Raw genomic sequence first — 72,089 nt, 5'->3', positions numbered from 1 at the left:
CCCTTATATTTGGACTTTTTTGTGTGTTTCTAGATTTGTCTGATTCTTTGTTTGATGTAAGTGTTTTAAACGTGTTAAGATTAGCACTGAGGGCTTCTTTCGTTATTACAGCACAATACAGTCATTGTAATAAATAATGGACTATATCATAAAACAAGTGGACATTCTAAGACATGCTCAAAAATATTGTTAATACACCGATCAGCCATGACATTAAAACCCCCTCCTTCACTGTCCATTTTATCAGCTCCACTTACCATATAGAAGCACTTTGAAGTTCTACAATTACTAACTGTAGTCCATCTGTTTCTATGCATGCTTTGTTAGCCCCTTCCATGCTGTTCTTCAATGGTCAGGACCCCCACAGAGCAGGTATGATTTAGATGGTGGATCATTCTCAGCACTGCAGTGACAATGATGGTGGTGGTGTGTTAGTATGTGTTGTGCTGGTATGAGTGGATCAGACACAGCAGTACTGCTGGAGTTTTTAAATACCGTGTTCACACATTGTCCACTTTATTAGACACTCCTACCTAGTTGGTCCACCTTGTAGCTCATCTATTGCTGCTGTTTGAGTTGGTCATCTTCCAGACCTTCATCATTGGTCACAGGATGCTGCCCACGAGGCGCTGTTGGCTGGATAAATTTGGTTGGTGGACTATTCTCAGTCCAGCAGTGACAGTGAGGTGTTTCAAAACTCCATCAGTGCTGCTGTGTCTGATCCACTCATACCAGCACAACACACACTAACACACCACACTGGTGTCACTGCAGTGCTGAAAATGACCCACCACCCAAATAATACCTGCTCTGTAGTGGTCCTGGGAGAGTCTTGACCATTGAAGAACAGCATGAAAGGGGGCTAACAAAGCATGCAGAGAAACATATGGACTACAGTCAGTAATTGTAGAACTACAAAGTGCTCCTATATGGTAAGTGGAGCTGATAAAATGGACAGTGAGTGTAGAAACAAGGAGGTGGTTTTATGAATTACATTTCAACCAAGCAGTTAAGGTTGAAGGCCTAAAATAAAAACCCAACACTGGGATTAAAACCCACAATATCCTATTTGTAGGCATATACATGTATTCACATGCTGTAAGGTCTTTATTTATTTTAAAACCACAAGGTCTTTATTTATGCATTCATATTCATAACAAAGAATTTATCCAGGTTTGAGTTGCTCTGGCTCTGGATCATATTCCTGAACACCATGCACCATCCCCTACTCCTACACTGTAAAAAATCCTTGTTTAGTTATGTTCTGTGAATATAAAAATCAATAAATACAAAAAATACAGAAAAACAAAAAATACGTTGTGACATCAGCTGTAGCATTTTTACCATTCAACTAAAAAATGTATGCTCAGTGAATAAGGAATTATTGTTTTAGTCAACATTTCAAGTCCAATGAAAAAACTGTTGGGCGAGCAACAGTGGGAATGGTGTGCCAGCGCACAAGAGGGACGTTTTTCTGAATGGTTTCTGGATGAAAACACCACTTTGTTTTTTTTTTTCACTTTTTTTTTCACCTGATTAAATTTTGAGCTAGTTTGCCTGATATTTTCAAGGAGATAAACTGTGTGATATGACGTGGTAAAAGCGTTCTGGACAGTACTAAAAACGCTTAACGTGAAAAATAAAGCGTAACATGGCTTGTTGTATTAAAACAATGGCCAATGAATTTGGGCAGTACAGAGCACTTATAACCACTAATAATGGAGAGAAACTGAGTGTTTGTGTGGTACTTTTAGTACATTCAGCTATGTTCCGCTTTATTTAGGTGAAGCGTTTTGCGGATTCAGAACCCCGAGCTGCATAAACACCACACGTAAAGTTATTATTAACTTTTAATTAACTTTTAATTATTATTATTGTTATTGTTATTATTATTAATATTATTATTATTGTTATTATTATTATTGTTTTATTATTATTATTGTCGTTATTATTATTGTTTTGTTATTATTATTATTGTTATTGTTTTATTATTATTATTGCTATTATTATTTTTATTGTTATTATTATTATTATTATTATTATTGTTATTATTGTTATTATTGTTATTATTGTTGTGTTGTTGTTGTTGTTGTTGTTGTTGTTGTTGTTATTATTATTATTATTGTTATTGTTATTATTATTATTATTATACAAGTCAACATTATAAACTTCGTGTGTTTGCAGTTATATATATTTGTTGTTTTGGAGATGCCATGTATAGCATCTTTCTGATGATGCCATTAGCCAGTCAATTCGTGTCCTAAGCACGGTGAATCACCTGAAATTTGCAAGTTCACAGGCTGAGATTATTAAATGGAAAAAAAGTATCCATCAACCAAAAATACTATTAAACAGAACTTACTTACAATCTGCTTAAAATGAATAGAGGATAATGAATAGATGATAATGCAATCCACTTTTCCAGTTCTTGTAATCTTTTCCTGCCTGAAAAGCTGGAACTGTCCACAAAAAAAAAGAAAAGTCTTAAAGTCTATATATAGGAGAATGGAGTCTGTTATCATATCATGCTCAATTGCCTTCACTAGTCCTTTCACTGCTTTACTATTGATTTGTTTTGTCTGGCTCCACTTTCCTTTCTCAAAACACGAAACAAAAGAATCCCGTGGCAAAAGATCAATTCAAGGTCAGCGCTGAGTGAATAAGTCTATCTTGTGTTGTTTCCCGGGTTTTCTACCTCCTTCGACCAACAAAATGGCAGTGCCCGATTCTATGCGTTATCTTGCTGACTCTTTTAAACTCCCCAGAGAGGTAAAGGGATCTTGGCATTGTCAGGAGAAGTGAACCACTGACCTTTTCAATTTCATTCTCCGCAATAAAGCCCTGTCCACCCAGGCATCCGCACGGCCTGGCACAAAGGTGCCATTTGCTTTTCATTTCCTGCCTGATGAGACTGAGGGAGAAAAGATTGTATATTGTAATGCTCTCTCACCTTTTGACATGAGTAAAATTGAAGCTCAGGAAGAGGATCGATACAAATTAAAAGCAAATACAAAAACCTCTATTAAAGAAAACATACACTACAGAGTTAGGAAATCCATTGGTGGTGGATGACTCCCTGGCAGAACAATGTTTGTATAAGGCGCGACCAAGCTGGAAGACGAATTGAAAAGTAAAGAAGATGAAAGTTTACTTAAAAGCTAGAGTGATATCAGTTAAAGTGGCCCTACAATGGATTCATGCCCTGTTTAGGGTACTCCTGCCTGGGTTGTTATAAGTACAAAGCTAAATTCTCAGAAAAAAGTAGGAGCATTTTATAAAACTGCAAACCCAAATCAGAAAAAGTTAGGACAATATGTAAAATTACAGTATATAATAAAAATGCAGTGTTCCTTACATTTATTTTGACTTTTATTTGTTCATTTAATTTGTTAATATACCTCCATTCCTGCATTTCAGGCCTGCAACACATTCCAAAAAGAGTTGGGATGGGGGCAATTTAGTAATTAAAAATTAAGTAATGATGTGATTCCACACAGGTGATTGTGATCATGGTTTGGCACAAAAGTAGCATACAGGAAAGGCTGAATCTTTGATGAGCAAAGATGATCAGAGGATCTCCAGTTTTATCAACAAATGTGTGAGAAAATGATTGAAATGTTTAAAAACAATGTACCTCAAAGAAAGATGGGAAGAGATTTGCATATTTCTCCCTCTACAGTGCATAATATCATTAAATGATTCAGGAATCAGGAGGAATTTCAGTGTGTAAAGGCCAAGGGTGCAAGCTTAAGCTGAGCGCCTGTGATCTTCAATCCCTCAGACGGCACTGCATCAAGAACCACCACTCAACAATAGTTGATATAACCACATGGGTGAGGGATTATTTTGGCAAACCTTTGTCAAGCACTACAATACAGAGTTACATGCACAAATGCCACTTACAACTTTACAGTGCAAAAAAGAAGTCTTATGTTAACCATGTCCAGAAGCGGCATAGACTTCTCTATTCTCGGAGGCATCTAGGATAGACCATCACACAGTTGAAATGTGTATTGTGGTCAGATGAATCAGCATTCCAGGTCTTTTTTGGAAAAAAATTAACGCTGTGTGCTCCGGACCAAAGACGAAAAAGGACCATCCAGACCATCCAGGATGTTATCAGCAACAAGTCCAAAAGCCAGGGTCTGTCATGGTATGGGGCTGTGTCAGTGCCCTTGGCAAAGGTCATTTACACTTCTATGATGGCAGCATTAATGCAGAAAAGTACATTGAAATTTTAGAGCAACATGTGCTGCCTTCAAGACGTCATCTTTTCCAGGGACGTCCATGCATTTTTCAACAAGACAATGCAAAACCACATGCTGCACACATTACAAAGGCATGGCTGAGGAAGAAGAGGGTACGGGTACTAGACTGGCCTGCCTGCAGTCCTGACCTGTCCCCAATATAAAATGTGTGGAGAATTTTGAAATGAAAATTGCGACAACGACGACCCCGTACTGTTGCACATCTTAAGACGTGTTTGCAGGAAGAATAGGACAAAATAAAACCTGAAACACTAAATCACTTGGTATCCTCGGTGCCAAAACGTCTTTTAGGTGTGGCGAAAAGGAATGGCAACATTACAAAGTGGTAAATGCTTTACTGTCCCAACTGTTTTTGGAATGTGTTGCAGACCTGAAATGCAGGAATGGATGTTTATTAATAAATGAAATGAAGTTGAGCAGACAAAACATGAAATATCTCAGGTTCATCCTGTCTGCAATCAAATAAAAGTCAAAGTAAATGTAAGAAACTCTGTGTTTTTTATTATTTGCATTTTCCATGCTGTCCCAACTTTTTCTGATTTTGGGTTGTATATACAGACTATTTGTAGATGTCAACTACAATGTTTTATTTGGAATTTTAGTAATCAGGATGTCTGTGTGCATTTTACCTTTATATTAGGCATGAGTAATGTTATGATTAAAGGCCATAAAGTCAAAAAAGTATCTAATAAATGCATGAATCTATATAGAACTGTTATGCATATATAAATATTGGTTTATAAAGGTAGAAAAGTTTAATGTAACTTTTAAAAACTATGTCTCCTTCCTTAATGACACTCATACCATTTTTAAATTCAGGTCATTCAGGTCCAACCTTTTTAACATCAAAAGTATTTAACAATCTTGTCTTGAGACTGACTGGACCTCTGTAACCCTACATTGGACAAGCACACTTCACTGTCTGAAGTACCTCTTTGCACTTACCCTGATGTTAAAAGCCTAATTATGTCCTTACAGGGTTTCAACAGACGTGTTCTTAAACTGCTGTCGTGTTGTACCAGAGAATTGTTTGCTGAGTGAATCAGAGCACTCCTGGTGTCACCATGGATTTGAGAGTCTGCTAAATACTTGAAATGTTAGTGTTTAATTCCAGTTTAGATTGTATGTTAAGTTGACTTATATGTGCATGAAAAACATTGTACATAAAAATAAATAAATACTATGATTTGTTGTGGAAAAATATGGTAAGAATGCAAAAGAAGTCAAACGGTACCCACAGACTGGATTGAATTTATTTAAACACAATTACAGCAGTATGTGAGCTGAAGAACAACAATCTGTAGCCTTCCTTTTATTTTACTCTACTCACATCACTGTTTTAACACTTGGGTGTTGGACTTTGAAACCTCCATTCTGTGACAATGGTTGCCCCTTATCTGTTTACAACATTTTACATCGGCGTAATGATAGGCATGATACTTATTTCTGTACTTTAGACTTATAGTCACACCTCAAGCACAGTATAACTTAGACTTTAATACACAAAACAGCATACTATGAACACTTAAGTAATAGTAAGCATTACCATAACAAAAGACATACAATACAATCTCTTGATGCATGCTCAATAATCCAGGTACACAAATCCACAAAGTTGAATCAGTTCATCTGGACACAAGTTTGTTGTAGAGATACGTTTCGTCACTCATCCAAGTGACTTCTTCAGTCTGAGCTGGTGGTGAATACCCCAACCTTATATGCAGACGATTTGCATAATGACTGATCACCACCCATTGGAGCACAAACTAGGAGTCATCAGGACGCTGCACCACCGGGCGAACAGCATCCCCACAGACACTACGGCCAAGAATAGAGAGAAATCTCATGTCAAGAAGGCCCTGGGTGAATGTGGTTATCCCAACTGGGCATTCGTAAAACCTGGAAAAATGCCCAAACACAGCTCCAGTGGATTGAAGGGAGGAGAAGGACGACCGCTGTCTAAGCACAAACCAGTGTTGATTCCGTAAGTGGCGGGAGTAACGGAACAATTGAGACGGATATTCTCCAAACACCGTGTCTCAGTTGCTTTCAAACCCCAAAACACGCTATGCCAGAAATTTGTTCACCCTAAGGACCGGGTCCGTCGACACAAACAGTGTAACGTGGTGTATGCTGTTAGGTGCCGGGAGGATTGCCGGGAACTGTACATCGGGGAAGCTAAACAGCCACTGGCGAAACGGATGGCTCAACATAGAAGATCGACCTCTTCTGGCCAGGACTCCGCGGTTTACACTCACCTGCAAGCCAGCGGCCACTCATTTAATGATGACGATGTGCAGAGCCTTGACAAGGAGGAACGCTGGTTTGAACGGGGAGTCAAAGAGGCCATCTATGAGAAGAGGGAACGACCATCTATGAACCGGGGAGGGGGCCTGAGAGTACATCTCTCACCATCTTACAACGCCGTAATAGGAGCTATACCCCAATCATGTGTGAAAGGCACACATGGCCACTGTAATTAATGGTCATTGTGATTTGCATATGGACCTGATCACCAGTTTCATTGTTATGCAATCGGCGGTGATCAGTCATTATGCAAATCGTCTGCATATAAGGTTGGGGTATTCACCACCAGCTCAGACTGAAGTCACTTGGATGAGTGACGAAACGTATCTCTACAACAAACTTGTGTACAGATGAACTAATTCAACTTTTTACAATACAATCCAATATCCAAAAAGTCATCTTAGTTATTTACTTTACAGAAATTTACAATCATTAAACTCCTTTACTGGCTCTGCATAAACAACATTTTCATTTCTTTGTTTTATGAATTTGTTATACAAATGTATAAAAGTGATGTATTTGCTTTAATTATAACTAATTTCTTTCACCAGTTGTGCAACACTTGTCAATGTAAGAAAAAATTCCCAAAGGATATTTTTTATTTGGCAAAAGGTCTAAGTTTACCTGACCAGGAAATTGCAATTCCCTTTATTGACAGTGTCCAGTTGTAGCTTAGGGACATCAGTAAAAAAAAAGTGTAGGAGAGGGTGGGAAGAGCAATGGTATTACTATTAATGCAAATTAAAAGTGTGCACAGAAGCACCGCTAGCAATCAGGATCCATTATGGCTTGATTCCTGTTGTGGTGACCCAGAGCTAGTTAGGTCATGAAGGCAGTGAGCGTGAATTCGACTAGCCTCATTTCCAACTCACCGGCCAGTCAATAGCCTATTTAATTTAATGTCACAACCAATGTGGTCCAGGAGTGTTGACAAAGAACGGAATGCACCTTTGGCTGAATGGGGTACAAAAAAAACTATCCCCAGCTGTGAGGATTAGATAAAGAGCAAGTGAAAGATTCAATCTTTTCCACCAGGAAAATATTGGACTCCTCATAAATTATTAAACTCTGTGGCCTCCCCTAAAGCTTATCAAGAAGCTCAACCCGAAGTAGTAATGCTTGTGATTTAAGGGAGTGAGAGAAAAACAGCAATTCGCTTCCACTGATCACTTCTCAGCTTGCCTGGCCTTTTCCTTCTCTACAACTCAATCAAGCTTTGCCCTTTACTAGTATGCCCTTCAAAAAAAGCAGTTTGCATACGGATGAAAAAACATAATGAAGTTCTGATGCGCAAAACCCTACTGCTAACATGAACCCTCAACTGGGGTTTTTTATTACCCAAAATCAGAGTCGAACTCAGCTTTATTGTCATTCAACCACGTACATGACAGAACGAAATACAGTTACCCAGGCCTCAGTGTGTGCGACATGAATGAAATAAGAATAAACTAAGAAACTAAAATTTTTTTTACATATTTAATATTTTAAATACATTTTAAAGTATTGCACAAAGAACTGCCGCATGTTGATCTAAAGTGCATAACAAAAAGTATAGCAGCAAAACTGAGCAGCAACAAATCACAAGATGGTTAAAGTGACAATGTGCCAGTTGTGTTCAGTATGGCAGTGTGTATAGTGTTTATAAATGGTTGTTAAGTGTTTAATATACACTATATTGCCAAAAAGTATTCACTCACCCATCCAAATCATTGAATTCAGGTGTTCCAATCACTTCCATGGCCACAGGTGTATAAAACCAAGCACCTAGGCATGCAGACTGCTTCTACAAACATTTGTGACAGAATGGGTCGCTCTCAGGAGCTCAGTGAATTCCAGTGTGGTACCGTGATAGGATGTGCAGTGGTGTGCAGAGGTCACCAACTTTCTGCAGAGTCAATCGCTACAGAAATTCAAACTTCATGTGGTCTTCAGATTAGCTCAAGAACAGTGCGTAGAGAGCTTCATGGAATGGGTTTCCATGGCCGAGCAGCTGCATCCAAGCCTTACATCGCCAAGCGCAATGCAAAGTGCTGGATGCAGTGGTGTAAAGCACGCCAGCAGTGAAGACGTGTTCTCTGGAGTGACAAATCACGCGCCTCCGTCTGGCAATCCGATGGACGAGTCTGGGTTTGGCGGTTGCCAGGAGAACGGTACTTGTCTGACTGCATTGTGCCAAGTGTAAAGTTTGGTGGAGGGGGGATTATCGTGTGGGGTTGTTTTTCAGGAGTTGGGCTCGGCCCCTTAGTTCCATTGAAAGAAACTCTTAATGCTTCAGCACACCAAGAGATTTTGGACAATTTTATGCTCCCAACTTTGTGGGAACAGTTTGGGGATGGCCGCTTGCTGTTTTAACATGACTGTGCACCAGTGCACAAAGCAAGGTCCTTAAAGACATGGATGAGCGAGTTTGGTGTGGAAGAACTTGACTGCCCTGCACAGAGTCCTGTCCTCAACCCGATAGAACACCTTTGGGATGAATTAGAGCGGAGACTGTGAGCCAGGCCTTCTCGTCCAACATCAGTGTCTGACTTCACAAATGCGCTTCTGGAAGAATGGTCAAAAATTCCCATAAACACACTCCTATACCTTGTGGAAAGCCGTCCCAGAAGAGTTGAAGCTGTTATAGCTGCAAAGGGTGGGCCAACATCATATTAAACCCTATGGATTAAGAATGGGATGTCACTCAAGTTCATATGCGTGTGAAGGCAGATGAGCGAATACACTGGCAATACAGTGTATATGTAGGTTGTTAGGATGTATAATGTTTATATAAGGTGCATAGACACTATATGGGGGGTGGAACAATTCAGCAGTCTGATAGAAGCTGTTTTTCAGTCTAGATGTTTTTACCTGGATGCAGCGCAGCGTCCTTTTAGAGGGAAGGGGGGTGAAAAGTCTGTGTGCAGGGTGGGTGGGGTCACGGAGGATGCAGGTGGCTCTTTCCCTACATCTGGTTGCGTAAATGTCACTAATGGGTGGTAAGCTGCATCCGATGGTCCTCTGTGCAGACTTTACCACTCTCTGCAGCGCCTCTTTTTCTGGCACAGTGCAGCCAGCATACCACACAGTGAGGCAGGTGGTCAGGATGTTCTCCAACACACAGCTGTAGAAGGACCTGAGGACCTCCGTATCTAGACCTGCCCTCTTCAGCTTCCTCAGGAAATATAAGCGTTGGTGAGTGTTGGTGGACAGCCGTGATGTTGGTGCGGCAGGTGAGTGTGTCGGTCGGGTGTACCCCGAGGTACCTGATAGAGGGGACCATCTCCACAGCTGCTCCATCGATGTGTGTGGGGGGGGGCATGCCAGACCTGCTGAAATCCAAAACCATCGCCTTGGTCTTCTGGACGTTGAGGATGAGGTTGTTGTCCCTGCACCACCATGTCAGGTCCTCTACATCCCGCCTGTATGCAGCCACCACTGTGTCGTCTGCGAACTTAACCACGAGGTTGTTCTTGAAGTGAGCTCTGCGGTCGTGGGTCATCAGTGTGTACAACAGTGGGCTAAGCACACAGCCTTGGGGGAGCCGATGTTCAGGATGATAGTGGAGGATGTAAATCCACAACCATCTCCTTGGTCTTCTGGACGTTGAGGATGAGGATGTTGTCCCTGCACCACCATGTCAGGTCCTCTACCTCCCGCCTGTATGCAGCCACCACTGTGTCGTCTGCGAACTTAATCTAGGGGTTGTTCTTAAAGTGAGCTTTGCAGTCGTGGGTCATCAGTGTGAACAACCGTGGGCTAAGCACACAGCCTTGGGGGAGCCGGTGTTCAGGACGATAGTGGAGGATGTGTTGTTGAAATACAGAACAAAGAAGTGTGAGATCTGAATTTCAAATGGTGTCTTTAACAGCTGCGTTTTACAAATTGCCCCGTACTCGCTAGCATGTAAAGTCAGAACAAATGCATGCAGCTCAGACAACCGTTTCAAGGTTATTTTTCAGGTAAGCTTGCCCACTTTGATGTCTTCACGTTAGTCAATAAACCGTTTAATCTTGCTGTGACGAGCAGTCAATAACACTTACGTTGGGTCCAGAAATTGTCGTGTGCGCACGTTCTGCCTCAGCCTGATAAAGCGTCCACGTCCCGGTAACCCTTTGTCTTCGATCTGGACAGGAGCAAAATGCCCTCCGACCATTTTAATATTTCTGTTAATTTAATGAGCTCTGGTAATCCGCAGCAACATGCTGTGTCTGCCCTGCAGCATTCTAAAATAAATGCGATTAGAGGATTACCCCATGCATTTCTGCATTCATGGACTAATTTACAAACATCGCAGTATCTGTCCAGGAGGTCGGCTGCCACAGCAACTTTTAAAGATGTGAGCCAGCATTTTTTTATTAATCCCTGTTAAGCTGGAGTTTAAGGAAATCCTTTTAATTCCTCAGCATGGACATTTGAACCCAGTGGAGCAAAGCTCATGCTCCAGATGATCTTCTTACTCTCTACATGACTCTAGTAATTCTATAATATCATATAGGTTATCATACATATTCAATTAGTGATATAAATCAAATTGATATGTCTTTGATAGAACCTACAGTATGTACACTATCTTGCCAAAAGTATTTACTCACCCATCCAAATTATTGAATTCAGGTGTTCCAATCACTTCCATGGCCACAGGTGTATAAAACCGAGCACCTAGACATGCAGACTGCTTCTACAAACAGTTGTGAAAGAATGGGTCGCTCTCAGGAGCTCAGTGAATTCCAGTGTGGTATCATGATAGGATGCCACCTGTGCAACAAGTCCAGTTGTTAAATTTCCTCCCTAAATTTCCTCCAGTAGCTCCGTCAGTGTTTTACTTTTCAGCGTTTCTATTGTGTCTTTCTTTTATTCCTTATTTTGTGTCACGTCTTTTTCTCACTTTTTCCATCATGAATACAACTTTTTCACAAGAGGGCGGCATTAAACATACTTATTCAAAGGAACAACTACTCTCCTTAAGGACGAGACGGAATGCTGGTATCGTCCACAACATACCGGAGGAGCTAAGACCCAGGTACCGCGGACGCAGAGCCGGCGCTAAGCTAAAGGCTAAGCTAACGGAGAAGCGACGGAGGTACAAGCCAGCAACTCCATCAGTAGTGATGGGAAATGTAAACTCTCTACCTAACAAGACAGACGAGTTGGCAGCCCTGACAATGAACGACAGGACCTTTAGAGAGTGCAGTTTAATGTGCTTTACAGAGACATGGCTAAACGGTGACATTCCAGCATTGAACTGTTAGCGGTGAGTCTCAGACCGTATTACATGCCTAGAGAGTTCTCGCACGCCATTATTGTTTGTGTTTACGTTCCTCCGCGAGCACACGCTGAGACTGCGTGTGACGTCATCCACCTCACTATAGCGAGGTTACAAACACAACACCCGGACGCGTTTGTGATGATTTCTGGTGATTTCAATCATGCCACATTAGACTCTACTCTCCCGACTTTTCAACAGTTTGTAAATTGCCATACAAGGAAATACAGGACAATAGACTTACTGTATGCAAATGTCAAGGATGCGTACAGTGCCAACCCCTTGCCACCACTGGGGAAATCGGACCATAATCTTATTTTCCTTCAGCCTCAATACAAACCATGCATAAAAACTCAACCAATTACCACACGGACCTTCAGGAAGTGGTCAAATGAGGCTGAAGTGGCACTCAGGGACTGTTTCGAGTCCACAGATTGGAACGTGCTGTGAAAACACATGGTGAGGATATTGATGGGGCCACACACTGCATAACTGACTATCTGAATTTCTGTATGGACATTGCTGTTCCCTGCAAAACGGTGCGCTGTTTCCCCAATAACAAGCCCTGGATTACCAGAGACATCAAGGAGCTCCTCAATAAGAAAAAAAGGGCGTTCCGAGATGGCGATCGGGAAGAGCTAAAGCGGGTACAGGGAGAACTCAAGGTCCGCCTGAAGGAGGCAAAAGAATCATACAGAAGGAAGATAGAACAGAAACTGCAGGAGAACAACACGAGGGAGGTCTGGAACGGCATGAAAACCATCACTGGCTGCAAAAAGAAAGGAAGAAACTCAGCAGAGGGGGACGTGGTTAGAGCGAACCAGTTTAACCTTTTCTTTAATAGGTTTGATAGCCCTGCTGCAGTTAACCCCTCCAAACCCCCACCACCAGCCAGTAGTAGTAACGACTGCACAGTTACCACCTTGGACTCCCCATCATGCTCTACACCAGCCACTGATTTGGCACACCCCCCACCCATAACTACAGGTCAAGTCAGAGGTCAACTGAGGAGGCTTCGTCCCAGCAGGGCAGCGAGCCCAGACAGAGTGTGTCCGAAAATGCTGAAAGCATGTGCTGTTGAACTGAGGAAGGCACTCCAATACATCTTTAACCAAAGCCTGAGACTGGGGAAAGTTCCCACACTGTGGAAAACATCATATGTCGTCCCAGTCCCCAAGAAAGCACACCCCAGCGAGCCAAACGACTTCCGACCAGTCGCCCTGACGTCGCACATCATGAAGACGTTTGAGCGACTGCTACTCCACCACCTCAGACCGCAGGTTCATCACGCACTGGACCCACTGCAGTTCGCCTACAGAGAGAAGGTGGGGGTAGAGGATGCCATCCTCTATATGCTACATAGAGCCTACTCTCACCTCGACAAGGGAAGCGGAGCGGTGAGAATTATGTTCTTTGATTTTTCCAGTGCGTTCAACACAATCCAGCCTCTCCTATTGGGAGACAAGCTGGCGAAGATGGGGGTGGACTCATTCCTGGTGACCTGGATCGTGGACTACCTGACAGAGAGACCACAGTGTGTCAGGCTAAAGGACTGCTTTTCAGATATAGTAGTCAGTAGCACTGGGGCACCACAAGGGACTGTACTTTCCCCTGTCTTGTTTACCTTGTACACCTCCGACTTTAAGTACAACTCTGAGTCATGCCACATGCAGAAGTTCTCAGACGACACTGCAATTGTGGGGTGTATTGGGGCGGGGGGGGGGGGGGGCAGGAGGAGGAGTACAGGTGCCTGGTGGATAACTTTGTGTCATGGTGCACGTCAAACCATCTACAGCTGAACACCTCCAAAACTAAAGAGATGGTGGTGGACTTCCGGAGGCACAAGCCCCATCTTCGACCTATCACAACTGAGGGGGCTGACGTTGAGGTGGTCAGGACCTACAAATACCTGGGACTACAACTCAATGATAAACTGGACAGATAACACAGCCACTATTTACAAGAAAGGACAGAGCCGTCTCTACTTTTTGAGAAGGCTTGGGTCCTTCAAAATCTGTAAAAAACTCCTGCTGATGTTCTATCAGTCTGTGTTCTTTTCTATGCTGTGGTGTGTTGGGGAGGCAGCATGAAGAAGAGCGATGCCACACGACTGGACAGGCTGGTAAGGAAAGCTGGCTCTGTGATTGGCACAGAGCTTGACACTTTCATGCAGGTGGCTGAGCAAAGAACTCTAAAAAAACTCTTATCAATCATGGACAATACACAGCACCCTCTGAACAGCACCATCACCAGACAGAGGAGTGTATTCAGTGATAGACTGCTGTCTCTGTCCTGCTCTACAGACAGGCTGAGAAAGTCTTTTGTACCCCAAGCAGTCAGACTGTTTAACACCACACATAGACGGGGTCGTTAAACCGAATCAACGACTCAAACATTCATTTGTATTGCCACTTTACATATTCTGTACTTACATTCTTGTTTTCATACCTGTATGCATATATCGGTTATAATTTTATAATTAATAATTTATAATTTTATAATTTTATCTACATACATTGCTGCTATTATTATCTGTATTATTATCTGTATGTTACCACCACTATTCTCATCCATACCTATGTCTGACATATTTTATATCTGATACACAATCTCTATTCATATTCTATTTTATATACATATATATACCCATAAATTATACATTGTAGATATTTATAACTATAACAACATCCTTATCTCTATATTTATTCTTATATATCTGTATATATTGTTTATAAGAATAGATACACTGCTGCTTTTATCACATGTACCAGATGCACAATTTGCACATGCTGCACCTTATTTTACTTACTTACCTTATTTTGCATAGTGCGCAGAGGTCGCCAACTTTCTGCAGAGTCAATCGCTACAGACCTCCAAACTTCATGTGGCCTTCAGATTAGCTCAAGAACAGTGTGTAGAGAGCTTCATGGAATGGGTTTCCATGGCCGAGCAGCTGCATCCAAGCCTTACATTACCAAGAACAATGCAAAGTGTCAGATGCAGTGGTGTAAAGCACGCCGCCACTGGACTCTAGAGCAGTAGAGACGTGTTCTCCGGAGTGACGAATCACGCTTCTCTGTCTGGCAATCCGATGGACGAGTCTGGATTTGGCGGTTGCCAGGAGAACGCTACTTGTCTGACTGCATTGTGCCAAGTGTAAAGTTTGGTGGAGGGGGGATTATGGTGTGGGGTTGTTTTTCAGGAGTTGGGCTCGACCCCTTAGTTCCAGTGAAAGGAATTCTTAATGCTTCAGCATACCAAGAGATTTTGGACAATTTCATGCTCCCAACTTTGTGGGAACAGTTTGAGGATGCCCCTTCCTGTTCCAACATGACTGCGCACCAGTGCACAAAGCAAGGTCCATAAAGACATGGATGAGCGAGTTTGGTGTGGAAGAACTTGACTGGCCTGCACAGAGTCCTGACCTCAACCCAATAGAACACCTTTGGGATGAATTAGAGCGGAGACTGCGAGCCAGGCCTTCTCGTCCAACATCAGTGTCTGACTTCACAAATGCGCTTCTGGAAGAATGGTAAAAAATTCCCATAAACACACTCCTAAACCTGGTGGAAAGCTGTTATAGATGCAAAGGGTGGGCCGACATCATATTAAACCCTATGGATTAAGAATGGGACGTCACTCAAGTTCATATGCGTATGAAGGCAGACAAGCGAATACTTTTGGCAATATAGTGTACTTGTACTTTTACTCAAGTATGGCCTTCAGGTACTTTATACACCACTAAGTAGTAATTGATTATGTATTAATACTTCTAGTGTAAATTATCATTTTCTCTCACATAAGTTACAAATAAAACAAACAAAAACATCTGCAGCTTGCAACAAAGAAAGTGGCTAGAACAGGGACAGTGCAGAACTGAGAACTGGTTGTCACAATATGACAGGCTGCACCGGCCATCTGCAACAGCCTGGCTCACAGAAAAAAAGGACAGATATGGAACCCTCAAAACCAACCACACCAACTGATGAACCATGCACATATTGTGGATTTACAGACATGGTCCGCTCCAGAAAAGTGACATCACGCCACCTCTGGTTAATCAGCTCTGCCAGAGCAGTTCTGTTATGAGGCCCAAAACACAGCAACATTGGGTGAATTCCCAGGAAGAGATTGTGCTGGCATCGCAAGCCAGCAGAAAACTAAACAGCCCAGTGTAATGGCTTTAAAGAATTTTGTTTGAGAAGTTTGCCAACAAAGGAGCTGGTGAGTCTAAGGGAGAAAGTGCAATATTTAGGAACATTTCCACCTACAGTGAATTAACGCTTATGAGGGGCAGAACATTGCCAATTAGGAGAAACTGATACTTAAACATCTGTGCCTTTGTGCCCTCTCTGCCAGCCAAAATGCAAATGTGTAGAAAAGGAATAACATCTAAATGATACTTTCCTTTATGCAAACCCAAATAAGAAAAAGTTGGGACAGCATGGAAAATGCAAATAATATAAAACAGAGTTTCTTACATTAACTTTGACTTTTATTTTAATGCAGGCCAGTCCAGTACCCGTACCCTCTTCTTCCGCAGCCATGTCTTTGTAATGTGTGCAGCATGTGGTTTTGCATTGTCTTGTTGAAAAATGCATGGATGTCCCTGGAAAAGATGACGTCTTGAAGGCAGCATATGTTGCTCTAAGATCTCAATGTACTTTTCTGCATTAATGCTGCCATCACAGAAGTGTTAATGACCTTTGCCAAGGTCACTGACACAGCCCTTTACCATGACAGACCCTGGCTTTTGGAGCTGTTGCTGATAACAGTCTGGATGGTCCTTTTTCGTCTTTGGTCCGGAGCACATGACGTCTAGTTTTTCCCAAAAAAACCTGGAATGCTGATTCATCTGACCACAATACACGTTTCCACTGTGTGATGGTCCATCCTAGATGTCTCCGAGCCCAGAGAAGTCAACGCCGCTTCTGGACATGGTTAACATAAGGCTTCTTTTTTGCACAATAAAGGTTTAAGTGGCATTTGTGCATGTAACTCTGTATTGTAGTGCTTGACAAAGGTTTACCAAAGTAATCCCTCACCCATGTGGTTATATCAGTTATTGTTGAGTGGCGGTTCTTGATGCAGTGTCATCTAAGGGATCGAAGATCACGGACGTTCAGCTCAAGCTTACACCCTTGGCCTTCACGCACCGAAATTCATCCTGATTACTTGAATCCTTTAATGGTATTTTGCACTGTAGAGGGAGAAATATGCAAATCGCTTCCAATCTTTCTTTGAGGTACATTGTTTTTAAACATTTCAATCATTTTCTCACACATTTGTTGAAAAACTGGAGATCCTCTGATCATCTTTGCTCATCAAAGACTCAGCCTTTCCTGGATGCTGCTTTTGTACCAAACCATGATTACAATCACCTGTTGACATCACCTGTGTGGAATCACATTATTATTTAGTTTTTTCACCTCATTACTAGACTTATTTTGCCCCCGTCCCAACTTTTTTTGGAATGTGTTGCAGGCCTGAAATGCAGGAATGGATGTTTGTTAATAAATGAAATAAAGTTGAGCAGACAAAACATAAAATATATCAGGTTCAAACTGTCTGCAATCAAATAAAAGTCAAAGTAAATGTAAGGACCACTGCATTTTTATTTTATTGGCATTGGCTATGACACCCGGGCGAATATGTAAATCTTGGGGTTATTACGTTTTATAGCAGCATGTTTTAGAAATGTTGTTGGTTGGACATTCAAGAAGTCTTTCACATCAATATAGCATCTATTGGTAAATAGTGAAAACAATAGTGAAGCATTGAATGTCTTGAGTTAAAAGTACTGAATTATTTAATTTAATTACTCATGATCCAGATAAAATCTCCTGTGTAAATGTCAAAGTTAATAATGAGCCCATAATAATAGACTGGCACAGACAGAGGAAACATTAGCATTAGTGCTTTATTATAAGCACCACAGAAGGTGTTGTTGCTTTTGTTAAGCAAAGATTATAATGAGGTAATGATCATAATTTTGACTTTGCAAATTTCAGGTGACTCACTGTCCATTTTATTAGCTCCACTTGCCATTTAGGAGCACTTTAGTTCTACAATTACTGACTGTAGTCCATCTGTTTCTCTGCATGCTTTGTTAGCCCCCTTTCATGCTGTTCTTCAGTGGTCAGGACATTCTGGGTGGTGGATCATTCTCAGCACTGCAGTGACACTGACATTGTGGTGGTGTGTTAGTGTGTGTTGTGCTGGTATGAGTGGATAAGGATTTGTTAAACACCTTACTGTCACTGCTGGACTGAGAATAGTCCACCAACCAAAAATATATCCAGCCAACAGTACCCTGTGGGCAGCGTCCTGTGACCACTGATGAAGGTCTAGAAAATGACCAACTCAAACAGCAGCAATAGATGAGCGATCGTCTCTTACTTTACATCTACAAGGTGGACCAAACAGAAAAAAGTGTCTAATAGAGTCGACACGGTATTTAAAAACTCCAGCAGCGCTGCTGTGTCTGATCCATTTATACCAGCACAACACACACTAACACACCACCACCACGTTATTGTCACTGCAGTGCTGAGAATGATCCACTATCCAAATAATACCTGGTCTGTGGGGGTCCTGACCATTGAAGAACAGGGTGAAAGCAGGCTAAAAAGGTATGCAGAGAAACAGATGGACTACAGTCAGTAATTGTAGAACTACAAAGTGCTTCTATATGGTAAGTGGAGCTGATAAAACGGACAGTGAGTGCAAAAACAAGGAGGTGGTTTTAATGTTATGGCTGATCGGTGTATAAGTAAGGGCAACCTTTGACTTAATTTATCTGCCCCACAGCTCTTCCAAATGAAACGAATTAGCTGTGAAGTCTGGGTAGTCCCGTTGGCCTGTGGCAAAAATGTAATTTCCGTTTTCTTCCAAAACATCCTAAAATAGGGATTTATCTGGCCATAGCACACATTTCCACTGGCTTTTGGTCCATCTCTGATTAGCTTGGACCCAGAGAACTTGACAGTGTTGTGTAATAGAGTTGTGGTTTGCATTTCTTGATGCAACAATAGGCTGTGTTAAGTAACAACGTTTTTCTGAAATACTCATGAGCTCATGTGGCTATATTTATCACAGCAGCATAACGGTTTCTAATGTAATGCCTTCTGAGGGCAACAACTTCGCTGTTATTGATTTGGTTATGGTAAAGTTATCCCAGAAATACTAATTAGTCATTAAGGCTGGTTATGTCTGGACCTGTCTTAAATGTTAATAGGGGGTCATTTGAGAGGATGAGGTAATTGCTCAGTGTTGTTTGGGAGTAAACATCATCATTTTGAGTTTCTGGGGACTAAGGACCATTGACTGTCCCTCTGAATCTTGTCACCTGCATGTTGACTGTGCCACTCAGCGCTTTAGTGACCTTTAGCTCATGATGCTCCTGGTATGACACAGAAAATAAAGCTACAAAGCACTGTCAACTGCATTACATTCATTCAATTCTTTATTATTTTGTTTTCCTTTTTTTTTGTCTCTATTGATTTTACTGGAATGATGTTTTCTGATTATATGGAGACTATTTTGGCTTTAATTAATAAATTATTATTAATACTTAATTTAAATAATTAGGTATAAATATAAAAATATAATAAGATTTTTTATATATATATATATATATATATATATATATATATATATATATACAGTGTATCACAAAAGTGAGTACACCCCTCACATTTCTGCAGATATTTAAGTATATCTTTTCATGGGACAACACTGACAAAATGATACTTTGACACAATGAAAAGTAGTCTGTGTGCAGCTTATATAACAGTGTAAATTTATTCTTTCCTCAAAATAACTCAATATACAGCCATTAATGTCTAAACCACCGGCAACAAAAGTGAGTACACCCCTTAGTGAAAGTTCCTGAAGTGTCAATATTTTGTGTGGCCACCATTATTTCCCAGAACTGCCTTAACTCTCCTGGGCATGGAGTTTACCAGAGCTTCACAGGTTGCCACTGGAATGCTTTTCCACTCCTCCATGACGACATCACGGAGCTGGCGGATATTCGAGACTTTGCTCTCCTCCACCTTCCGCTTGAGGATGCCCCAAAGATGTTCTATTGGGTTTAGGTCTGGAGACATGCTTGGCCAGTCCATCACCTTTACCCTCAGCCTCTTCAATAAAGCAGTGGTTGTCTTAGAGGTGTGTTTGGGGTCATTATCATGCTGGAACACTGCCCTGCGACCCAGTTTCCGGCGGGAGGGGATCATGCTCTGCTTCAGTATTTCACAGTACATATTGTTCATGTGTCCCTCAATGAAATGTAACTCCCCAACACCTGCTGCACTCATGCAGCCCCAGACCATGGCATTCCCACCACCATGCTTGACTGTAGGCATGACACACTTATCTTTGTACTCCTCACCTGATTGCCGCCACACATGCTTGAGACCATCTGAACCAAACAAATTAATCTTGGTCTCATCAAACCATAGGACATGGTTCCAGTAATCCATGTCCTTTGTTGACATGTCTTCAGCAAACTGTTTGCGGGCTTTCTTGTGTAGAGACTTCAGAAGAGGCTTCCTTCTGGGGTGACAGCCATGCAGACCAATTTGATGTAGTGTGCGGCGTATGGTCTGAGCACTGACAGGCTGACCCCCCACCTTTTCAATCTCTGCAGCAATGCTGACAGCACTCCTGCGCCTATCTTTCAAAGACAGCAGTTGGATGTGACGCTGAGCACGTGCACTCAGCTTCTTTGGACGACCAACGCGAGTCTGTTCTGAGTGGACCCTGCTCTTTTAAAACGCTGGATGATTTTGGCCACTGTGCTGCAGCTCAGTTTCAGGGTGTTGGCAATCTTCTTGTAGCCTTGGCCATCTTCATGTAGCACAACAATTCGTCTTTTAAGATCCTCAGAGAGTTCTTTGCCATGAGGTGCCATGTTGGAACTTTCAGTGACCAGTATGAGAGAGTGTGAGAGCTGTACTACTAAATTGAACACACCTGCTCCCTATGCACACCTGAGACCTAGTAAGACTAACAAATCACATGACATTTTGGAGGGAAAATGACAAGCAGTGCTCAATTTGGACATTTAGGGGTGTAGTCTCTTAGGGGTGTACTCACTTTTGTTGCCGGTGGTTTAGACATTAATGGCTGTATATTGAGTTATTTTGAGGGAAGAATAAATTTACACTGTTATATAAGCTGCACACAGACTACTTTTCATTGTGTCAAAGTGTCATTTTGTCAGTGTTGTCCCATGAAAAGATATACTTAAATATCTGCAGAAATGTGAGGGGTGTACTCACTTTTGTGATACACTGTATATATATATATATATATATATATATATATATATATATACACACAGTATATATACATACACTCACTGTCAATTTTATCAGCTCCACTTACCATATAGAAGCACTTTGCAGTTCTACAATTACTGACTGTAGTCCATTTATTTCTCTACATACTTTTTTGTTGAGCCTGTTTTCACCCTGTTTTCAATGATCAGGACCTCCTCAGAGCAGATATTATTTAGGTGGTGGATCATTCTCAGCACTGCAGTGACACTGACATGGTGGTGGTGTGTTAGTGTGTGTTGTGCTTGTATAAGTGGATCAGACACAGCAGCGCTGCTGGAGTTTTTAAATACTGTGTCCACTCACTGTCCACTCTATTACACACTTCTACCTAGTTAGTTCACCTTGTAGGTGTAAAGTCAGTGGTGAAATAGGTTAATCACCTATTGCAGCTGTTTGTGTTGGTCATCTTCTAGACCTTCGTCAGTGGTCACAGGACACTGCCCACGGGGCGCTGTTGGCTGGATATATTTTTGGTTGGTGGACTATTCTCAGTCCACCCAAATAATACCTGCTCTGTAGTGGTACTGCAAGAGTCCTGACCACCGAAGAACAGCATGAAAGGGGGCTAATTGTAGAACTAGAAAGTGCTTCTAGATGAGCTACTGTAGCTGAAATTGCTAAGGAAGTTGATGCTGGTTCTAACAGAAAGGTGTCAGAATACACAGTGCATCACAGTTGCAGGGTTGTTTTGGCAGCAAAAGGGGGACCAACACAATATTAGGAATGTGGTCATAATGTTATGCCTGATGGTGTATATTTATACTACTTACTATTAAATATATACTACTACTACTAATACTAATAATAATAATTACAGTGCTTAGTGCTTTAACTGCATACATCATGAAGTAAGCAGTTGGGATGCAGCCAAATTGCCTTTTTTACAGGCATTTTTTATTGATTGCTTTTAAAATTCTATTGCAATGCATACTGTCTGTTGTACGGTTGGTGCCACTGTCACCTCACAGCAAAAAGGTCCTGGGTTCAACTCCCTGGTGGACTGGTCCGGGTTCTTTCTCTGTGGAGTTTTCATGTTCTCCCCGTGTTTGTGTGGGTTTCCTCCCGGGACTCTGGTTTTCAAGTCAAGTCAAATTTATTTATATAGCGCTTTTTACAATGAACATTGTCTCAAAGCAACTTTACAGATTTCAGGACCTACAGACCAAAACCCCTGTTGAGCAAGCCGAGGGCAACAGTGGCAAGGAAAAACTCCCAGAAAACTCCCAAAAAAAGCAGGGACCCCTATCCTTGTTGGGTGGCCTGGAGGATCATTTGAATAAATAGGATTTACACATCATACATACACAAAATTTAATTAAACTAAAAGTTTTAACTAGCAAAAAAATAATTGGATTTTTTCATTATCTGTCTGTGATAAAGTCCATAGTGAGTTCTTGACAATTTTTGGTGCAAACAAGCCAGGTTTCTGTTGTCACACAGTTGTGACTACAACTCCTAGAATGCAGTGGAAGTTCGCTTGGAACTGTTGCCATGCTCAGGGAACCGAGTGGACACATATGAGCGACCCCTCTCTCCAGAGTTCTAATGAACACACATGTTCGTCATTAGCAATTAGAAATTTTATTTAAGTTCTCACAAGCTGTTAGCAGATTGCGAAGTATTGTTGTTTCGTACTAAGTGGTTTCTAGTTATGTGAGTCTTTTCGTGTGTGGCTTGTTACATCGGTTTATTTGGAATTCGGCTTTTGATCCATGTTTACGGTTTAGACTACTTTTGCCTCGTGTTTCGGAATTGTTTTTTCGATTGTGTAACTCCTGCTTTTGTTTATTATTAAAGAATGTTGATCCTTTCCCTGTGAGCGTCTAAACAGTTTATGGGTGATTCTTCAACTGCGGGCTCTTTTGACCATCTTAACTTTTGAAAAATTAAATTAGGAATAATTTGGTTTTAATTATGTCAAGATAATGCTAGAGCAAAGACTTAGAATTTTAATATTTCATATTTATTTGCGAAGTGGCATAGCAAAATGTCATTATGTGTTGGTAATGATGTGTTGCGGTAATGACCATTTTTACTTTTTTTAAGATAAAAACTAGATAGGCCATGGATTTGCTAAAGCTAGTCAACAGCTAGTACAAGATGTACTTTAAATACATATAGATAATGTGTCAATTTCTTTTTTTTTTGGTAAACTACTGCCATACTGATGTAAATGGTAATGACGCTGAATAAATATACTCTATGATCAGGGGGAATACATGATTAAATTACTCACATTTCCAGATATTAAAATGTTAATCTTCTCTCATGGCTGGCATGTGCTTCCTTGCAAGTCTTTGTTTCTATGGTTACAACATAAACAAGTGTTACCTTCAAATGATTCCCTACAGAAACCATACACTGTTGCGGTAATGACGATAATGCTGGGGACAGTAATATATTGCTCAAAAATATGCATAGGTTGTACAAATATGAAAAAAAAAATTACAATTTGTTTCTTTTTAAGTTATTATAAAACTCATATTGTGATTTTTATAATGAATTGATCACTTTTTAGCATTTTATTAGAGCAGATAATTTTTAAAGTCTGGGTTGGGGACAAGGCCAAAGTAGCAAAATATTGATGTTTAAATCATCATAAAAAATGAAAATCATAATTATTTTGGTATGTAATTTTTTTTAGTGATGCAATGAATGATCTTTTTAATACCTAAAATATTTGTTTTGTAATAAAGTATTTTTAACACAAATTTATAACTTATAAGAATCACCCTTATACTGAGCCTGACACCCTTCACATCTAGCAGGAGCAGTATTGTTGGCATTGCAGTCTTTAACCTCGGGGTAAAACAACAGAAGATGTAGTTAAAATGTGAAATCATTAGGAGTAAAATGTCAGTTTTGCAGAGAGTAGCTTTAGACTCTGAGTTTTCTCCCACAGTCCAAAGTAATTGGCCAAAATTGTGTGATGGTCTTTGACAATGAATGTGTAACTTGCATCTACCTGTCCTTTTAGTAATGTAACCAAAGTGTAAAATAAGTGTAAAATAAACAAGCATGGCACATATAAAAGACAAACACTATTTGCCTTCACAGACAGGTTGTTTAAGGCTCATTTATTTAGTGTTGCTGTAGTAGAATGTGGTTCTGCAAAGATAATTTAACACGAGTATTTGATTTCAGGCATATAAAATGCCACACTGCTGCAGCTCTGTTTTCATATTACACCAAAAACAATAAAGAAGCAATGAGCTGTTATATGGCAGCTTTGCTTGTTGTATCACTAAAAAAGAATAATATATTCTAAATAAAATAATTTTGACTTTGATCAATGTTGTTTTGTGATTTGATTGATTTAATTTCACTCTGTATCTGGATATTAGTTTCTATGTAATCAAATTTCATTCTTGCATTTACACCTGGGGCATTTTCAAATATTACATATTTGAATGTTTGTATGCATATATTTGTTATTAAATTCCTCTATTATTATTAGATATTTGTTATTAAAATTATTACATTATTTGATTTTACAAACCCAATTTCCAGAAAAGTAAAAAAGCAAAAAAAAACATTTAATTAATATGAAAATAAGGAAAAAATGAAAAGTTTCCAGTATTTATTTATCTATTTATTTATTTAAAGGCCTAAGTATTGAAGATAGATATGTTATAACAAAAAAACTGAACAATTCATAACTCATATGTAACAGACATTATACTGTACATTTATACATGCCAGAAATAGGCAAAAGAAAAACAAGCACAAAGTGTGACCAATTTATAAGCAAGCAAATTTCGCTGTTAGAAGAGTTTGCAAGTGTGTTTCACAATCATCTTGATCTGCAGTGCAGTGATGAGCAGTAGAAAGATTGCTCTTAGATTCCAGATGTTGCCTTATTTACATGTCTAGGCTAAAAGTGCTGGTGAGGATTAAATAAGCATTTATTCAAAATTGTGTAGTGCGAATCAAATTTCATTTGATAAGTTTGTTTAGGTATTGTTTTAGCTAATTAGCTATGAACTGACTTCAGCTGCTCAGGATGCTCTTGATAAGTTCCTTTGTATGACCCCAAATCAGAAAAATTTGGGACAGTATGGACAATTCAAATAATATAAAAACACAGTGCTTCTTACATTTACTTTGACTTTTATTTGATTGCAGACAGGATGAACCTGAGATATTTCATGTTTTATCTGGTCAACTTTATTTCATTTATTAATAAACATCCAGTCCTCCATTTCAGACCTGCAACACATTTCAAAAAAAGTTGGGACAGTAAAGCATTTACCACTTTGTAATATTGCCATTCCTTTTCACCACACTTAAAAGACGTTTTGGCACCGAGGATACCAGGTGATTTAGTGTTTCAGCTTTTATTTTGTCTCATTCTTTCTGCAAACACGTCTTAAGATGTGCAACAGTACAGGGACGTCATTGTCGCATTTTTCATTTTAAAATTCTCCACACATTCTCTATTGGGGACAGGTCAGGACTGCAGGCAGGCCAGTCCAGTACCAGTATCCTCTTCTTCCACAGCCATGCCCATGGCATCCTTTTTTTTTTTTCCAAAAAAGACCTGGAATGCTGATTCATCTGACTACAATACACGTTTGAACTGTGTGATGGTCCATCCTAGATGCCTCCAAGCCCTGAGAAGTCGACGTCGCTTCTGGACATGGTTAACATAAGGCTTCCTTTTGCACAGTAAAGTTTTAAGTGGCAGTTGTGCATGTAACTCCGTATTGTAGTGCTTAACAAAGGTTTGCCCTTGTCTATATGGTTTCATCAGCTATTGTTGAGTGGCGGTTCTTGCTGCCGTCTGAGGGATCAAAGATCACGAGCGTTCATCTTAAGCTTGCGCCCTTGGCCCATACATACTGAAATTTCTCCTGAAACCTTGAATCGTTTAATGATATTATGCACTGTAGAGGGAGAAATATATAAACCCCTTCCTTCCCTTTGAGGTACATTGTTTTTAACCATTTCAATCATTTTCTCACACATTTGTGGACAAACTGGAGATCCTCTGATCATCTTTGTTCTTCAAAGACTCAGCCTTTCCTGGATGCTGCTTTTGTAGCAAACCATGATTACAATCACCTGTTGACATCACCTGTTTAAAATCACATCATTTAGGTTTTGCACCTCATTACTAGCCCTAAATTGCCTCGTCCCAACTTTTTTTGGAATGTGTTGCTGTGTATATTAACAAATGAAATGAAGTTGAGCAGATAAAGCATGAAATATCTCAGGTTCATCCTGTCTGCAATCAAATAAAAGTCAAAGTAAATGTAAGGAACACTGTGTTTTTATTATTTGCATTTTCCATACTGTCCCAACTTTTTCTGATTTGAGGTTGTAGAACTAACCCAGAAATGTTCTTAAAAAAGCTAAATATGAAATATAAAAAGAAATATGTACCTGCTTTAATTAAAATAAATCAATACAATTTTGCTGGAATATGATGCTTCTGGATGCCACTTCTTTGCTTTGGGCTGTTTATGTGAATGTCTTAAAATTAAAATCATTCTTTTGTTTGGTTATTTAGCATGCAGGGTAATTACATGTTTTGAATTGCAAATGTAATCTGTGTTATTATTGTATAAGATTGCAAATGCAAGATTACAACTAAAATATATTGTTAGCTGCCATTGTGTAAAGATTTGATTTTGTTGTTAGTGGTTTATTATAGTAAGTCTAAGTTTAAGCTGAAAATCTGTAGTGGCATAGTCTATATAGTTCTTCTGGATGCTGCTCTGAGAGATTAATTTTCAATACAGTTAAACTGTTGTGGAGTGTATACCAGGTAAATGAAGCTTATTTTGCCACTGAAACATGTGCATTGTTTCTATACTCACTGTCCATTTTATCAGCTCCACTTACCATATAGGAGCACTTTGTAGTTCTACAATTACTGACTGTAGTCCAACTGTTTCTCTGCATATTTTGTTAGCCCCCTTTCATGCTGTTCTTTCTGTCAGGACTCTCCCAGGACCACTACAGAGCAGTGGTGGTGGATCATTCTCAGCACTGCAGTGACACTGACATGGTGGTGGTGTGTTAGTGTGTGTTGTGCTGGTATGAGTGGATCAGACACAGCAGTTTGTAAATACCGTGTCCACTCACTGTCCACTCTGTTAGACACTCCTACCTAGTTGGCCCACCTTGTAGATGTAAAGTCAGAGACGATCGCTCATCTATTGCTGCTGTTTGAATTGGTCATCTTCTAGACCTTTTCATCAGTGGTCACAGGACGCTGTCCACGGGGCGCTGTTGGCTGGATATTTTTGGTTGGTGGACTATTCTCAGTCCAGCAGTGACATTGAGTTGTTTAAAAACTCCAGCAGCGCTGCTGTGTCTGATCCACTCATACCAGCACAACACACACTAACACACCACCACCATGTCAGTGTCACTGCAGTGCTTAGAATGATCCACCACCTAAATAATACCTGCTCTCTGCTGGTCCTGTGGGGGTCCTGACCATTGAAGAACAGGCTAAAAATAGATGTAGAGAAACAGATGGACTACAGGCAGTAATTGTAGAACTGGTGAGTGGAGCTGATAAAATGGACAGTGAGTGTAAAAACAAGGAGGTGGTTTTAATGTTATGTCTGATCAGTCTAAATGATTTTCATAAGTGACACCTGTCTTGTGGAATCTTGGCCCATTCTTCTCTAAGACTAAGAAGGCAACCTATGGATATTTAAGAACTGATTCCTTAACCAAGCTTTGAATCTGAATGTTGGGTAATGAGTGTAGTATGACTGTGGTATCTTAAGAGTGTTCTGACTGAAATGTGTGTCCATGGATTAATAGTAAAGCATTAATCTCTGCAACCATGTATGTAAGAAGGTGCAGGTTAACTGACGTGTGGTGTGACTCTGGAGCCGATCTATCATGGTCAATTATGGAAAGGGACTGGGTGACAGATGGGATTACCCCATAGGCAAACATGCACACGCACACACACATACATACAATGGAGAAGTGTAGGACTTTACTTACACTCGTGTTGGCAATCATGTGAGGCAGCGTGATGAGTGACATGTTGCTACCATGATTGATAGGCATGCTAACAGAAAGCGAAATTGAAGATGAGGCGATGCAAAGAGCAGAGGCGTATGTCCCGAGCCATGATACACGGGAAAACAGACACAGCTCAAATGAGTGAAGATGATTAGCTCTCCTCTACATTGCTTGTGTCATTAGTGTGACTGCCTTGAGGCTGAACAGGGTAAAACATAAGGCCACTTTATTACCAAGGTACATACCTGTATCCAGGAGAGTATAGCACAGTTTAGTAGAACATCTAATGCAACTCATCAGCTAATTCAATGTTTAGTTTGTGTGTTTATTTGTTTATTAGGATTTTACCATCATGTTTTACACACTTTGGTTACATTAATCAGAAACAGTAGTTACTCGTTTATCAGTTCACAAGGTTATATCAAACACAGTCATGGACATTTTTGTATCTCCAATTCACCTCAATTGCATGTATATATATATATACAGTGGTATCTTGTAACTCAACGCCCCCTCAAAATCTTTTAAACTCAACGCCCTGTGCTGAGAAATTTGTACTCTTGAGCTCATGTTCAGTTTTTTTTTTTTAAAGTATTTATTTAATGTCAAATTAACAATGAACAGTCGCTTTGTGTGTGTGAATCTGCATTTGTGTGGAATAACCATCAGATTTACAAGTGTCCACATGTATCTGTGTTTAGCTGGATTTTCCTCACTGTTTCACTTTTAAACTTGTGTTACAGCTCGGGGTTTTGAGAAATTGTAAGAATCAGCTTTTTATTTTTTGTGTTTTTTTTAATTTTTATAATATTTGTGTTATTTTCAGTGTATAAGTGTCAAAAACAACCACATTATTTTACATTAGCCTAAAATATATGCAAGTACATGGGACCATGTATCAGGTTAACAGGTTTCCCATACATCCTTATAGGAAAAAATACCATGAAGTTCAATGCCTTTTAAATTCAAAACCAGTCCTAGAACCAACTGACGTTAAGTTTCAAGGTACCATATATACAGTACCAGTCAAAAGTTTGGACACACTTTCTCATTCCTGTGGTTTTTCTTGATTTTTTTTTTTAATTTTCAACATTGTAGATTAATACTGAAGACATCCAAACTATGAAGGAACACGTATGGAATTATGTAGTAGACAAAAAAGTGTTAAACAAACCAGAATATGTTTTATATTTTATATTCTTTAAAGTAGCCATCTTTTGCTTTCATGACAGCTTTGCACCCTTTTTGGCATTTTCTCAATCAGCTTCATGATGTAGCCACCTGGAATGGTTTGTGCCTTGTCTAGAGTTAATTTCTGGAATTTATTGCTTTTTTAATGTGTTTGAGACCATCAGTTGTGCTGTGCAGAGGTAGAGTTGGTCAAATATAAAACATATTCTGGTTTGTGGTAAACCGGCGACAGGGTCATGGGCGGCCAAGGCTCACTGATGCACGTGGGGAGCGAAGGCTGACCTGTGTGGACGAGCTACTGTAGCTTAAATTGCTGAAGACGTTTATGCTGGTTCTGATAGAAAGGTGTCAGAATACACAGTGCATTGCAGTTTGTTGCGTATGAGACAGCAAAAGGGGGACCAACACAATAGTAGGAAGGCGGTCATAATGTTATGCCTGATCGGTGTATATAAATTAAGATTTCTTTTCAAGATATCTTGTGAGGAATTTTGATATTAGCAATCTGCTGAGCATAAGTGCGTTATTCACTAAACGCACAGCGTATGATATTGCTGACAGCCCTTGATTATAGACCCAATTTCTGGAAAAGCTGTGACATTTTAAAGTTGTAAAATGCAACAAAACATACATCTGTTATTTGTCAATTCTTTTAAACCTTAACTGACAAAACGACAAAGACTTCAATGTTCATATTTTGTAATTATGAACTAATTTAAAATTTGATGCCTGCAGCACACTCAAAAACTTGGAACAGAGACATGTTTTGTTGAGGTCAGAACTCTGTGCAGGCCAGTCAAGTTCTTCCACACCAAACTCGCTCATCCATGTCTTTATGGACCCTGCTTTGTGCACTGGTGTGCAGTCATGTTGGAACAGGAAGGGGCCATCCCCAAACTGTTCCCACAAAGTTGGGAGCATGAAATTGTCCAAAATCTCTTGATATGCTGAAGCATTAAGAGTTCCTTTCACTGGAACTAAGGGGCCGAGCCCAACTCCTGAAAAACAACCCCACACCATAATCCCCCCTCCACCAAACTTTACACTTGGCACAATGTAGTCAGACAAGTACCGTTCTCCTGGCAGCCGCCAAACCCAGACTCGTCCATCAGATTGCCAGACGGAAAGGTGTGATTAGTCACTCCAGAGAACACATCTCCACTGCGTTCAGTTCAGTGGCGACGTGCTTTACACCACTGCATCCAACGCTTTGCATTGCGCTTGGTGATGTAAGGATTGGATGCAGCTGCTCGGCCATGAAAACCCATTCCATGAAGCTCTCTACACCCTGTTCTTGAGCTAATCTAAAGGCCACGTGAAGTTTGGAGATCTGTAGTGATTGACTCTGCAGAAAGTTGGCGACCTCTGCGCACTATGCGCCTCAGCATCCGCTGACCCCACTCTGTCATTTTACGTGGCCTACCACTTAGCGGCCGAGTTGCTGTCGTTCCCAATCACTTCCACTTTGTTATAATACCACTGACAGTCAACTGTGGAATTTCACAACTGGACTTGTTGCACAGGTGGCATCCTATCACAGTACCACGCTGGAATTCACTGAGCTCCTGAGAGCGGCCCATTCTTTCACAAATGTTTGTAGAAGTAGTCTGCATGCCTAGGTGCTTGGTTTTATACACCTGTGGCCATGGAAGTGATTGGAACACCTGAATTCAATGATTTGGATGGGTGAGTGAATACTTTTGGCAATATAGTGTGGCTAATAGACTAACATGAGGACTGGCAAATGACTGGACAACAAATAAAATCCAAAGTTTCTTAGAAATAAAATATGATTTGTTTACATTTTAGAGCTTAGGTAGTATTAATATATCCAGTCAATATTATTTTAAATAGTAATAATAATACTTGTTTTTACTGCAGTGACTCCAATTCACTAGTTTCATAATGTATACGACTTGGACTACATTTAAGACAGGCCTCAAGGCTGTTTTCCAAACAGTATAGAGCTTCATTGCTCAAATTGCTACCCTCATTGGCTCTGAATCACAATCTGATGCTGTGGATGCTCTTTTCTTCTTCTTTCACTGTTCATTTGCAGTCTCTATGTGCTCATGTTTTACAGGTCATCTGTTCTAATAGGGAGAAATGTGTTGCCCCGGGGTTCCTGTGTTGCACATTTTGCTTCTTTCCACTACCTTTTAAGGCAATGCTATTACAACCAGTAAAATGATAAAAAGGTTTTTAGACTTGTTTGCTTTATTCTTTACTCTTTACCTTAATGTACTTGTCCTATTTCCTGTGGCAGAATGGTGTTTATGGGTAGAAACAAAGCCACAGGGGCTTTCAACTTTTAAACTGAACAGGGTTAAGAGCCTCTTGCTCTATTTTACATTATGGGCCTCAGAGTTTCAGGGCTATAGATTTCCCTATACGTAATATTAAAAGTGTATTACTGCTACGAGAACAAGAGTTTAAATGTAAAATTTGGATAAATAAACAATGGCTGCAAATGTATTAAATAAAAAGGTTATAATAAACAGATCAAACAAACAATAGGAAGGATTAGACTCAAGTGAATCTGACCTTTTGCACAAAGGAATTGACCAAATCAATTTCACTACTGCTTTCTAGTACTGCCAAATTAGACAAATTCTGCAATTTATGTATTTTTTTAACTATTTACAATGTATTAAAAATACAGCACATAAAACTAAACATTTCTTGACACCACATTTATAAAAAATCAATTATGTTAAGCATTACTGTGCCAACTCTGTAGATTTTTGGTTCTGGAATGGAAAGACCAACTTATGAAAACCATAAGACCATACTTATGAAATAAATTATAATATACACTGATCAGCCATACCATTAAAACCACCTGCTTGTTTCTACACACACTGTCCATTTTATCAGCTCCACTTACCATATAGAAGCACTTTGTAGTTCTACAATTACTGACTGTAGTCCATCTGTTTCTCTACATACTTTTTAGCCTGCTTTTACCCTGTACTGCAGTAACAATGACATGGTGGTGGTGTGTTAGTGTGTGTTGTGCTGGTATGAGTGGATCAGACACAGCAGCACTGCTGGAGATTTTAAATACCGTGTCCACTCACTGTCCACTCTATTAGATACTCCTACCTAGTTGGTCCACCTTGTAGATGTAAAGTCAGAGATGATCACTCATCTATTGCTGCTGTTTGAGTTGGTCATCTTCTAGATATTTATCAGTGGTCACAGGACGCTGCCCACGGGGCGCTGTTGGCTGTATGTTTTTGGTTGGTGGACTATTCTCAGTCCAGCAGTGACAGTGAGGTGTTTAAAAACTCCATCAGCGTTGCTGTGTCTTATCCACTCATACCAGCACAACACACACTTACACACCACCACCATGTCAGTGTCACTGCAGTGCTGAGAATAATCCATCACCTAAATTATGCCTGCTCTGTGGTGGTCCTGTGGGGGTCCTGACCATTGAGGAACAGCATGGACTACAGTCAGTAATTGTAGACTAAAGAATAAAGTGTTTTTATATAGTAAGTGGAGCTGATAAAATGGACAGTGAGTGTAGAAACAAGGAGGTGGTTTTAATGGTATGGCTGATCGGTGTATGATGTATACAGCACATATTTACAAGGCAATCAAATGTTTTACTGTATTAAAAAAGTTACAATCATATAAGCCGAATACTGCCATACTGACCCACACTGTAAAAAGGAGACTGTGAAATGTACAGTAACTTGCTGGCAGCAATTAGCCGGTAAGTTGCTGTAATACATTTTACAGTGCGCATACTGCAAATTTAATTACAGTAACTATGAAATATTGTAATATTTATTACAGTAATAATCACAGTACTGTAGCTGTTTTTACAGTAATTTCACATTACTGTAACCTATTACAGCAGTAATCACTTTACTGTAATTGTTATCACAGTCTTTTAATTACAGCAAATATCAGACTACTTTAAAGGCATTATAGCATTTAACACTAAAAAAATATTCGAAAAATAACTATACATTGTAAAAATTAAGACACTGCATTTGTAACAAAAAATCATTTATTGAATTTCATGTTTTTGAAAATACATAGATAATTAAATAAATAAATTCATATTTTTATAAACACAGCTGTTCTGAACAAAAACAAAAATGTGCAAGTGCTTCGTTTTACATTTGCTGTTATCCACATCTTGGGCTAAAGTTTTCTTCCCTGGACTGTAAAGATAAAACAAGGAATTACTGTTACTGCTGTAGAAATTTATATACAAGACTGGAGACTATGACAATTTTGTTAATTCCTAACCTCCCATTAAATATATCACATTAATAAACACATTCTACTTTTAAAAATGTGCTGTTTAAAATTCTTACCTGTTTTGGGGCTCTGTTTTGCTTTGGTCCACTTCAGTAGGCTACTTACACATGCCTCACGGTAACTAGAAAAAAACGAGTGACGAGTTTCACCACATAAAACATGGAGCTACAGCACAGCCACATATACACACAAACGTTACAAACAGTGTTGTTACTCCTCCGTACATTCAACTGATGGCGTTATCAACTAAATATCACCAGATAACAAAATATCATGTACAAATAGCTTATTTTGGTCATGTTATGAACGCTGGCTCTCTAGTGTATCACTTTTGGCTAGACCATTAGCTAGTTGTTTATCAACTGGCCGATTAGTTCTATATTTAAGCGAGCTAGCTCGCTTTCTGTCTTAATAGCGTTTTAAAAGAGTAGGTGACTATTATCAAGTAATTCTAATTTCTGTACCTGTTACTGATGATATAAAGATGTCTTTCTGTCTGAGTGATAAAAAAAAACTAGTATTTGTTTTAGATATAATGCAAACTGTACTATAACAAAAAAGGATTATTGTTTAAACTGACAGAAAAAGAACAATCCCGCTTAAATTTACCGTATTGTGATTCACAGCAGAAATATGCTTACTGTAGAATTCGCCCACCACTGAATCTTGACCATGATCCTTTGCAGATCTACAGTAAAATGCTGTGTACAGGTTCTACAGTAAGAATTTTATCATTCTACAGTAGTAATACTGTGAAAACTACAGAAATTTGTTACAGTGCATGTATCATTTCTTTAGACTTGTGTATTCTTTATTTGACCTTTCCTTGTTTACCTTGTCTCTTCAGATTTGCCTTTGGTCCTCCCCTCCCACCTTGTTTGACTGCTTTATTGATTGTTCCACTCCTGTCTGAACTCTGGCTATGTTTCATATGTTGCCCTTTTGGATTGTTTGACTGGGCCTCCTAATACATTTCAAGCAAATGGAAACACAACATTCTGTCCAATTTATTCATGTTTCACAAATTTACATAATGGATTTTATCTACCTGTTAGCAATGAGTGCGGAAGAAAAACCTGAAACTTTTGGAAATGTTATGTACACTACCATATAGAAGCACTTTGTAGTTCTACAATTACTGACTGTAGTCCATCTGTTTCTCTGCATGCTTTGTTAGCCCCCTTTCATGCTGTTCTTCAGTGGTCAGGACTCTCCCAGGACCACCACAGAGCAGGTATCATTTGGGTGGTGGATCATCAGCACTGCAGTGACACTGACATGGTGGCGGTGTGTTAGTGTGTGTTGTGCTGGTATGAGTGGATAAACTCATTTTTAAACACCTCACTGTCACTGCTGGACTGAGAACAGTCCACCAACCAAAAACATCCAGCCAACAGCGCCCCGTGGGCAGCATCCTATAACCACTGATGATGGTCTAGAAGATGACCAACTCAAACAGCAGCAATAGATGAGCGATCGTCTCAGACTTTACATCTACAAGGTGGACCAACTAGGTAGGAGTGTCTAATAGAATAGAGTGGACAGTGAGTGGAATTCCAGCAGCGCTGCTGTGTCTGATCCACTCATACCAGCACAACACACACTAACACACCACCACCATGTCATTGTAACTGCAGTGCTGAGAATGATCCACCACCAAAATAATACCTGCTCTGTGGTGGACCTGTGGAAGTCCTGACCATTGAAGAACAGGGTGAAAGCAGGCTAAAACAGTATGTAGAGAAATAGATGGACTACAGTCAGTAATTGTAGAATTACAAAGTGCTTCTATATGGTAGGTGGAGCTGATAAAATGGACAGTGAGTGTAGAAACAAGGAAGTGGTTTTAATGTTATTGCTGATCAGTGTATCTTCTAATATAGCAATGATAAATGCAACATATGTATTATTATCATTCTAAACATTAAAATAAAATCAGTACTGGGAGTTTCTGGGAGCACATGGAGGTGGGTTTGTTTATAGTGGCTAGCCGACGCCCCTCATGATGATTGGTCAGTGAAGTTGATGATCCACAGCTGAACCTAATTGCAGGTTAAGTGCTCAAGGCATTTAAAGTGAGGCTGTGGCTTATTCAGTGGAAGCTATTGTGGATAGAGTCTTTGGTTGTTGGCTGATCATGGACTTTGAACCATAGGCTGGTCATGGATTTTGAACCATAGGCTGGTCATGGATTTGGGTTATGCTCTTGTTCTAGTTATGTTTATTTGTGTGTTAGTCAGCTCCATCTTAATAGTAGTATTCACTTCATGTTTATCTTTAGCAGTGTGTAGCATAGCTTAGGGTAGTTTAGTCAAGTTCAATGTTTGTTCAGCTTAAGATTTAGATTTAAGCTTAAGTTTAGATTAGTGTTAGCAGTTTGCTTAATGTTTAGCATTGTTCATGTTTGTGTCTTGTGTGTTGTAATTCTGAATAAATCCTAATCAGCATCTCTGCATGTGTGTCTGCCCATCATGTCACGTCTCCATAGCCTATTCGTTACATGGCCACCATGGAAACTGAATCACTGAGTCAATGAATCAGAAACGACTCTTTTCAAACGAATTATTCATTGAAATTGAATCAGGGAGCTGTGCTCTTATCTGTGGTAAAGATTCATTCGTTTTGTGTAAACAACTATATGAATCAGTTCATTTTGTTAGAGATTCAGATGTATAAACCAATCACAATCACATCATTAGTTGTTGTATAAGTGACAGCTTAGTTAATGAATGATCATTTTCAGCTTTTTACCACGAAAGCTGTGAGAATAAATGATCTAAGACGGTTTTCATTAGTTAGGTGGATAAACACAGTTGGAAATGGATTTATATATTCTGGAAATATTCTGGAAACATACCAGATGGTCTCAAAAAAGAAAGACAAGTGTGGATTATATCCCTAATGGAACACCACGCGGATAAAGATTTGGTCTCAATTTGAAGAAGAGAAGCTCAGGTAGGCAGCGGTTATTATTTTATGCTGCTGTGTGGTTGATCTGGGTTGCGGTTCTGCTGTTTACCATGCGCTTTCACTTTGCAATGATACTAAAGCATTAAAATATACTAAACGTTTTCGGGATTTTTCAAAGCTCATTTATTTGAAGTAAATTAGAAAGCATACAGTGTATCACAAAAGTGAGCACACCCCTCACATTTCTGCAGATATTTAAGTATATCTTTTCATGGGACAACACTGACAAAACGACACTTTGACACAATGAAAAGTAGTCTGTGTGCAGCTTATATAACAGTGTAAATTTATTCTTCCCTCAAAATAACTCAATATACAGCCATTAATGTCTAAACCACCGGCAACAAAAGTGAGTACACCCCTAAGAGACTACACCCCTAAATGTCCAAATTGAGCACTGCTTGTCATTTTCCCTCCAAAATGTCATGTGACTCGTTAGTGTTACTAGGTCTCAGGTGTGCATAGGGAGCAGGTGTGTTCAATTTAGTAGTACAGCTCTCACACTCTCTCATACTGGTCACTGAAAGTTCCAACATGGCACCTCATGGCAAAGAACTCTCTGAGGATCTTAAAAGACGAATTGTTGCGCAACATGAAGATGGCCAAGGCTACAAGAAGATTGCCAACACCCTGAAACTGTGCTGCAGCACAGTGGCCAAGATCATCCAGCGTTTTAATAGAGCAGGGTCCACTCAGAACAGACCTCGCGTTGGTCGTCCAAAGAAGCTGAGTGCACGTGCTCAGCGTTACATCCAACTGCTGTCTTTGAAAGATAGGCGCAGGAGTGCTGTCAGCATTGCTGCAGAGATTGAAAAGGTGGGGGGTCAGCCTGTCAGTGCTCAGACCATACGCCGCACACTACAGTACATCAAATTGGTCTGCATGGCTGTCACCCCAGAAGGAAGCCTCTTCTGAAGTCTCTACACAAGAAAGCCCACAAACAGTTTGCTGAAGACATGTCAACAAAGGACATGGATTACTGGAACCATGTCCTATGGTCTGATGAGACCAAGATTAATTTGTTTGGTTCAGATGGTCTCAAGCATGTGTGGCGGCAATCAGGTGAGGAGTACAAAGATAAGTGTGTCATGCCTACAGTCAAGCATGGTGGTGGGAATGCCATGGTCTGGGGCTGCATGAGTGCAGCAGGTGTTGGGGAGTTACATTTCATTGAGGGACACATGAACTCCAATATGTACTGTGAAATACTGAAGCAGAGCATGATCCCCTCCCTCCGGAAACTGGGTCGCAGGGCAGTGTTCCAGCATGATAATGACCCCAAACACACCTCTAAGACGACCACTGCTTTATTGAAGAGGCTGAGGGTAAAGGTGATGGACTGGCCAAGCATGTCTCCAGACCTAAACCCAATAGAACATCTTTGGGGCATCCTCAAGCGGAAGGTGGAGGAGCGCAAAGTCTCGAATATCCGCCAGCTCCGTGATGTCATCATGGAGGAGTGGAAAAGCATTCCAGTGGCAACCTGTGAAGCTCTGGTAAACTCCGTGCCCAGGAGAGTTAAGGCAGTTCTGGGAAATAATGGTGGCCACACAAAATATTGACACTTCAGGAACTTTCACTAAGGGGTGTACTCACTTTTGTTGCCGGTGGTTTAGACATTAATGGCTGTATATTGAGTTATTTTGAGGGAAAAATAAATTTACACTGTTATATAAGCTGCACACAGACTACTTTTCATTGTGTCAAAGTGTCATTTTGTCAGTGTTGTCCCATGAAAAGATATACTTAAATATCTGCAGAAATGTGAGGGGTGTACTCACTTTTGTGATACACTGTAAATGTGATTGTGAGATTCTGCTGGTTTGTTTAATGTTGTCTATATACATAATACAGCCTTGTAATAATACACAATATAAACACTAATTCTGTCAATGTATCAGAACTACAGTATTTTGTGTTTTTAAAATAACATAAACTAAATAAGCTAAGTTTACATTATATCGTATCGTATCCTATATCACCACTTCTCAAAAGCATATCAAGATATGACTTTTTTTAGTCATATCGCACAGAAGTGTAAATTACCTTTGCCAAGGACTCTGACACCTCATATCATGACGGATCCTGGCTTTTGTACTTGTTGCTGATAACAGTCTGAATGGTCCTTTTCGTCTTTTGTTCAAAGCACATGGCATCCATTTCCATCTGAAATAATGATTTTCTGACCACAATAGACATCTCCATTGTATGATGATTCATCCCAGATGCCTACCAGCCCAGATAACTTGATGCCAATTTCAGACATGGTTAAAAGAGTAAAGTTTTAAGTGGCATTTGTGCATGTAACTCTGTATTGTAGTGCTTGACAAAGGTTTGCCAAAGTAATCCCTCACCCATGTTGTTATATCAGCTATTGATGAATGTCTGTTCTTGATGCAGTGCTTTCTGAGGGATCGAAGATTACAGGTTTTCAGCTTTGGCTTGCACCCTTGCCCTTTACGCACTGAAATTCCTCCCCATTCTTTGAATTGTTTAATGATATTATGCACTGTAGAGGGAGAAATATGCAAATAATTTAGTAATTTTCTCATGCATTTGTTGACAAACTGGAAATTCTCTGCCTGACTTTGCTCCTCAAAGACTCGGGGTTGTACATTTTGTCTATTGTATGGTGCTATTTAAAAAAAATATGTCACAAGCCAAAGGTTTCATTAAATTCTAAGGAGATTTGATGTAGATTTACATCAATTTATGTAATTGGGACAAGTTAAGACAGTATGGGAAATGCAAATGGCACAGTGTACATTCTTCATTAGTAAAGGAAGCAAAATGTCTAAACAAATTCAAATTGCTCTTGTCATTTTCTAAGCATTTCTTTTTGTGTTCCCAATGTTCTGTCCTTGCTCCTTTTGTTGTCTTTGTTCTGTACTTTTAATCAAAACAGCCTTTAAGCATTCACACCATTCACAGAAAATAGATAAACAATAGCCACAGTAAACCTTCATAAACATGTTTTAATTCATTCTGGTTTTCAGTTTCTAGTAATAGGGCGGCATGGTGGGTAGCACTGTTGCCTCACAGCAAGAAGGTCCCGTGTTTGATTACCAGGCAGGGCGGTCCGGGTCCTCTCTGTGTGGAGTTTGCATGTTCTCCTTGTGTCTGCGTGGGTTTCCTCGGGGAGCTCCGGTTTCCTCCCACAGTCCAAAAACATGCAGTCAGGTTAATTGGAGACGGTGAATGGGTGTGTGTATGAGTGTGTGTATGTGTGTCTGCCCTGCGATGCCCCAGGGCAGGGTGCTGACATCTTGGTGCCAGATACCACAGCACACCTTCAGGGGTCAAGTGGAATCCATGCCTCAAAAGGTCAGGGTTGTTTCGGGCTGTTTTTGTACCTTGATCACTTGTTTCTCAATACAGTATATGTCAATAATATAGAGTTTGCATGTGTACTCAAACACAGGACCAGGATTGTAATGGGAGTTAAAGACAAGCTCTATCACTGTGCAAGTGTAAGTACGTAAGAAGTAAGACAGTAACTACATAGATCAGTAAGTAATTATATTTTTGAATAAATCAGTGTATGTGTGCTTTATGGAACAAAGGCTTTGCAATCTGCGTCCATAACTTAACTAATTAAGAAGTATGTGCATTTGTAATTGTACTTGGGAAAATTCTACAACAAATGTAATTCATGTATTTCCTTTCAAACTAAATTTCAGATTAAATGCCTTTAAATGCTTAAATGTCATCATTGTCCTACTGTATTGATCTCTTAATCTTTGTTGCCAGAGATAATCATTTAACTCCAACTGAAAGCCTTGATACACATTTAAGGTAATCTTTTGGTCCTCTGTATTTAGCGGTTAGCTAATAAATTTCTCAGTTATATTATCATGCTAATCTCTGGCGGCAGTACTGGAGAGCATCTGTCAATCAAATGATAATTACCACAATGCCACGCTGGTCTGACGAGGACAATGTGAGGATAATATTATATGACCCGCTATCATCACAGAACAATTGTACAGATCTCCTTCCAATTGTGGGCATGCTTGGTAAAGACTAATATAAACTGTTTTAAGAAATTCAGAAACTTTAACACTAAAATATGTAATATTTAATATGTTATTATTTACTAAGGTATTTATTTTACAAAACCACCAGGCTATAATTACTGATACCGCTACTCATTTTTCAGACACAATGTAACATGTAACTGAAGCATGTTTATCATGTCTAGGAAATTTTAAGCAGTAATCCATGAGTTCCTGTTTCACTGGGGTGTTTGTTTATCTATGAGGTTACACAGAGATCCAGTTCTTTTAGTCATTCTTCAACTTGGAAAATAATACAAATATTTCCAATGTATATATCACCTTTCACAAACCCAAAGATGCTGTAAATTAAGAGCAAAACAACAATGAGTAAAAGAAAACAACAAAACTAAGACTTATGGGAAGAAAAATAATGAGGTGTTTTTTGGTCCTGATATCTGTAAAGTTGGTTTGAGATAATGTCCATTGTAAACAATATAAATTGATTGATTCAAAAAAGTTTTAATTGTGCTTTAAACAAAAAAGATGGTAGAGCAGTTACAGCACAGGAAAGACAACATAGCACACAATTTTAATTAGGGAAAAGTGAGCTTGGACAAGGACCCAAGTTTATTTTTTCCCCATGCACATTAGTAATGATTAAGTGGTTAAGATACTGGACTAGTAAACAGAAGGTTGCCAGTTCAAGCCCCGCCACCACCAAGTTGCCACTGTTGGGTCCCTGAGCAAGGCCCTTAACCCTCAATTGCTCATCGTGTAAGTCGCTTTGGATAAAAAGTGTCTGCTAAATGCTGAAAATGTAAATGTAATAGGAATATAATGATGAGAGACAAAAAAAATCCATCAACACTGTTGGCAAATATTAATTGTGGCACATGTGGCTCATTTATTTAATTGGTTAATTAATTAATGTATTACTTATAAATAAATATATTAATTAATTAATGAACTACTTTATTGGTTAATTTATTTATTTTTAATTATTTAATTTATTTTATTTGTTTATGTATTTATTTTTTTATTTTATTTTTATTAAGGACTATTTATTCTCCATACTTCAGTTTAATTTTTGGGGGGATTTTTCTCTTTTTTCAGATTTTTGTGAGATTAATTATATACTGTACTACTGTTATATCTACTTTCTGAGAACATTATTATATATTATTATTATTATTATTATTATTATTGGTGATCAGCCATAACATTAAAACCACCTCCTTGTTTCTACATTTTATCAGCTCCACTTACCATATAGAAGCACTTTGTTGTTCTACAATTACTGACTGTAGTCCATCTGTTTCCCTGCATGCTTTGTTAGCCCACTTTCATGCTGTTCTTCAATGGTCAGGACCACTACAGAGCTGGTATTATTTAGGTGGTGGATGATTCTCAACTTTGCAGTTACAATGACATGGTGGTGGTGTGTTAGTGTGTTGTGCTGGTATAAGTGGTATGAGTCACAGCAGCACTGATAGAGTTTTTAAACACCTCACGGTCACTGCTGGACTGAGAATAGTCCACCAACCTAAAAAAATATCCAGCCAACAGTGCCCCGTAGGCAGCATCCTGTGACCACTGACAAAGGTCTAGAAGATGACCAACTCAAACAGCAGCAATAGATGAGCAATCATCTCTGACTTTACATCTACAAGGTGGTCCAACTAGGTAGGATAGTGAGTGGACACAGTATTGAAAAACTCCAGCAGTGCTGCTGGTATGAATAACTGCATCTTGAATAACTGCATCTTGCTTATGCCAAAAAATATTTACAACTCCTGATTACAAGATTAGTTCATTTCCTCAGAATAAATTTGCTAAGTGCGTCGCTTTCTAGATCAATCTCTGCTTAATATCAAGCATCTATTTTCACTTTCAATTCCAGTTTTGTTTCTGCAAGCTTGGCAGTAAATGAGATGAGACTCACATTAATCAATCAAATACATAATAAATGAGTGTAAAATTCCGTTTCTGATTGCATGCTAAGCATCTAAATGTGTTTGCGGTGATAGTACGATAATTAATGGAATGCATTTATTTATGCACCCCACTCAGACCTGAGGCTATTTTAAATTTTAAATTAAATAATTAAACCAAAAACAAGTGTGATCTTGACTTTCTCTTTTTGCACATCATGCAGAGCTAGCATACGTTATAAAAGAGTACTTAAACTAAAGGATTTGGACTGCATCAATCTTTGCCCAGCCACTTCACTTGCTAATGTTGCTGTTCAATCGGTGGAAACTGATTACTCACTAACTGCTCCTGACATCCCATAATTACTGTTGCCCTATTAAAAAGAGTCAAGCTCTGATCTTTAATTAAGGCCACGGAGACCTCTACTACAGTGAAGGGGTCTGCATAAAGCACGATAAATTGGAGGTTTAGAGGGTCACTGATTTATATGCAGGACTCATTAATTAAGTCTATTCTTGAGTTCTTAACTTTTTATGATTCTCAACATATATTTGTTTATTCATTATTCTTTAGCTACGGTTAAGCCGGAAAGTCTGCACACCCCTTTCACCTTCTCCTTTGAAGGTATTATTTAGTTGGTGGATCAGTCTGAGCACTGCAGTGACAATGACATGGTGGTGGTGTGGACCTTCATCAGTGGTCACAGGATGCTGCCCACGGGGCGCTGTTGGCTGGATATATTTTTGGTTGGTGGACTATTCTCAGTCCAGCAGTGACAGTGAAGTGTTTAAAAACTCCAGCAGCATTGCTGTGTCGTATCTACTCATACTAGCACCACACACATTAACACACCAGCACCATGTCAGTGTCACTGCAGTGCTGAGAATGATCCACCACCCAAATAATACCTACTGTGTAGTGGTCCTGGGAGAGTCCTGATCATTGAAGAACAGCATGAAAGGGGGCTAACAAAGCATGCAGAGAAACAGATGGACTACAGTCAGTAATTGTAGAACCACAAAGTGCTTCTATATGGTAAGTAAGTGGAGCTGATAAAATGGACAGTGTGTGTAGAAACAGCGGAAGGCTTTTTGTCATTTTTATTGCATCTACCCTAAACATGATGTTCTCGAAACTATAAAGTTTGAACTATTTATATTCAGTTCCAGAGTTGAGGACAAATGGCCCGAATACACAAAATGTGTCTTCTGAAAGCACTGTGAGAGAGTTTATGTTTAAAAGCATGGCACTATGGCACTTAGACATATCTTGTTTTCCTGACATGAAAGACTACAACCTATACAATTAATCAAAAAAAAAAAATCTTTCATCACGTCTGGCATTTTCTGCTTCTCTGAAATGTTTTTTCTTGCTTTTCTTCACATGGGTTCAATAATTTACGAAGTAGACTCAAATAGAAAACCCAGAGCATTTTCCTGCAGTGCCTCAACTAAAAACAGAGTCTTCTTAGCTCAGCATGCAGACAGTAGCTAATTTGTCTGTCATGATGGCGGCATATGCTGCAATTAGAGTCATTTTCTCTCATACATATTGTTCCAGGTGGCTGTGAGTGCTCCCTTTTGTATGTTGACTGATTCTCGACAATGGCACAGATTTGGACCATTACAGCTGCCTTTTTTATTTTCACCTATAGATTAGTCCCATACGTGGTCTAACAGGAGAAAAGACGGGGTCAGATGGGATATTTGTTCACATGCTTTGAAGCACTATAAATCTGTAATGGTATGCATTATTGTTTCCACTTTAGAGTGGCATGATTTAGAGATGGGTGAATGCATTCAGTGTAGCGTCTTAGTGTTCATCCTGGCATTTTTGCACTATGTCATCTCTTTGGTACCATGCTATGTGTGTGTGTATTGGATAGGTCCTGCTGTGATGTCTGTTGATCTCTCTGTGTACACTGTATATGGCCGAGAGGCAATAAACTTTGGAGTCTTTCGTCAAACATACATAATAGGGGACAGTGTTAAAGTAAACAGTAGCCTAGTGGGTAGAGCTTTGGTCTATCAGTAGGAAGATTGTGGGTCATGGATGGACCTTTGAGCAATGCCCTTAACCTCGTCTGCTTCAGGGTGCTTTACAATGGCTGACTCTACACCCTGACCAATGTACTTTAAAGGAGTATATGTATATATGACAACTACAACCCCTAATCAGAAAAAGTCGGGACAGTATGGAAAATGCAAATAAAGTAAAAATGCAGTGTTTCTTACACTTACTTTGACTTTTATTTTATTGCAGACAGTTTGAACCTGAGATATTTCATGTTTTGTCTGCTCAACTTCATTTCATTTGTTAATATACCTCCATTCCTGCATTTCAGACCTGCAACACATTCCAATAAAAGTTGGGACGGGGACAATTTAGGGCTAGTAATGAGGTGTTCAAGGAATCGGGAGGAATTTTAGTGCGTAAAGGCCAAGGGCGCAAGCTTAAGCCTCAGACGGCACTGCATCAAGAACCACCACTCAACAATAGCTGATATAACCACATGGGTGAGGGATTACTTTGGCAAACCTTTGTCAAGAACTACAATACAGAGTTACATGCACAAATGCCACTTACAACTTTACTGTGCAAAAAAAGAAGCCTTATGTTAACCATGTCCAAAAGTGGCATCGACTTCTCTGAGCTCTGAGGCATCTAGGATGGACCATCACACAATGGAAACGTGTATTGTGGTCAGATGAATCAGCATTCCAAATGGACGCCGTGTGCTCCGGACCAAAGTCGAAGAGCACCATCCAGACTGTTATCAGCAACAAGTCCAAAAGCCAGGGTCTGTCATGGTATGGGGTCGTGTCAGTGCTCTTGGCAAAGGTCATTTACACTTCTGTGATGGCAGCATTAATGCAGAAAAGTACATTGAGATCTTAGAGCAACATGTGCTGCCTTCAAGACGTCATCTTTTCCAGGGACGTCCATGCATTTTTCAACAAGACAATGCAAATACATGCTGCACACATTACAAAGGCATGGCTGTGGAAGAAGAGGGTACGGGTACTGGACTGGCCTGCCTGCAGTCCTGACCTGTCCCCAATAGAGAATTTTGAAGCATAAAATGCGACAACGACGACCCCGTACTGTTGCACATCTTAAGATGTGTTTGCAGGAAGAATGGGACAAAATAAAAGCTGAAACATTAAATCACTTTGCCTCCTCGGTGCAAAAACGTCTTTTAAGTGTGGTGAAAAGGAATGGCAACATTACAATGTGGTAAATGCTTTACTGTCCCAACTTTTTTGGACTGTGTTGCAGGCCTGAAAGGCAGGACTGGATGTTTATTAATAAATGAAATGAAGTTGACCAGAGAGGGACAGAAAAGAAAATGCCTACCAGTGTTGGTTTTGCTTTCCCACCCAGGAATCTAGGATCAGGGGTGCTATTACATTTATACATCTGTGTGTTTTGTTTTTCCAAATGAACAAGCATCAGTAGTAGCTGTTTTTGATGAATTATTGTCATTACTGGGCCAGTAAGAGGTAGTCCCATGGGGCTGAGAGATACACCAAATTGAACCACAAGGAGGAAACCGGTTTGCTGATTAGCTTCTGTTTACCCAAGTGATAACCAAAAGATAATTCAGAGTCAATTTTTTTTTCTAATTTCTTCACACATACTTCCTGCAACCTTTTATAATCTATGCTGTATATGTAACTCCCTCTTGTACCTCCCTATTCGGCAAAAAGCTCATTATCGTTATCATTATTACTTCATTACACAGTAAGCATGACTCCCATTAGCAATTACTGACAAACATTACATTTTTCAGCCTGAGTGACTTGTGATTAATTGACTATGAGAGTGAACATGTGACTAGGTGCATTTTTTTCATTTATTTAACTTAACAAACACATTATTAGGGACAAATACTTATTCAAATAAATACTACTGCACCAGTAAACACTTCATTCACACACTGGACCTCAATGAACGAAAGATTCAAGTTGAAAATCTTTACTGATATAAACTGTGTAATTAGTTAAGAACAAAATGACATAACAACAGTCAATGGAAACCAAAATCATCAACCCATGGAGGGCTGGACTCATGTTACTCGGTAGTGTGTGGCCCCCACGTGCCAGTATGCGCTTCCAGCAACGTCTGGGCATGCTCCTGATAAGATGGCGCATGGTGTCCTGGGGGATGTCCTCTCAGACCTGGATCAGGGCATCAGTGACTTGGCGGCATCAGATACGCTGATACATAAAGTCCCAAAGGTTCTTAATTGGATTCAGGTCTGGGGAACATGAGGGCCAGTCAATCGCAACAATGCCTTCATCGTCCAGGAACTGCCTACACACTCAGCCACATGAGGCCGGGCATTGTCCTGCACCAGGAGGAACCCAGGGCCCACTGCACCAGCATAAGGTCTGACTCTGAGGTTTTCATCTCGGTACCAAACAGCATTCAGGGTAGCGTTGGATATTATGTGGAGGTTTGTACAACCCTCTAAGGATATGCCTCCCCAGACCATCACTGACCCACCACCAAACTGGTCATGCTGGATGATGGTGCAGGCAGCATAACGTTCACCACGGCGTCTCCAGACTCTTTTACGTCTGTTACATGTTCTCAGTGTGAACCTGCTCTCATCTGTAAAGAGAACAGGACGCCAATGGTGGACCTGTCAATTCTGGAGTTCTCTGGCAAATGCCAATCGAGCTGCACGGTGCTGAGCTGTAATAACACCTGTAAAACCATTCCCTTTTTGGGGGTTGTCTTGCTGTTGCCTCTCCGGTGCACCTGTTGTCACTTTCATTTGCACGAAAGCGGGTGACCTTGATTCACAATCGTTTATGCTTCCTAACTGGGTAGATTGATCCCTGAAGTTTAACTGACTTTGTGTTATACTGTGATGATTAAGTGTTCCCTTCATTTTTTTGAGCAGTGTACCTAAACCTAGGGTTATTAGCTAATTTACCTGCTTCGTGATATTTAATTATTAATTCTACTTATATAATTACTTAATAATGAAAATAATAATAATAATAATGAAAATAATAATAATAATGAAAATAATAATAATAATAATGAAAATAATAATAATGATAAAACATAATAATAATAATAATAATAATGAAAATAATAATAATAATGAAAATAATAATAATGAAAATAATAATAATAATGAAAATAATAATAATGATAAAAAAAAAAATAATAATAATAATATTAATAATGATAATAATAATAATAATAATGAAAATAATAATTATAATAATGAAAATAATAATAATAATAACAATGACAATAATAATAATAATAAAAATGGTAATAATAATAATAATAATAATAATAATAATAATAATAATAATAATGAAAATAATAATAATGAAAATAATAATAATACGGATAATAATGAAAATAATAATAATAATACTGAGAAGAAGAAGATTTTTATAATAATACTCTTAATCATTGAGTGTTTCCTGCAAAAGACTTACAGGATGACCTGACAGGAGGCCTGGGACAATTTTGTCAGTGCCAACCATAAGAAGATTATTTCTTACTTCTCATAGTGCACACTACTATTGACCAATAACCTCAGAAAAGGTCAACTGGAATATGCCAGAAAAAATGTAGATAGAACTGTGAGTTCTGGGACACAGTTCTATACAGTGATGAATTAATACTAGAGCTGTTTGACTATGTGGATCAGCGGTTTGTCTGCTGCAAAAAAGGCAAGACCAGAAAAATACAATCCTTACGATCAAACACGAAGGTGCGTCAGTGATGACGTGGGGATGTTTTTTTCTGCTGCAGTAACTGCCAATCCAAGAGGAATGTTATGCCTTGTATGGTAAAATTGAACCTCAGACAGAACTAAGTCATGTTATCCTTATCCCATCATATTTGCTTAAATGTATATTTTTATTAAATTCTTTAGACATCACCAAAATCTGATTTTAAAGTAATTAATTAAGTATAAATTCCTAAGATTAAATCTAATTTTAAAAAGTTAGGAAAATCATATTAATTTTAATATTGCATTAAAATTCATATCTATGTAAATCTTTGTATCCTAAAATAATCTTAATTTGTGCAAATTTGCATTTGTGATAACATAGATGTGAATACTGTTCCTGTGTGACACCTAATGCTACTTTATACACTATATTGCCAAAAGTACTTACTCACCCATCCAAATCATTGAATTCAGGTGTTCCAATCACTTCCATGGCCACAGGTGTATAGAACCAAACACCTAGGCATGCAGACTGCTTCTACAAACATCTCTCAGGAGCTCAGTGAATTCCAGCGTGATACAGTGATAGGATGCCACCTGTGCAACAAGTCCAGTTGTTAAATTTTCTCACTACTAAATATTCCATAGTCAACTGTCAGTGCTATTATAACAAAGTGGAAGCGATTGGGGACGACAGCAACTCAGCCACAAAGTGGTAGGCCACGTAAAATGACAGAGCGAGGTCAGCGGATGCTGAGGCGCATAGTGCGCAGAGGTCGCCAACTTTCTGCAGTCAATCGCTACAGACCTCACAAATGTGCTTTTGGAAGAATGGTCAAAAATTCCCATAAACACACTCCTAAACCTGGCGGAAAGCCTTCCCAGAAGAGTTGAAGCTGTTATAGCTGCAAAGGGTGGGCCGACATCATATTAAACCCTATGAATTAAAAATGGGATGTCACTCAAGTTCATAGTGACCTCTTGCTGCAACTTTCAGAAAGCAGCTTAGTAGTATAGTATGTTCCATGCCTAAGAAAGACTTGATTTAATCAGTCGTGCTGCTTTAACACTGTGGTTTATCTGTGCAAACTAAATGTAGCTTCGTGTTAAGTGGCTCTTACTTAACTTACCCCCTGTTTCTGTCAGCCTGGAGTATGGATAACCATGTTCTCAACACAGTCATCAGAAGAAAGGAAATTTGCACCATTCACATCTGCTTTTCTACCACTTGCTTAGTGTGGATCATTCGAGGTGAATGGCTGCAGCTGAGACTCTTCACTCTTCAACAAGCCAATAACAAGAAAAAATAGAGTGAGAAGGAGAGAAGGAGCGAGCAAAATATTTAGGGAGTTGGTGGTGATATGTTTTGGGTGTGGGGAGGGGGGGTTGGTGGTTGGCTCACATGTCATTACGCACTCCAGTGCTTTATGTTAAGTGAACAGCTCTGAGATACTGATTACATGGTTTCAGGATGTAACTATGTCTTTGAAGCCCAGCACTCCTCACGGTTCAATGATTTGAATGATTCCTGCAGCGTGCCAGCCCAAATAAGGAGAATTCAAATTCTTCTGTCCTAGTTAGGTGCACTTTGTAGTTCTACAATTACTGTAGTCCATCTGTTTCTCTGCATGCCCCCTTTCATGTTGTTCTTTAATGGTCAGGACCACTACAGAGCAGGTATTATTTGGGTCATGGATCATTCTCAGCACTGCAGTGACACTGACATGGTGGTGGTGTGTTAGTGCGTGTTGTGCTGGTATGAGTGGATCAGACACAGCATTGATGATTGAGTTTTTAAACACCTCACTGTCACTGCTGGACTGAGAATAATCCACCAACCAAAAATATCCAGCCAACAGTGCCCCGTGAGCACCGTCCTGTGACCACTGATGAAGGTCTAGAAGATGACCAACTCAAACAGCAGCAATAGATGAGCGATCGTCTCTGACTTTACATCTACAAGGTAGGAGTGGACAAAAAAGGTATGTAGAGAAACAGATGGACTACAGTCAGTAATTGTAGAACTACAAAGTGCTCCTATATGGTAAGTGGAGCTGATAAAATAGACAGTGAGTGTAGAAACAAGAAGGTGGTTTTAATGTTATGGCAGATCAGTGTATATTTGGCCAAATTATTTACGAACATATTCTGACCCTTTGCTGTCACACACCAAATTGTAGTCATTATTATTGCGATGTGTCTAGAATCCAACTTGAGTCAACCTATTGCAATTTAAATTGATTGGTCATAGTTTGGAAATGTACACACATGGGTCTATAAGGGCCCATAATTTACACTATATTGTCAGGACAAAAGCCAAGCCATGAAGTTCAAAGTGCTGTCTGTGGATCTGATGTGGGTCAAATTGTGTCAGGGCATAAATTAGGCCACAGAATAATTTCATTTCATTTTCATTAACCCCTTTTGTCTTAGTCGGTGTCACAGCCAGTCCAGCTCCACTGGGAAACACTGGCCTCAAAGCAGGGCTATGGTAACCCCTTCTCCTCAGCCATTTATGTCTGTGTAGATGGCTAGCTGGCCGATAGCTTTGCTTAGAGGAAGGTCAAGGATATAAAACAATATCTAAGACTTGGTGTGTTTCCAGAATGAACCATGGCTTTTTGAAATGGCAGAAGCATGACACAACCTTGAACTTTCACATCGTCTATCTATCCAAATCGAGCGTCCGAGCAAGAAGGGCTAAAGTCAGGGCAGTTGTAGCCTAGTGGTTAAGGTATTGAACTAGTCATCAAAAAGGTTGCTGGTTCAAGCCTTACCACTGCCAGATTGCCACTGTTGGGCCCTTGAGCAAGGCCCTAAACCCTTAATTGCTCAGACAATATACTGTCACAGTACTGTAAGTCGCTTTGGATAAAAGCGTCTGCTAAATGCTGAAAATATAAAATGTCAGGAAGGTAAGAAAGAACCGAACAGTCACTTTAAAAGAGTGTCAAATGATTTATGCAGAAATAGAGATGCATGCATTCAGTATATAAGGTTTTATGGCAGAATGGCTATACAGAAGCCACTGTTGGGTAAATCACGGCCTATGACAGCCTGCTGACAACATCTGTGGTCTATTCGGATGGAAAACTCTATGAGCAAAACATTAAGCAAGCACTACCATCTGGTGAAAAACATGTACTACACATCTCATACTCGTCATTGTTGATGGTAGCATCATGCATCACCTAACTGACTGAGGTGAGCCTGTCCTGACCGGGTATAAAAGGAGGATCCACAAACGGCTTAGTCTTTGCAAGCAAAGGTGTTGTGGCTCGGCATTTTGTGCCAAACTTGAGGAAAGAATTGTAAGAACGTTTCTCAGCACAAGATATTTTATGTAAATTATGGGCCTTTATAGACGCAGATGTGTGCCAGTTCAGACTATGTCTAATCAATTCAAATTGCAACAGATAAACAATTAAAATAAACTAAATCTAGACATATCTATTGACATCTATACACATCACAGGATATTTAAAATAAACTAGGAGTACCTGACCACACAGGTTGAAACTAGTCAAGGTGTCTAAATATTTGATATTTGAATCTGCTGTGCATATACTCATTGGCCACTATATAGATTATACACCGATCAGGCATAACATGAACACCTTCTTAATATTGTGTTGGTCCCCCTTTTGCTGCCAAAACAGCTCTGACCCATCAAGGCATGGACTCCACTAGACCCCTGAAGGTGTGCGGTGGTATCTGGCACCAAGATGTCAGAAGCAGATCCTTAAACTCCTGTAAGTTGTGAGGTGGGGCCTCAATGGATCGGACTTGTTTGTCCAGCACATCCCACAGATGCTCATTTGGATTGAGATCTGGGGAATTTGGAGTCAACACCTCAAACTTGTTATTGTGCTTCTCAAACCATTCCTGAATCATTTTTGCTTTGTGGCAGGGCACATTATCCTGCTGAAAGAGGCCACAGCCATCAGGGAATACAATACAGGGAATGTTTATATGACAGGGCCCAAGGATTCCCAGCAGAACATTGCCCAAAGCATCACACTGCCTCCGCCAGGTTGCCTTCATCCAGGTAAGCGACGCACACGGCCCCGGCCATCCACGTGACGTAAAAGAAAATGCGATTCATCAGACCAGGCCACCTTCTTCTATTGCTCTGTAGTCCAGTTCTGATACTCACGTGCACATTGGCGCTTTCAGCGGTGAACAGGGGTCAGCATGGGCACCCTGACTGGTCTGCGGCTGTGCAGCCCCATACGCAACAAACTGCGATGCACTGTGTATTCTGACACCTTTCTATCAGAACCAGCATTAACTTCTTCAGCAATTTGAGCTACGGTAGCTCGTCTGTTGGATCGGACCACACAGGCCAGCCTTCACTCCCCACGTGCATCAATGAGCATTGGCCACCCATGACCCTGACCTCATTCTTTGGGCACATAACGTTATGCCAAGTTCACACTACACGACTTTCCAAGTCATCAGATCGCTGTACAGTTCACTCTATACAACTGGATCTCTTGTAATCGGGAGTCTTTTAAGTCGGTGTGGCTTTCACACTACACGACTGATCGGCGATAGAGGGTTTCTCAGTACACGATCTATCACTAACTGGAATCGCAGGCGAGCTTCTCTGATCTCCCAAACTACATTCTGTCACAAAAACAAACACGAGAAGTTTAATGATAAGACGAGGGGTTTAATGATACCACGTCCAAAAATGCACATCAACAAGTAGCGAGTGATCAAAGTTTGTGTGCTGATGTGCAGCGTAAAATCAAAGAGAAAAATAAATGAATCTGAGTGGATTTGGCTACATGAACAGCATGGATTGGTATGGATGGAAGGTCTTGTGTGTGCGCCGATGTATTCTGATATAAACTATATTATGCCCCTGTCCCACCTTTTTACAACTCCTCCCCTGCGTTTCCTCTCACACTGTATCTTGCGTTCTCATTGGCTGTTCGACATAGCACTCATTGCCAGTCGGGCAACTCTGATTCAGATATCTGACTGGTAGAAATCTCGCTTTGGAGCACTCGCGAGCCGCTTGGATCGAGTTGTTGGGAAGTTCACACATAGCGATTGAGAGCTGAGTTTCGATCGCCGAGCGAACACCGAGTTGCTCCCGAGCCGGCAAATCTAGCGCCGAAAAGTCGCAGAGCGAAAATCAGGGCACAAATCGTGTGGTGTGAACTAGGCATTAGTGGTGTATCGATGCAGTGACTCGTTGGATAAGGGGACTGGTATCTTTCTCAGCTCTTGGTGTTTCAGGGTGTTTAATGTGGACCAGTGGCGGCTGCTGGTCTTTCAAAGAGGGGAAGCTCATTGTCGGCTTACATCATAAAATTTGTCAATTTATTTATATATAAATGTATAAATTCTCCCCTTTGTTAGTTTTCAAGAAAATGGCATGAAATGGGTTGCAGTTTGTCTTCCGACTTCACTCGCAAAATCCGCGATGGTACTGAAGCTCCCAGCGACAGCTGTCAATCAAAACGGGATTCAGCCTTTCGACTGATCCTCCAATCATCTTGCAGAAGCTCAGCGTCCAGAACCGCCCACAGCCCCATTCACCCCAGAGACGCTCAGCGTCCGGGGGCGGGACAAAATCGTGGCATTTATCCAATGACCGCCCATGCAGTCCCATAGAAGCAAAGAGACGCTCAGCGTCTGCGGGTAAATGCATTGACGCTCCGGGAATGTATGAGTTAACAAAATCGAGTCGATTTGTGATAAGTAGCTGATTCTGAACGAACTCGTCTTCATTTGTTTGTTGGTTCTTACCTTCAGCAGCACCAATGAAGGAGTGTGTGTGCTGAATGACCACTATTTCCGTCTAAAGTTTTGTGCTAGAATAACAGCTATCCATTTCTTTATTGCAACCCGGCCCCTTCACGAACCCTCCCCCCACATACCCGCCTGCAAATTTCATTAAAGACCTCCTCTGATACACTACCGATCCTGCAAATCGAATTGCCGTTCTCCAGAGGGAAAACTGAGGTTAAATGAGCCTTTCAGGAGACTTGGACTGAGCTTGGTTTTTATTAGCTTTGCCAAGCGGCACACTCCTTCTCCTTGGCGTGCCCTTTGTACCTAGAAATCTTCCCTGTGGCTTCGGGGCAGATGTTCTCAGAATGTGCAAGCATCTGCATAAACCCCATTGCACCACAGCCCTAATTCCAGTATGATTGTTATAAAAAATAGATAAAAATTTAGAAAGATCAGATATAACAGAGCACAATTGCATTTAAAATAAAATAAAGGCCTACTATCATAGTGTACACATCATCATTCTGACGTGTCTTCATACCAGTGGTAACCTTAGATTTGCATATAGCATATATGTTTTTATATTAGCAGCTTTTTTTTCTAGACTTGATAGTGTTGCTCCAAATAACTGATCAGCGCTGTACATTTTGGTTGCCAGGTTGATAGACCTTTCTTTATACAACCCCATATCAAAAAAAGTTGGGACAGCATGGAAAAGTTTCTTAAATTTCTTACAAATTTAACTTTTATTTGATTGCAGACAGGATGAACCTGAGATATGTCATGTTTTATCTGCTCAACTTCATTTTATTTATTAATAAACATCCATTCCTGCATTTCAGGCCTGCAACACATTAAAAAAAAAAGTTGGGACAGTAAAGCATTTACCACTTTGTAATGTTGCCGTTCCTTTTCACCACACTTAAAAGATGTTTTAGCACTGAGGAGACCAAGTGATTTAGTGTTTCAGCTTTTATTTTGTCCCATTCTTCCTGCAAACACGTTTTAAGATGTGCAACAGTACGGGGTCGTCATTGTCGCATTTTTGGCTTTTGGACTTGTTGCTGGTAACAGTCTGGATGGTCCATTTTGTCTTTGGTCCGGCACACGCAGCGTCCACTTATTTCTAAAAAGCCCTGGAATGCTGATTCATCTGTCCACAATACACGTTTCCACTGTGTGATGGTCCATCCTAGATGCCTCCAGGCCCAGAGAAGTCGATGCCGCTTCCGGACATGGTTAACATAAGGCTTCTTTTTTGCACAGTAAAGTTTTAAGTGGCATTTGTGCATGTAACTCTGTATTGTAGTGCTCGACAAAGGTTTGTTAAAGTAATCCCTTGCCCTTGTGGTTATATCAGCTGTTGTCAAAACATCTCTGCGTGTGTGTCCACCCCTCTTACATCATTACGGTGAGGAAGCCATAATACAAATTCGCAAGAAATTTTGGACCACACAGTGCTGAGTGCTGAGCTTTTTTATGGTTGGCTATATTTATACCTCTCTAGCCAACATTTTCCCTTTAAAAAAGACATTTATTTAATGAGGTTGCTGTCCTGTTGGCCCACATAATTAAAAACAATGATACATGAATAATAAAAGAATGATTAATAAAGTATTTTAAAGCAGGATATTCAGCTAGCACACCAGCACTGGGATCCCTAGCAGGCACAATTGGCAGTGCCTGCAACAGACAAAAAAATTGGCCACTAGTCTGCTGGGTGGAAAAGATCAGACTAAAAAAAGTGGGTGGGGTCTTTGATGCTAAGTAAGGACCCTGGTTAGTAGTCCTAGGCACCTGTACAAAAGTGGAGGAATGCAGAGATCCTCACATGCAAATCCACTGTATAGGCAAATAAGGATCCTTTCTGTGTGGAGTTTACATGTTCTCTCTCTGTGTCAGTGTGGGTGCTCTGGTTCCCTCTCACAAGTCCAAAGACATGCAGACATGCATGTTAAGTCTTTTTCTTTTCATATTAGCACATGCAATAGTATAACATGCTGTATGACCATGTCCTGCAGATTTGAAGTGCACCTCACTCACTCCCATTAGCATTCACTTGTGGCCTTTCAGTCCTTAATACTATTATTGGTTTAATGGTAAAACAAGACACTGTTAGCTGAATTAATAAGGATTTAGTTTCACACCACATTAGCAGAACTGGTGGGGCTGATGTGGCCTGAACTATTTTAAGCTCTGAAACATTAGGGTGTCTAATCTATTTAAGACTGGATGAGATTCTTTAGCACAAACAAATGGGATGTGCAGAATTTTCAACATTTATAATGACACCTATTAGGTCTTTATCAACATAATATCTTCTATCATCTTTTGCTGATTCCACAGCTCATTAAAGATACAGGTTCACATTTTAGCAAGACACAGGGCTAGATGATATCTTAGCAAGCAAAACATGGGTAGCTTGATCCTTAATTTAGGATTATCAGAATATTATAATTATTATGCTATTGTTGTATTGTATATGGGAACCCCTCTTAATTTTTAAATAAATATAGATGGACGGACGGATAGATGGATGGATGGATGGATGGATGGACGGACGGACGGACAGACGGACAGATAGATGGATAGGGCCAGCCGTAGCCTAGTGGTTAAGGTACTGGACTAGTAACCAGAAGGTCGCTGGTTCAAGCCCCACTACTGGCAGGTTGCTGCTGTTGGGCCCTTGAGCAAGGCCCTTAACCCTCAATTGCTCAGACTGTATACTGTAACTGTAATGTAAGTCGCTTTGGATAAAAGCATCTGCTAAATGCCGAAAATGTAAATGTAAATGTAGGTGTGTCAAGTTGTGTGTCAAACTAATCATCATTTCACACTGACGAGCCTGTTTCTTTTCCACCATTTAACATGACGTGCGGCAACCGTTTTGTTTGGTTTGTCCTGGGATCTGAAATGTCAGGGAAATGTCAAATGTTGCAAATGCATGACTGATAGTATGAGGAGGTGTTTGTCTTTAATATTTACATTATATGAATTTCCTCCTCAGGCCCAGCTCGAGGGCTTCGGCGGAGGAGTGGGGGTAGTTCAGGCAGCGTCAGCACTACCACCGCTCGGCACGCTCGACTGTAACTGAATTACCAAGCTTCCAGCTCCTAAACAAGATTGCCTGGTCCGGTTGAAAATGCTCAATCTACACTTCCAAAGCAACTGGCGCTGCAGTATTTTATTGCAGTGTCCTTTGTTTATTTTTATAGCAGATGCAGAAATATGCTTTCGCCTCACAGCTGGAAATCCTGGGTTCTATTTCCTGGCCAGGGTCTCTTCTGTGTGGAGTTTGCATGTTCTCTGTGTGTCTGTGAGGGTTTCCTGTACATCCAAAGACATGCAGTCTGGCCAACTGGAGCTACTAAAAAGTGTCCTGTTTAGTGTGTGTGTGTGTGTACCCCATGTTGGGCTTGTCCGGGATGTTTCTTGCCTTTCGCCCAATGAATCAGACCCACCATGACCCTGACCAAAATAAAGTGATGGTAAAATAAAATGGACAATAAGTTTATGAAGAAATGAAGGATCATATGCAGTGTAGTCAGAATACAGTTATATACATGTGTATATACAGGTAGTTCAGCCATTAAAGTATTGGACAAGGTTACTGGTTCAATTACGGTCCGGGTCCTTTCTGTGTAGTTTCCGTGGCTTTCCTCGGGGAGATCTGGTTTCCTCCCACAGTCCAAAGACATGCAAGTGAGGTGAAGTGGAGATACAGAATTGTCTAATCTTGTGTAATAAGTAACTACTGTTTCTGTTATGAATGTAACTAAAGAGTGTAAAACATGACGTTAAAATCATAATAAATAAACAAAAGTGTCAAATTGCCACTGTTGGGCTCCTGAGCAAGACCCTTAACCCTAAAATAGCTTGCACTGCTTTCAGTCCAAATTGTAAGTTGCTTTTTGTTTAATAAGTTGCTTTTTGTTTCAAAATCGACTCTGGGAGCCGCTCAGGTGGTGCAGTGGTAAAGTGCGCTAGCTCACCAGAGTTGGGGTTTCCAGATACATCGCATCGAAACTCAGCTCTACCTTTCCGACTGGGTTGGGCGGCAGCATGAACAACGTTTGGCTGTTGTTCAGGGTTAGGGGTAGAAGTCGGAGCATAGGTCCTCATAACTGGTACAACTGAAGCCCCTGCTGGTTGGCTGACGGCGCCTGCACAGGGCTGAGGAATAACATTGAGGGGGGTGTGACCCTCCGTGCGCAGTGTCTCTCGGTGTATGAACTCGGCTCATGTGGGTGAAAAATGCAGGCTGTACTGATTGCGTACCGGAGGGGGCGTATGTCAGTTGAGTGGCATCCTCAGTCAGCGGTGAAGGGTCGAATCAGTATAGAGGACGCATTCAGGATAATTGGACACGACTAGATTAGGGGATAAAAATTGGGGGGAAAAAGTGGGAAAAAATAGATAATTAAAAAAAAAAAAAAATCGACTCTGGATCGCTATGTGTGAACTTTTCAAAGACTCGATCAGAGTGGTTCGTTGATCGCTCAAGGAAAATATCTAGCATACTAAATATCTGGACCTGTCGGCAACTCAAAATCTGTTTTGTGATCAGTTTGCGACTGGCAGTGAGTGCGGTGTCGAACTAACTTGCTTTTTCATTGCACAAACAACTTAGTTTGCTCGCTTCTTATTGATGTCCATTTTTGGAAGGAAAAAATCTGCCTCACACATGGTATCATTATACCCTTTATTAGCTTGTGTAGTGTGTGACCCCTATCGCCAATCAACCGAGTAGTGTGAAAACTATTACAGGATAAAGATTACAAACGATCAAGTTATGTAGTGTGAACTGTACAGCGATCTGACCACTTTAAAACAGAGATGTTCACAAGTCACAAAATACAAGTCCGAGTCGAGTCACGAGTCTTTAGGCTAGAGTCCGAGTCGAGTCTTGAGTCTTTAGGCTAGAGTCCGAGTCGAGTCACGTGTCTTTTAGGCTAGAGTCCGAGTCGAGTCACGAGTCTTTAGGCTAGAGTCCGAGGTCAGAAGTCAATGTAATCTACACAAAACATATATTGGAAATGTACCGTAGAAATAAACAAATATGTAAGTTCAGATAAAAAACAACAACAGATTAGCAACTGTATTTAGCCAATTTACTTAGTGCCTTTACTTTCCTAGGTACCAGTTAAAAGCTTAAACTGACGTTTTGTTTTCATTGCAAATTACAGCAAAAAATCCTTAATACTGCTTACCTCACCTTGTTCACAAAGGTTTAAATTTATAACCGTGTTTTGTCCCATTAGGAATATAAACCGTTATTTTGTAAATGTGCTTATAAATAAAAACCTCCAAACTTTTCCCGGTTGTGAAGGAAAACACGAACTCATTAGAAAGCCAATCAAGCGTTTCATTAACAATCATCTGTGTGATGCTGCAAACTAAATACATGCAAATAACAGCATTTCTTACTAAAAATTTAAATCAGAAGGTCTGATTGGTTCAGAAAGCGGTTATTACAATCATTAGCGCCAATTCTGTAGGAGCGTTCCATTCACATTATCTGTTATTTTGAAGTGCACTACGTAGGGTATTCCACCATTTTAAGTAGGGAGTGACGGTTCATCATTATGCCGGAAGCTGGCTGGAACATTTTGCCATTGCATGCGTTGCAGGTTAAGATGGCTGGAGCGTTATTAGAGAGCAGAAAATGACACGATCAGAATGATGTCGGATCATATATATACAGTATATATATATATATATATATACAGTGTATCACAGAAGTGAGTACACCCCTCACATTTCTGCAGATATTTAAGTATATCTTTTCATGGGACAACACTGACAAAATGACACTTTGACACAATGAAAAGTAGTCTGTGTGCAGCTTATATAACAGTGTAAATTTATTCTTCCCTCAAAATAACTCAATATACAGCCATTAATGTCTAAACCACCGGCAACAAAAGTGAGTACACCCCTAAGAGACTACACCCCTAAATGTTCGAATTGAGCACTGCTTGTCATTTTCCCTCCAAAATGTCATGTGATTTGTTAGTGTTACTAGGTCTCAGGTGTGCATAGGGAGCAGGTGTGTTCAATTTAGTAGTTCAGCTCTCACACTCTCTCATACTGGTCACTGAAAGTTCCAACATGGCACCTCATGGCAAAGAACTCTCTGAGGATCTTAAAAGACGAATTGTTGCGCTACATGAAGATGGCCAAGGCTACAAGAAGATTGCCAACACCCTGAAACTGAGCTGCAGCACAGTGGCCAAGATCATCCAGCGTTTTAAAAGAGCAGGGTCCACTCAGAACAGACCTCGCGTTGGTCGTCCAAAGAAGCTGAGTGCACGTGCTCAGCGTCACATCCAACTGCTGTCTTTGAAAGATAGGCGCAGGAGTGCTGTCAGCATTGCTGCAGAGATTGAAAAGGTGGGGGGTCAGCCTGTCAGTGCTCAGACCATACGCCGCACACTACATCAAATTGGTCTGCATGGCTGTCACCCCAGAAGGAAGCCTCTTCTGAAGTCTCTACACAAGAAAGCCCTCAAACAGTTTGCTGAAGACATGTCAACAAAGGACATGGATTACTGGAACCATGTCCTATGGTCTGATGATTAATTTGTTTGGTTCAGATGGTCTCAAGCATGTGTGGCGGCAATCAGGTGAGGAGTACAAAGATAAGTGTGTCATGCCTACAGTCAAGCATGGTGGTGGGAATGCCATGGTCTGGGGCTGCATGAGTGCAGCAGGTGTTGGGGAGTTACATTTCATTGAGGGACACATGAACTCCAATATGTACTGTGAAATACTGAAGCAGAGCATGATCCCCTCCCTCCGGAAACTGGGTCGCAGGGCAGTGTTCCAGCATGATAATGACCCCAAACACACCTCTAAGACGACCACTGCTTTATTGAAGAGGCTGAGGGTAAAGGTGATGGACTGGCCAAGCATGTCTCCAGACCTAAACCCAATAGAACATCTTTGGGGCATCCTCAAGCGGAAGGTGGAGGAGCGCAAAGTCTCGAATATCCGCCAGCTCCGTGATGTCGTCATGGAGGAGTGGAAAAGCATTCCAGTGGCAACCTGTGAAGCTCTGGTAAACTCCATGCCCAGGAGAGTTAAGGCAGTTCTGGGAAATAATGGTGGCCACACAAAATATTGACACTTCAGGAACTTTCACTAAGGGGTGTACTCACTTTTGTTGCCGGTGGTTTAGACATTAATGGCTGTATATTGAGTTATTTTGAGGGAAGAATAAATTTACACTGTTATATAAGCTGCACACAGACTACTTTTCATTGTGTCAAAGTGTCATTTTGTCAGTGTTGTCCCATGAAAAGATATACTTAAATATCTGCAGAAATGTGAGGGGTGTACTCACTTTTGTGATACACTGTATATATATATATATATATATATATATATATATATATATATATATATATATATATATATATAATTTACACACATAACTAATATTGCTGACTTTTGTTGTACACGAGTCATTTATTGCGAGTCACGAGTCGAGTCCGAGTCATTTGAAACAAGTCCGAGTCGAGTCTTACGTGCGACTCCATCTCTGCTTTAAAAGTCATGTAGTGTGAACTTGACATAATAAAACAAAGTACGTAGGTGCTGTTAACTTATGAGATCATTCTTCACAGAAGTAGGTTCAGACATAACAGAAGGCAACTGGAGAATAAACACAAGAGCACATACACCAGTTTCAGCTTAACCTTTTGCAGACTGTGATATTTATTTTGGACAAGACATTCCAGTTAAAAATAGATCTTACCTGACATTTCTTCCAACCACAGTGATCCGTGACAACATGTTAGTGTTTTCTCTAAAAGTGCTGACATGGAGCGTGGGTAAAACCCTCAGATAGGTCTGCAGACCAGTGGGCTGGAGAATGTTTTAGAAATCATGTTGGCTAGAATTTTTTTATTCTCTCTCTCTCTCAACCCCAAATCAAAAAAAATTGGGACAGTATTGAAAATGCAAATAAAATAAAAATGCAGTGTTCCTTACATTTACTTTGACTTTTATTTGATTACAGACAGTTTGAACTCAAGATATTTCATGTTTGGTCTGCTCAACTTCATTTCATTTGTTAATATACCTCCATTCCTGCATTTCAGGCCTGCAACACATTCCAAAGAAAGTTGGGACTGGGGCAATTTAGGGCTTGTAATGAGGTGAAAAAACTAAATAATGATGTGATTCCAAACAGGTGATGTCAACAGGTGATTGTAATCATGGTTTGGTACAAAATCAGCATCCAGGAAAGGCTGAGTCTTTGATGAGCAAAGATGATCAGAGGATCTCCAGTTTTTCAACAAATGTGTGAGAAAATGATTGAAATGTTTAAAAACAATGAACCTCAAAGAAAGATTGGAACGGATTTGCATATTTCTCCCTCTACAGTGCATAATATCATTAAACCATTCAAGGAATCAGGAGGAATTTCAGTGTGTAAAGACCAAGGGCGCAAGATTAAGCTGAGTGCCTGTGATCTTTGATCCCTCAGACGGCACTGCATCAAGAACCGCCACTCAACAACAGCTGATATGACCACATGGGTGAGGGATTACTTTGGAAAACCTTTGTCAAGCACTACAATACAGAGTTACATGCACAATTGCCACTTAAACTTTACTGTGCAAAAAAGAAGCCTTATGTTAACCATGTCCAGAAGTGGCGTCGACTTCTCTGGGCTCGGAGGCATCTAGGATGGACCATCACACAGTGGAAATGTGTATTGTGGTCAGATGAATCAGCATTCCAGGTCTTTTTTGGAAAAAAATTGATGCCGTGTGCTCAGGACCAAAGATGAAAAGGACCATCCAGACTGTTATCAGCAACAAGTCCAAAAGCCAGGGTCTGTCATGGTATGGGGCTGTCCAAGGTAAATACTATATAGGAAATTTCCGAAGAAATATTGTAAAAGAATACATGTAGCAGTGCTCGAATGTTAAAATAAGTACAGATGTGGCTTACTGCAGGTGAGGTTTGTGTGCACCCTGGAAAGTATCACCCCACAAAGTATCAATCCAAGTTCATCCTGTTTCTGACACCAATGTGGCATCAGTGAGAGAACATAAGGAAACATAATGCTCTTTTACTGTAGGAGGAAGCTAACAATACTAGTCAACAAGTGAAGGGAGAGACCAGAGAAAACAAAGCCATCACCATTACTGAAAGGAAAGCAAGCTAGAGTACAAGTATCACTCCCACATTATCTTACATAATTACATCTAAGGGCAATCCAGAGCATTCACATTCTGCATGTGTGCTTGTTTTTACCTGGGTAAAACCTACGCAGCTATGGAAAGAACAGGGCAAGGACAGAAACTGGAGGCGAGGTTCAAAATCATGTTGATTTGTAGCACTGACTCTACCAGCTGTGCCTCAGTGGTCATCATAATGGTCCATTAAAATATTCTACAAGTTGTGATTGGTGGTATTTAAGGGTGATCTGGTTTTAAATAATGTATGATCAGAAAATGATTTAATCTAATCTAAATTTAAATGTGCATTAGAGTAGTCGTACACGCACACACACACTTAAACTGAGATGGGAACTGTAGCTTTACTGTGCTTACATTAGTATTTGTATTTAGTAATTTCATTTAAAAATGCATTAATTCATTTATTTATTTATTCATTCATCCATTCATTAATTATTAACTTTATCATTGCGGTGAGGGTCCAGAGGGCACAAGTCCATATCAGGGAAATTCTGCATAACTGGTCCACCTATTTGAATGTATTTGGGATGAAGGACCAGTGGTTCTCAAACTGTGATACAAATACCACTGGTGGTGCTTAAAACACCCTCAGAAGGTATTGTACTCCAAATGGCCTTGTAAAAAATACAATAAAATAATAATAATAATAATACTACAATATATGTACATACACCGATGAGGCATAACATTAAAACCACCTCCTTGTTTCTACACTCACTGTCCATTTGATCAGCTCCACTTACCATATAGAAGCACTTTGTAGTTCTACAATTACTGACTGCAGTCCATCTGTTTCTCTACATACTTTTTTAGCCTGCTTTCAACCCTGTTTTTCAATGGTCAGGACCACCACAGAGTAGGTATTATTGAGGTGGTGGATCATTCTCAGCACTGCAGTGACCATGACATGGTGGTGGTGTGTTAGTGTGTGTTGTGCTGGTATGATCTATCTATCTATCTATCTATCTATCTATCTATCTATCTATCTATCTATCTATCTATCTATCTATCTATCTATCTATCTATCTATCTATCTACATGTCTGTCTATCATCTATCCGTCTGTCTACATGTCTATCTGTCTGTCTGTTTATAATCTATCTATCTATTTATCTATCTATCTATCTATCTATCTACAGTGTATCACAAAAGTGAGTACACCCCTCACATTTCTGCAAATATTTTATTATATCTTTTCATGGGACAACACTATAGACATGAAACTTGGATATAACTTAGAGTAGTCAGTGTACAGCTTGTATAGCAGTGTAGATTTACTGTCTTCTGAAAATAACTCAACACACAGCCATTAATGTCTAAATAGCTGGCAACATAAGTGAGTACACCCCACAGTGAACATGTCCAAATTGTGCCCAAATGTGTCGTTGTCCCTCCCTGGTGTCATGTGTCAAGGTCCCAGGTGTAAATGGGGAGCAGGGCTGTTAAATTTGGTGTTTTGGGTATACTGGCCACTGGATATTCAACATGGCACCTCATGGCAAAGAACTCTCTGAGGATGTGAGAAATAGAATTGTTGCTCTCCACAAAGATGGCCTGGGCTATAAGAAGATTGCTAACACCCTGAAACTGAGCTACAGCATGGTGGCCAAGGTCATACAGCGGTTTTCCAGGACAGGTTCCACTCGGAACAGGCTTCGCCAGGGTCGACCAAAGAAGTTGAGTCCACGTGTTCGGCGTCATATCCAGAGGTTGGCTTTAAAAAATAGACACATGAGTGCTGCCAGCATTGCTGCAGAGGTTGAAGACGTGGGAGGTCAGCCTGTCAGTGCTCAGACCATAAGCCGCACACTGCATCAACTCGGTCTGCATGGTCGTCATCCCAGAAGGAAGCTGACGCACAAGAAAGCCCGCAAACAGTTTGCTGAAAACAAGCAGTCCAAGAACATGGATTACGGGAATGCCCTGTGGTCTGACGAGACCAAGATAAACTTGTTTGGCTCAGATGGTGTCCAGCATGTGTGGCGGCGCCCTGGTGAGAAGTACCAAGACAACTGTATCTTGCCTACAGTCAAGCATGGTGGTGGTAGCATCATGGTCTTGGGCTGCATGAGTGTTGCTGGCACTGGGGAGCTGCAGTTCATTGAGGGAAACATGAATTCCAACATGTACTGTGACATTCTGAAACAGAGCATGATCCCCTCCCTTCGAAAACTGGGCCTCATGGCAGTTTTCCAACAGGATAACGACCCCAAACACAACCTCCAAGATGACAACTGCCTTGCTGAGGAAGCTGAAGGTAAAGGTGATGGACTAAACCCAATTGAGCACCTGTGGCGCATCCTCAAGTGGAAGGTGGAGGAGTTCAAGGTGTCTAACATCCACCAGCTCCATGATGTCATCATGGAGGAGTGGAAGAGGATTCCAGTAGCAACCTGTGCAGCTCTGGTGAATTCCATGCCCAGGAGGGTTAAGGCAGTGCTGGATAATAATGGTGGTCACACAAAATATTGACACTTTGGGCACAATTTGGACATGTTCACTGTGGGGTGTACTCACTTATGTTGCCAGCCATTTAGACATTAATGGCTGTGTGTTGAGTTATTTTCAGAAGACAGTAAATCTACACTGCTATACAAGTTGTACACTGACTACTCTAAGTTATATCCAAGTTTTATTTCTATAGTGTTGTCCCATGAAAAGATATAATAAAATATTTGCAGAAATGTGAGGGGTGTACTCACTTTTGTGATACACTGTATCTATCTATCTATCTATCTATCTATCTATCTATCTATCTATCTACATGTCTGTCTATCATCTATCCGTCTGTCTACATGTCTATCTGTCTGTCTGTTTATAATCTATCTATCTATCTATCTATCTATCTATCTATCTATCTATCTATCTATCTATCTATCTATCTATCTATCTATCTATCTCTATCTATCTATCTATCTACATGTCTGTCTATCTATATATCTACATGTCTGTCTGTCTATCTATCTATCTATCTACATGTCTGTCTGTATATCTACATGTCTGTCTGTCTATCTATCTATCTATCTACATGTCTGTCTATCTACATGTCTGTCTGTCTGCCTATCTATCTATCTCTCTCTATCTGTCTATCTATCTCTCTATCTATCTGTCTATCTATCTATCATCTATCAATTTTCGAATTTTAATTAACACTGACTCAGAAGTAAAAAAAAAAAAAAAAAATGAAATGATGAGTGCTCCTTAACGCTTACTTGGTATAAATCATACTCACTGCAAACCAGACCAGAATAAAACACTGTTAAAACAGACAACAAATGAATGTTTGGCTTAATGTATTGTGTGTTTACTCAAGTTTTTACTTGTGTGATATCATGTTTTGTTAAAATTTTCTTAAGTTATCCATTGTGAAAATATATGCAGAAACAGATGCACTCAGAAAGGTGGCAATTACTTTTTCACAAGGGTGTTGAACATGTTTGTCCCCTAAATAAATAAAAATATACTTATTATAAATGTGTTTTCTTTGTGAGATATTATGTTCTGCTAAAATATTCTACAACCCCAAATCAGAGAAAGTTGGGACAGTTTGGAAAATGCTAATAAAATAAAAACACAGTGTTCCTTACATTTACTTTGACTTTTATTTGATTGCAGACAGTTTGAATCCAGGATATTTCATGCTTTGTCTGCTCAACTTCATTTCATTTGTTAAACATCCATTCCTGCATTTCAGGCCAAAAACACATTCCAATAAAAGTTGGGACGGGGACAATTTAGAGCTAGTAATGAGGTGAAAAAACTAAATAATGATGTGATTCCAAACGATTCCAAAGGTGATGTCAACAGGTGATTGTAATCATGGTTTGGTACAAAAGCAGCATCCAGGAAAGGCTGAGATCAGAGGATCTCCAGTTTGTCAACAAATGCATGAGAAAATTATTCAAATATTTAAAAACAATGTACCTCAAAGAAATATTGGAAGGGATTTGCATATTTATTCCTATACAGTGCATAATATCATTAAACGATTCAAGGTTTTGGGAGGAATTTCAGTGCATAAAGGCCAAGGGCGCAAGATTAAGCTGAGCGCCCGTGATCTTTGATCCCTCAGACGGCACTGCATCAAGAACCACCACTCAACAATAGCTGATATAACCACATGGGCAAGGAATTACTTTGGCAAACCTTTGTTAAGCACTACAATACAGAGTTACATGCACAAATGCCACTTAAAACTTAACTGTGCAAAATAAAGTCTTATGTTAACCATGTCCAGAAGCGGTGTTGACTTCTCTGGGCTCTGAGGCATCTAGGATGGACCAGCACATAGTGGAAACGTGTACTGTGGTCAGTTGAATCAGCATTGCAGGTCTTTTTTGGACCAAAGACAAAAAGGATCAGTGACAAGTCCAAAAGCCAGGGTCTGTCATGGTATGGGGCTGTGTCAGTGCCCTCCACAAAGAAAAGTACATTGAGATCTTAGAGCAACATATGCTGCCTTCAAGACGTCATCTTTTCCAGAGATGTCCATGCATTTTTCAACAAGAAAATGCAAAACCACATGCTGCACACATTACAAAGGCATGCAGAAGAAGAGGGTACGGGTACTGGACTGGCCTGCCTGCAGTCCTGACCTGTCCCCAATAGAGAATGTGTGGAGAATTTTGAAATGAAAAATGTGACAACAATGACCCCGTACAGTTACACATCTTAAGACGTGTTTGCAGGAAGATTGAGACAAAATAAAAGCTGAAACACTAAATCACCTGGTATCCTCGGTGCCAAAACGTCTTTTAAGTGTGGTGAAAGAGAATGGCATACAACATAAGGAATGCATGTTTATTAACAAATGAAATTAAGTAGAGCAGATAAAACATGAAATATCTTGGGTTCAAACTGTCTGCAATGAAATAAAAGTCATAGTAAATGTAAGAAACACTGCGTTTTTATTTTATTTGCATTTTCCATACTGTCCCAACTTTTTCTGATTTAGGGTTGTACTTTTTGCAGCTTTCCATCACACTTTTTGTGGATCTTTTTCCTAAAGCCACATATTTCATGTGTATTTTAGAATAAAAAACTTTCTTTTGTACTTTGTCCTATTTTATTTATGTAGTGTCCTAAGCCCCTGACCTTCTTCCTATCCATTTTTCCCATCTCTACACCGTCAGCCGATAAAGATCCACCATGATGTCTGGAAGTCACGTCTGTTACCCCTGTCTGCCCCACCTGACCTTCACAGTGACAGATGAGCCCAGCACTAATCACAGTGTCACATCATGATCCTCCCAATTCCTCCCTCCTTCATCCTTTCGTCTCTGCATTTTCACCTGCATAGTCATTGATGAAGCTTCATGTAAAGGCCATGCAGGATTAAGGTATCAGTGTGTGTATGCGTCCTCTCCAGGACAGGCAAGCACAAGCCAGTAATCCCTGTCTGGGGAGGAGGGGTGGAGAGGTCCGGCTAAGTGGGGAGGTACGAGCGGCAGGTGAAGCTTCATCAGTCTCCCTCGGAACACCTTCACTTCACTTCCCCCCCATTCCCCTGGAGATCAGGAGCGCTGACAAGTAATGGCGGGTGTAATTGCCTTGTCCTGTCTGCTCCAATGCGTAGACTGACATTAGCCAAATGGAATAGAGATGTGCAAGGGGAAGAAATTCATCTGTTGGCATTTTGAAGTGTGAAGGATTAAACAAAAGATATTGGAATGAATTTTTGATTGGACGCATCTGTCGCCCTTGTGACTGAGAAAGAAGAAGGTGAGGGAATTTTAGATCGACTGCTATGAACATAAGTATTCATCATCTGTAAAATAAACACAGTTTTCATTGTGTGCACATCTTGTGAATGATCATTCCTGCATTTCAGACCTGCAACACATTTCAAAAAAAGTTGGGACGATAAAGCATTTACCACTTTGTAATGCTGCCATTCCTTTTCACCACACTTAAAAGATGTTTCGGCACCGATGATACCAAGTGATTTAGTGTTTCAGGTTTTATTTTGTCCCATTCTTCCTGCAAACACGTCTTAAGATGTGCAACAGTACAGGGTCGTCGTTGTCGCATTTTGTTGCAATGCATGGACGTCCCTGGAAAAGATGACGTCTTGAAGGCAGCATATGTTGCTCTAAGATCTCAGTGTACTTTTCTGCATTAATGCTGCCATCACAGAAGTGTAAATGACCTTTGCCAAGGGCACTGACACAGCCCCATACCATGACAGACCCTGACTTTTGGACTTGTTGCTGATAACAATCTGGATGGTCCTTTTCGTCTTTGGTTCGAAAAACACCTGGAATGCTGATTCATCTGACCACAATACACGTTTCCACTGTGTGATGGTCCATCCTAGATGCCTCCGAGCCCAGAGAAGTCGACACCGCTTCTGGACATGTTTAACATAAGGCTTCTTTTTTGCACAGTAAAGTTTGAAGTAGAATTTGTGCATGTAACTCTGTATTGTAGTGCTTAACAAAGGTTTGCCAAAGTAATCCCTCACCCATGTGGTTATATCAGCTATTGTTGTGTGGCGGTTCATCCTGTCTGCAATCAAATAAAAGTCAAAGTAAATGTAAGGAACACTGCAGTTTTATTTTATTTGCATTTTCCATACTGTAAATCAAAGAGAACAATGAAATCACAACAGTCAGTGGAAACCAAAATCATTTACCCACTGTGGCCTGGATTTAAAGTCACACCTAAACTTAGTAACCTAAAGTTAATAAATCACAGGCAGTAGTGTGTATGGGCCCCATGTGCCTGTATACACTTCTGACAACATCTGGGCATGCTCCTTATGAGACAGCGGATGGCATTCAGGGGGATTTTCTTCCAGACCTAGATCAGGGCATCTATGAGCTCCTGAACAGTCTATGGCACTACTTGGCAACGGCGGATGTACTGATACATAATGTCCCAGGTGAGTATGTGCAGAAGAGACTGGAAAGACCATACAGGGACACCAGCAATAGTATTTTTTTTTTTTATTGTACATTGTAACGTAAATTTCATGGACTAAAAGGTGGGAGCACTGGTCTATAAATGCGATTTTCCAAAACGGCAAGGTTTTTAGATCCACATAAGTGCTTAATATGCACATAAATCGTAGAATGAACAACGTAAATACTGTAGATATTAAATATGTAATTTAAAACTTTTATTTACCTTGTGTTTATGTACCTTGTGTAAAATTTTTTTTAACTGTGATTGTATAGTGGGGACTCGGAGTACTTATTGTTCTGAATCTGAAGCACTGCTGCTGGCTACTGGAGCCATGCTGGTGCATAACTAAGCACTAGAACTTGCAGAAATTAAGCATGAAACACCAAGAACAAGGCGAGAACAAAGTGAGCCTCCTGACAAAATAAAACCTATTACTTATGTAAACAGTGATGTGCGCCGGCTACCAGACAATTAGTGAACTACTGGCCATGGTACACTTCTTGCGAGAACTTGAAACAATCGGACCGGACATTTGGTTTTCCAGATTTTGTTTGTTAAATCCGAAATCTGTTAAATTGAGGACTGTTCAATTGAGGTTCCAGTGTACAGTGCAGTCTTTAGGTTAGAGTCCGAATCAAGTCACAAGTATTTAGGCTAGAGTCCGGGTCAAGTCACAAGTATTTAGGCTAGAGACAGAGTCAAGTCACGAGTCTTTAGGCTAGAGTCCGAGTAGTCACAAGTATTTAGGCTAGAGTCCAAGTCAAGTCACAAGTATTTAGGCTAGAGTCCGAGTCAAGTCACAAGTATTTAGGCTAGAGACCGTGTCAAGTCACGAGTCTTTGGGCTAGAGTCCGAGTAAAGTCACAAGTATTTAGGCTAGAGTCCGAGTCAAGTCACAAGTATTTAGGCTAGAGACCGTGTCAAGTCACGAGTCTTTGGGCTAGAGTCCGAGTAAAGTCACAAGTATTTAGGCTAGAGTCCGAGTCAAGTCACAAGTCTTTAGGCTAGAGTCCGAGCCAAGTCAGGAGTCAATATAATATACATAAAACATATGTTCAGGTAAAAAACAACAACAGATTAGCAACTGTATTTGCCGTTTTACTTAGTGCCTTTACTTTCCTAGTCATTGTGCAAATAAATGTAATTTCCGTAACAAGAAGGTACCAGTTTAAAGCTTAAACTGATACGGTTTGTTTTCACTGCAATACAAAAGTGCACGATAAATCACGGCACAGTGGCCAAAATCCAAAACACAGCAAAAAAATCATAACCACTGCTTACCTTAGCTTATGTTCTTCCAGATGCTATTAAATTCATAACTGTGTTATACTAAAAATTACAAATCAGAAGGACTGATTGGTTCAGAAAGCGATCCTTTAACCATTAGCAGCAATTCTGTAGGAGCGTTCCATTCAACCCAGTTGTTCCTGTGAAGTGCACTACGTAGGGTATTCCACCATTTTAAGTGAGATTCCAATCCAAAGGTAACGAAAATGTTCAACTGAAGTGAACTTCAAACTGTGTAGGGAGTAGGGAGCAACGCTTCATCACTATGCCGGAAGCTGGCTGTAACATTTACGGGTTAAGATGGCCGGAGCCTTATTAGAGAGCAGAAAATGACACAGTGATCAGAATGATCAGAATGATGTCGGATCGACATTTTATTCATCTTTAATAAAAACTAGCAGTAACGTGAGAATAATCAGTGAACGTCCAGAAACGCTGCACAATCCACCAAAAACACAAATGTAGCTCGTTAACTTTTACACCGTCAATTACAAACAATAAAACACCACGTGATGACATCACAAAGCCGCTGTACGATGATAAAATCAGGTTTATTCCCAGATGACATAAAAATATGATAGACGGCTGAGCTTCATTAGTTTGATAGTTTAGAAAGTAAAGAAATGCTCAAACGCTCAGAGAAATTTCGGTAACAAGACGCTGTCATGTACGTGATGACATCACAGGGCGTC

General features: G+C 40.1%; 2 long non-coding RNA genes across 4 annotated transcripts; one reads left to right on the top strand and one right to left on the bottom strand.

Annotated features, from left to right (window-relative positions):
* Positions 1–33,357: 33,357 nt before the first annotated feature.
* LOC134333818 (uncharacterized) lies at positions 33,358–34,547 on the bottom strand. Of its 3 annotated transcripts, XR_010015423.1 has the most exons (4): positions 34,467–34,547; positions 34,242–34,333; positions 33,689–33,753; positions 33,358–33,532 (listed from the first exon to the last, which is right to left on the bottom strand). It is a non-coding gene; the product is annotated as an uncharacterized LOC134333818 (long non-coding RNA). The 3 variants fall into 3 exon arrangements; XR_010015421.1 differs by lacking the exon at positions 34,467–34,547 and having other exon boundaries at positions 34,242–34,447; XR_010015422.1 differs by lacking the exon at positions 34,467–34,547 and having other exon boundaries at positions 34,274–34,447.
* Positions 34,548–39,831: 5,284 nt separating this feature from the next.
* On the top strand, positions 39,832–57,820 carry LOC134333807 (uncharacterized). The gene is made up of 3 exons (XR_010015417.1): positions 39,832–39,926; positions 40,024–40,111; positions 56,998–57,820. It is a non-coding gene; the product is annotated as an uncharacterized LOC134333807 (long non-coding RNA).
* Positions 57,821–72,089: the final 14,269 nt, after the last annotated feature.

The sequence above is a fragment of the Trichomycterus rosablanca genome, chromosome 19 (assembly GCF_030014385.1).
Source record: "Trichomycterus rosablanca isolate fTriRos1 chromosome 19, fTriRos1.hap1, whole genome shotgun sequence".
NCBI classification, from domain to species: domain Eukaryota; kingdom Metazoa; phylum Chordata; class Actinopteri; order Siluriformes; family Trichomycteridae; genus Trichomycterus; species Trichomycterus rosablanca.
This window is presented reverse-complemented; position numbering and strand designations above follow the sequence as displayed.